Below are 72,089 nucleotides of genomic sequence, written 5' to 3' on the forward strand. Positions count from 1 at the left end.
TTTTTTAAGCATAAAAGCAGCAGAAATGCAACTGAAAGCTTGTTTTAAAAGCAAAAAAGACCAAATAATAAAGACAACAGTGACACCTGCTGGCAAAACCCATTGCAACACCTACCAACAAATAGGTTTGCATGAGGAAGGCCTGGGACCGGGTTTGATTTTACCCTTCTGGAGAATCAACACTACAGTCCTCCTATCCTCAGGGGCTAGCATTACGAGGGGCTGGGGAAGATGATTAACCTTTAAACATCTGCAGTACAACAGCAGGGAGAAGAATTTGACGAGCGCATTAAGCAGCTGTACAATAATAATTACCCGACAGTATTTCTACCCTTGAGCAATTTCTTGAATAAATCCAGTGCCCTGGCAACCTGTTACAGCTGGTGGTAATGTTCTGTATACTTCCTGAAATTTGTCCATCACAACCTGAACTTGTGCCCTCTTCTATCTGAATGTATCGTTTTGGGTTTGCCTTCGCGATCCTGTAACGTTAATTAAATATCTCGACAAGATACCCTCCAAGACCTCTGCTTCCAAGGTTGAAGGGCCTGATTCTGTCAAGTCATACCTCTTCCCTCGGACTCATAGATCAGCCTGGTTGCTCTCCTCTGGCCCCCTTACGTCAAGACACTTTGGTACGAGTTGGACTGCCACCAGATAGCTTTCCTTGTGCCCAACATAAAAAGCTGCTCCCAGAAACAAGCTCTCGCTTCCTGAGCTGAAGCATTATCTCGCACACAATGTATTCGTTAATAGAACATGGCTGCGGTAAACAATAAGCCTTTTATGCTGCTGCAAAACAGTACCTTGTACTCGCTTACTTTCTCCAGCTGACTGACTAATAACACCTCTGTACATCTAGTTTATTGGCATTTAGTAAAAGCAAAATAATAAACTAGTGACGAGAGTTTAATCATAATCATAATCATCTTTGTCATTGTTAGTGCACAAGTGCAGTACAATGAAATGTAGGCTTGCGGCTCCCGAGAGTGTACATTTAGATTAAGACATTTAAACATTCAGCATACATTTGGCTTGTAATACATTAACATAAACATAACCATAATAAAGTGCATTGGCAGATGTGCAGGCTTTAGAGTTTATTTGTGGAGTTCAGTAGGATGACAGCCCTGGGAAAGAAGCTGTTCCTAAATCTGGTCGTACGGGTGCGAATGCATCTGTAGCGTCTCCCAGATGGCAGGAGGGCGAACAGACTGTGGCTGGGGTGGGTAGGGTCTTTGATGATGGTCCGTGACCTCCGTAAACAGCGTTTCTGGTATATGTGCTCTATGGTCGGTAGCCGGGTGCCGGTAATGCGTTGGGCAGTTTTGACTTCCAGAATCTGCTTCAAAATAATGCATCAAATGTCATCCGCTGCCATAACCATTTACAGCTCCTGTCCCCATCTTGTTTCACTTGTCCTATTACCACCCCGCTCTGCCTTGCACCATCATCCCTTTTGTCAATTAATCACTCCTGCCTACCACAGACCGTCCCCTTTGTTCTTTCCTTCCCCCCCCCAGCTCTAAACTTGCTTAAAAGCTGTTGATCTCGGATATCGACTGGAAAGGTTACCTCAGTTTCTCGCCGCACAGATGCTGTCTGACCTGCCGAGTGTTCCTAGCATTTTCTGTTTTTGTATGAAAACAGTAGGCATTCTGGAGAAAGGGCAGGTGAGTGGGACTAATTGGATCGCTCTTTCACAGGCACGATGGGTCGAATGACTGCCTTCTGTGCTGCAAGATTCTACGATTCTCAAGTCGGCACACACACACACGATTTTCAGTGTTTCCACTCACCTCAGCTCGTCAACTGCAAAGCAGATGTTCACTAATGAAGCCTCGAGGCCTTTAATGCGGCTTCGAAGGCCTAATTGGGAGAAAGGAACAGCAAAGAAGATACCTTCACAATAAATAAATTGGTCAACCAAAAATAGTGTTCAAAAGGTCAGACAGGTGCAATGTTCACACCGGAGACACAAAGCAACTCTTGCACCCAATGGCAATCCTAGCCAATACATGTGCAGGTACTGTACGGCAAATGCTTGACATTCACACCTGATGGTCGTATAGTGTACAGGCACAGTAAGCGAGAGCAGGTTAACTTCTAACTATGTGATCACTGTTACAGCAGAATAGCTCACTTCAATTAAAAGAACAAGGACATGAGCAGTAATGCCACCACAAAACCCAAGCCAAAGGCAAGCTTGCCTCTGACCAGAGTTAAAATTAAACACTGTACCTTTAAAATAGTCAGATTCCAGGGAAGAGATTGCAAAGCTCAAGCTCTGCTTTTCAACTGCTGGACGAGTTTGAAAGTAAAAAATGTAATACGGGAAATTTGAAAGAGAAAAAATCCACCGCAAGTCACTCAGCATCTGAAAAGAGGAAGGCAGACTAACATTTCGATACAGCTCACTCAATCATAACTGGTAGTATTGGCTGGAAATGGCAATGTCTTTGTAATTCAGATCCCTTTTTATTGACCGATTAAAATTCTAGCCTTCATTGCAGAAATCACTGAACTTGGAAAATAAAGTCACACATCAGACTTGATGAAAAGCAAAAAAAAATCTTTATTGGTAAAATTCAGGTTAGATTTATAATGATATACATAAGTTACAAATACATTTGTCAGGTAAAGAGTGACTGATCACACCCAAAACTGGTTAAAGACATACATTTCCATTTTCTTAATCATTGATCATTTCCCCCCCCCCCAAGAAAAATGCAAAAACATTAAATCATTATTCCTTGTGACTGTTTTTGAGGAGCCTCCTCCTTGAACAGTCGGCAGTAATATATTGCAGCAAAACGCTTTGCGGAAAGGGCAACTACCATATAGAAATGGCCTTTCCTCACCCTGTAACGGTTGCAATTCCTGTGGTGAAACCATTACCAGGGCAAGTGCTTCAAAAAGTGCTGTGACATCTTGTGGCAAATGGAGGACATTTGAACAATTACTGTGTGGATTTCTACACTTGCAGCACGTAGCACAACCTGGTGGGTAAAGTTTGCATAAAAGATCAAGGTAGGGGATGGCAGTGAAAAATATTGATTTCTGAGCGGCACCAAATTATTTGTCTTCATTAACAAATGAAAAGACACCAATCACAGCAACAGGCACAATTGGTGAGGCACATTTTTAGCTTTGAAAACCGTACATAATTGTCCAGGCTTATAAGAACATAAGAAATAGGAGCAGGAGTAGGCCAATCGGCCCCTCGAGCCTGCTCCACCATTCAATAAGATCATGGCTGATCTGATCCTAACCTCAAATCTTCTATCACTCTGCATCCACCCGAACCCATGTGATCTCCCGGGAGAGGCGAAAAACCAGATAAAGACCCAATGGCCAATTTGGGAGAAAAAAAATCTGGGAAATTCCTCTCCGGCCCATCTAGGCGATCGAAATTCTTCCAGGAGATCACTCTGTCCCTATATTTTCTACAGTACTTACCTTCTGTAAAGGCGATCTCCACCCCAGCCAGGAACAGGAATAAAACTATCTCCTGAAATCTAACACAGAATTAGAACACAGTAGGAGCAGAACAAGGCTACACGGCCCCTGGGCCCACTCCACTACCCACAGGGCCATGACCATTCCGAACCTAGACTCATGTCCAATTTCCTGCCCGCTCCCCGTAACCCTTAATTCTCTTTACTTCTAGGAAACTATCTATTTCTGTTTTAAATTTATTTAATGATGTAGCTTCCACAGCTTTCTGGGGCAGCAAATTCCACAAACCTACCACCCTCTGAGTGAAGAAGTTTCTCATCTCAGTTTTGAATAAATTTTTGTTTCTAACTAATAAAAATCCCCTTGATTTTCTACATAGAGAAATATGACAGCTACATGGGTACAATGTTTGACATAAAATCATTTTACATTGTATTAAAAAAAAACTTGCGTCAATTCTTTTAGCTATCTTCCACTTTTCCATGAGAAGGGAGGTTTGTAAAAAAAAAGGTAGATACATTTCTAATTCTGAAGATTTAAACTAGCGTTTCTGTGTTCAATAGCAGTAGCGAATGCTGCACATCTTTACTGGTCTAAACATGCTGTATCACGACACAGCGAATATTTAGATCACTACATAGACAATTACTGCACCAACACAGGCAAGATCGCTGCCACTGAGGTTTTCCATTTCACAATGCTTAAAAAACAAATAAAATTTACTGTTTTTAGAAAAGAATTCCTTTGCAGGAGAGTTTTACTTCAAAATCAAAGTAGCAACTTCCCCCACAATTGCTTCTACAAGATTGCTCCAGTTTCCTTTGACAGGTGGAGTAAGGAACACTGTTCTGTCACACCCACATACACAACGATATTAAAAACTTCTGACCTTCCCAACATACTCCAAAGTAAAGAAAGCTAAACACTACAGAGGAAGCATATCCAGAGTTATCTAAAGTCTGACAACTCTATCCCCTCCCTGTTTTGCTCAAGGGGTTCAATGTGGAAAGGGATTATAATCATCAATAGAAAGTGCCTGCGTCAACATTCCGCTATCCATTTTTTTTTTGATGGGTCATCCCAGTCGCCATCTTAACTGAATCTTGTAATCTTGGTGCTCCCACTGGCAGCATGAAACTCTCACGAGCAGACCACTATCAGTATGAAAGCAGCTTTACTCCATGTAAAAGCCAGCACTTACTGACAATAGTTGAATGTCCTTTTTGCATTCTAGGCTACACAAGTACACTGCCCAACTCCAAGCATGTCCTTTTAACTACTAAAAACTCCCATAAAAAGCTTTCTAAACCACATTACTCCTGTGAATATTTTAAGAAACATACAATAATTGCTTCGGCGCTTTGCACACTTTCATTCTTTTAATCTTAGGAAGTCTTTGTTTACAAATAAAGCACATGTTTCGTCAGTATGCCACAAAGCAACACCCTTCGTCCTTCCTTAACCTCAGGTCACATTCCTACCACAACCTCAGAGTTCCACTGAAATTCCTCAAATAAATACTGAAAAGACACCCATAATCTTCCATTTTTAATCAATGACATGATGTACATGTTTGGTAACATTTGGTGATTACAATGGTTTCTGCCAGCTTGCAGCAGGCGAAGCTAGATTTAGATTTTCCTTTAAAAAAAAAACTAGACCATCTCCCCTAGCACTGTGCATGGGGTGCGAAGACCAGATGTCATCTTCAGATGAAGCAGAGTTAGAGGGCAAGACATAATTGGGCCAGAGCACACAGACATAATTCAGTCCCCCCCTTTTAAACAATACCATCTGCCTTTATTTTTGTATTTCCATTAAAATGACTATGTGAACGTGTAATGCTGTAATTGCAGCTTCCTGCCGATGGTGGCGCTGCAACACCTCCACTGGCAGGAGGGTGTAATGACAGCACGACTATTTCCCATAGGCAGCTCCTATTATAAATGTGGGCACAGGAATTGGTCTTGGCAAAAGCTGACCAACCAATGCGCATAGATGCAAGACTTTTTAATACATTACATAGACGGTTTGAAATCTCAGCTTCAAACACTGTCGTCAGATAGGATGGGGAAGAAAAGGTTTAATTATCTGTAATATTTGTAAAAGTTCTGTTTCAAAGGAATGGGGAAAGTAAGAAAGTTACAGTGCAAATGCATATAAAGACATTTTGACAGGAAACTACTAGTTCAAAAATGGTGTGGTACAGCATTTTTTTGCAAGTATTGTTTAAGGTGCCATGTTACTGTGATAAACCTTGGATAACTTTATTTAGAATCAAGGCATTGAGCGAATTTAGCTTAATGCTGGGGGATATATAATGGCTGTGAGCAGTGCCTCTGACTGCTTAGCTGAAGTCACGATCCGACAGCACGACAGGAGCCACCAGAGTCCACAAGTACAACAGGAGTCCAATCCAGCTCGAGGTGATCTTCACCCAGACTGCCGGCCAGGTACTCAGCACAGTCGAGTAATCGGAGCTGGGACTAGGAAAAAAAATTCACAAAAGTGTCAGTTTATAATCAGTAGCAAGGAATATGAATGCAATACGTTTGGCTGACTTCTACTCCAGTTCTCAAGCCCATACAATTGATTTAGGAAAAAGTTTGCAATTTAAATAAATAGATTACAGGCACATCTAAAGAACAGCAAGTGGAAACTGTGGGAAATATGGAGAAGTATAATGAACTGGAGAAAATCAAGAGACTGCAGGGGGGATTAAGTATAAAAAGAGAGTAAAAATGGCCTTCAAGCTCAGATTTCTTTTTTTTTTTTTAATTACACTCCTAATGGCTGATCAGAGCCACGTTTTAGTCCTCCATTTACAAATTCAAAAAAGTAACTTTATTATTCTTAACAAATGTAACTGGCACTGTTCACCTGGGCTACAGCCCCACTGAGGCAGCCGCCCTCCAATACCTTCTCCGACTGGCCATCCGTCATAGAAAGTGAGCGTTAGCAGGCTACTCATAACCGAGCCCTATTGTATTCCGATCCGACATTCACACACGCGTTACCAAGATGAGCCGTACAGCAATGAGGAGCAAGAACCCTGGTTGAACTGTTTTAAAACACTCCCTTAGCCCAGAGCTGCCGAGACCAATGAACTCAGCCTTAGTAAGTGAATCGAACGTGGAATCTGCAGAGCTTAGTGATGCGAGGAGCAAAGAGGCCAGTTTTGAACCAGCCATTACAATGTGGAATTGCATGGCTTTAAGAGAACCGTCCCTTCTAATTTTTTGCTCTTTCCATCCTTCTGCAGAAATATTTACCTTCAGAAGTTGCTCGCCTGCACAGAACAATCTAGGTGGGATCAGAATCTTGTCTTTAGGAATTAGTGGAAACAAACCACATGCCACCATTCCACAGCCTGCGCCTTCAGCCCTCTCTCCGGTAACTAAGCCCCATGGGTTTCAGTGTTATTTAGTATGCAACATGGTAGAGGGCACCGTTGCTATATTTAACATTGCCTGGTATTGGTTTAACAATGCAAGACGTACTGGTACCAGTTGGTCAGTGTCATCATGATGTAGAGGGAGGCCAGGAAGAGGCAAAAATGGAAGAACGAGTAGCTGTAGGTAACTGCATCCTGCTCATTATCCACTGAATAATGCAAGCCATCTTCACGGGGAGTAGAGAAGTCGCCCATCGTCCCTTCGCCATCTTCAGTCATCATCAGCTTGTTAACTTGAGTGTTACTGGACGATCGGATACTGCAGGACGAGAGAGAATGGATTGTCATGGAAAGTTGTGGATGGATCAGTTACCTTGGTGTCATTTTTGTAAAAAAAAATGCTCACAACCAACAAGTTTGTTGTATATTTCATTTCATTTGACTTGATTCCTTTCTCAATTTTTTCTGCTCTTAAGGCAATTAGTAACTCCTTTAGGTATATTTCACTGTTCTGACTTTATGATTAAGTATCATCAGAACACTTCAAAATACAAGATTGATACAGGTTTCTAGTGGCAGCAAACCGAACTGTTTGGCAAACTCGAGTTGAAGAGTTCAGGTGTAGAGCTCTCCAGAGAAGGCTAGGCAAGGTGGCTGAATGGATAGTAAATAACTGATCCGCCCTTATGTTCACATTGAATTAGTCTCAGTTTCCTGTTCACTATATTTAAGTCAATATTTAAAAGAAAACAAGGGAATAATGCACAAGAGATTGTGTGCTTGGAGAAAAACAGGAGGGTTTAGTGCACGGCACAGCAGCCTGGCTGGCTGCATCGGGGAACAGTGCACAGGAAATTGGTGGAGGGTCCCCCGAAAGGAGGAGAAAATTGTTTAAACAATGAAGACATTGAACAAACACATCTAAATAAAATAAATTTGGGGAAAAAAATCTTTGATCTAGAGTGACAATTTTAACCACCACAATTCTGAGTTGAGGGAAGGACAAGGTGGGCTACTAATACCACCCCCACTACCTCCCTGCCCCCGACTACCATTTACACCACGCCATTACTGCTGACAGGAGTGTACGTTGCCAGGTCGTCCCCCACAGCAATGAAGGAGACCACGGCCAGCAGCATTCCATTTAAATTAGAACCAAGAACAGGGAACAATTTTTCAATCACGAAGTCGAGGCCTGGATTCAAACTCCTAAACTTGCTTACAGATCCGCACGCCTGCTTGTGCTTTTAAGATAAGTTTTATGGGGAGCTTGAACTTGGAATATTTCAGAGGAAACACTAAAAAATTTTAAAAAAACAGAAGGCTTGCAGATACTGACCTTGAATAAAGCACACAAATGAGGAAGATGATCAATCCTACAATGCTCTGCGCATCCCACCACTGGACTACTTGATTGGAAGGCGGACCAACAGTCGTGTTGCTGGTTGTTTGCTGGACAATGCTCAGCAGACTGGGGTTACAGTTTCTTTCTGCATAGTATGAACAGAAAACACTAACACCGGGTATTCCCCAATTCACAAATGTACGAAGTGGACAGTGAACAAATGAGCATTATTTTTAAAATCTTCAGACACTTCATTGCCAAGCACTCCATAATTGCACCATATGGAACACTTCCATTACCACAACCAGCCCACGTGGCAGTTTCCACCAGCGCCAAACTGCCAGTAAGGTTTAGGTTAGTGACTTCTTTCACTAGGAGCTGGATTAAGACAGGCCAACCTCATTTCAGACCGCAGTTATTCGGAATCTGGTATGATGCCTCAGTGTTGCGAGACTAGAAGAGGTCTTGTATTTCATTTGGCTTCAGTGTGGTCAGAGGTCAAATCGATGACCCGACGACGCCTTAATTATAGTGCAGCAGTGGATTAGCATTGATGTACATTGGAAAGTCAGCGCTCGAGCTTTATATCAATTAGGGTTCTTAACACATGTAAAAAGTGGGAAATTCTCCCAATGCAAAGCTTTTTCTCACTTCCGCCACCCCCCCCCCCATCCAAATAATTAGCAAAAAAAAACTACTTTTTACATTAAAAAAAGATACCTTTAACCCCATTATCCCAGGGGATCGATCTTGCAGAGTCTCCAGCTTCACAAGGAGCTGGTCCAAGCTGCAAACACCAAAAGCCAGCTGGTGACGATGCATCAGCCATGTTCAAATTGATCGCCATTACAGAGACGTGGTTGCAAGGTGACCAGGGCTGGGAACTGAATATTCCAGGGTATTTGACAATTTGGAAGGATAGACAGAAAGGAAAGGGAGGTGGGGTGGCTTTGTTGGTAAAGGATGGGATCAGTGCAGTGGTGAGAAGTGAGATTGGATCAGAAGATCAAGATGTAGAATCGGTTTAGGTGGAGATAAAAAATAATAAAGGGAAAAGTCTCTGGTGGGTGTAGTCTACAGGCCCCCGAACAGTAGCAATACTGTTGGACAGAGTATAAATCAATAAACAATGGAGGCCTGTAAAAAAGGTACGGTAATAGTCATGGGTGATTTTAATCTCCATATTGATTGGACAAATCAAATTGGCCATGGTAGCCTTGAGGGGCAGTTCATAGAATGCATCCAGGATGGTTTCCTAGAACAGTATGTAATGGAACCAGATAAAACAGATAGTAAGAGCTTCTACAGGTATATAAAAAGGAAGAGGGTAGCTAAAGTAAATGTTGGTCCCTTAGAGGGTGAGACTGGGGAATTAATAATGGAGAATGACAGAGACTCTGACCAAATATTTTGTATCTGTCTTCACGGTAGAAGACACTAACAACATCCCAATAATGGATAATCAAGGGGCCACAGGGAGGGGGGAAACTAAAGGCAATCACTATCACTAAGGAAAAAGCACTTGGTAAAATAATGGGACTAAAAGACGACAAGTCCCCTGGACCAGATGGCCTGCATCCCAGGGTCTTAAAAGAAGTGGCTGCAGAGATAGTGGATGCATTGGTTGCAATATACCAAAATTCCCTGGACTCTGGAGAGGTCCCAGCGGATTGGAAAACCGCAAATGTAGCACCCCTATTTAAGAAAGGAGGGAGGCAGAAAGCAGGAAACTATAGACCAGTTAACCCAACATCTGTCGTTGGGAAAATGCTGGAGTCCTTCATTAAGGAAGCAGTAGCAGGGCATTTAGAAAAACATACTGCAGTCAAACCGAGTCAGCATGGTTTTATGAAAGGGAAATCATGTTTAACAAATTTGCTGGAGTTCTTTGAGGATGTAACAAGCAGGGTGAACAAGGGTGAGCCAGTGGATGTGGTGTATTTGGATTTCCAGAAGGCATTCGATAAGGTGCCACATAAAAGGTTACTGCATAAGATAAGAGCTCACGGAGTTGGGGGTAATATTAGTTAGCCAATTCTCTATCCATGCTAACAGAAAGCTGAGAGTCGGGATAAATGGGTCATTTTCTGGTTGGCAAACGGTAACTAGTGGGGTGCCATAGGGATCGGTGCTGGGGCCTCAACTATTTACAATCTACATTAATGACTTGGATGAAGGGACCGAGTGTAATGTAGCCAAGTTTGCAGATGATACAAAGATGGGTGGGAAAGCAAGTTGTGCAGAGGACTCAAAGAATCTGCAAAGGGATATAGACAGGCTAAGTGAGTGGGCAAACATTTGGCAGATGGAGTATAATGTGGGAAAGTGTGAGGTTATCCACTTTGGCAGGAAAAATAAAAAAGCAAATTATTTAAATGGAGAGAGATTACAAAATGCTACAGTTCAGAGGGAACTGGGGGTCCTTGTGCATGAAACACAAAAAGTTAGCATGCAGGTACAGCAAGTAATCAAAAAGGCAAATGGAACGTTGGCCTTTATTGCAAGGGGGTTGGAGTATAAAAACAGGGAAGTCCTGCTACAACCGTACAGGGTATTGGTGAGACCACACCTTGAGTACTGCGTACAGTTTTGGTCTCCTAATTTAAAGAAGGATATACTTGCATTGGAGGCAGTTCAGAGACGATTCACTAGGTTAATTCCAGAGGTTGACTTATTGAAGAAAGGTTGAGCAGGCTGGACCTATATTCATTGGAATTTAGAAGAATGAGAGCTGATCTTATTGTAACATAAAAGATACTGAGGGGGCTCGACGGGGTAGATGCAGAGAGGATGTTTCCCCTTGTGGGGAAATCTAGAACTCGGGGGCATAGTTTCAGAATAAAGGGTTGCGCTTTTAGAACTGAGATGGAGGAAGAATTTCTTCTCTCAGAGGGTCATAAATCTGTGGAATTCTTTGCCCCAGAGAGCCGTGGAGGCTGGGTCATTAAATACATTTATATAGACAGATTTTTGCAAGATAAGGGAGTGAAGGGTTATGGGGAGCGGGCAGGGAAGTGGCTTTGAGCCCAAGATCAGCCATGATCTTATTGAATGGCGGAGCAGGCTATTTCTTATGTTCTTATGAACGCTAGCCAGCTGCGTTTGGCTGCACAACATAGGAACAGGAGTCAGCCATTCAGCCCCTCAAGCCTGTCCCATAATTCAATGAGACCATGGCTGATCTATATCTTAACTCCATCCACATGACTTGGTTCCACATCCTTTTATACGCTTGTAGTTATTGCATTCCAAAAGTTATTCTTTGCAAGAAGCTCCTGGAGTTTAGATCACATGGCGATATACAAGTACTGGTATTAATACTCTAACAATACCCAGGTGGTCCTGAATTTTAATAATTATTAATACCACCTAACCAGCATCCAAAACCAAAAAGGGACACCAATCACCACCAAATGTGTGCACTCTCTTGTGATACCACATGGCTTTTTTCCTGTTCTATTCCAATAGTGACTTGTTTTAAGTCATATTCACTGCTCATCAAGATGAGTGACATTAGTATTAGAGAATGGAACACCTTCTAGTGTCAATCACTCCCACAGCAGGTACAGCAGTTAGATGCAGAATAAAGCTCTCTCTACTCTAGCCAACAATCTGTCTTACAACCCCTTATTGCACCATTATCATATCCTTCATCGCCCACGCCAGGCTTGCAGAGAGGGACTGCCAATTCAATGTCAATTAGTGATGAAAGTGTGGCAGTTTCTTGCAGTAGGCCCATGCCTAATAGGAACTGGATTGAAACTGGCCAATTCATTTCACGTAGGATACCTGCAGCCAGCGGAAGAGACTTTACACTTAAAGTACTTGCTCCGATATTTGGCTGTTGCATTGAATTCAAATCCAAATCCAAATCCAAATCCATAGCACAATGATAAGGTGGTGGATATTCCAATGCACTGCTCCAAGTCAAGTCTTCATTTTACTAGCTGATTTCTATACGAGATTGGCATGGAAATTTTTTAAAAATCAAATAGAAGTATGAAAACAACTGTAAGGATTGCATACTGTATTTAAAGCATATTTAAAGATAATGCTTCTCTTCCTACTACAGAAATACTGATGTAAAACTGCAAAGTTAAACTTACCTGGTTCATTGGTCATGGCAGACCAGGTCACATACATTGTATAGAGAGTAATGACAGAGGCTTGCAGCAAACCTGAATGAGGCTGAGCTTCCTGCAGAAATAAAACGAGAAACAAAATGCGATTAACAAGCAGGCAAGCTCCCAATTTGCACACATGGCTAATTTTACTGAAGTAAATGTTCCGGGGGAACCAAAACAAATAGCTGGAAATTATAGAATGTCTACCTGCACCTTGAATTAAGTCATTAATTGGCTTTATTAATATAGATAGTAGATAGAGGAACAGAGTACAAAAGCAAGGATGTTATGATAAACCTTTATAAAACACTGGTTAGACCGCAACTGGAGTATTGTGTTCAATTCTGGGCACTGCACTTTAGGAAGGATGTCAAGGCCTTGGAGAGGATGCAGAAGATTTACTGGAATGACACCAGGGATGGAGGAACTGGAGAAGCTGGGGTTATTCTCCTTAGAGCAGAGAAGGGTTAATCATGAACTGTTTTGATAAAGTAAATAAGGAGAAACGGTTTCCAGTGGCAGGTGGTTTGGTAACCAGAGGACACAGATTTAAGGTGATTAGCAAAAGAACCAGAGGCGAGATGAGGATTTCTCTCTTTTTTGCACAGCGAGTTGTGATCTGGAGTGCACTGCCTGAAACGGCAGTGGAAGCAGATTCAATAGTAACCTTCAAGGGAGACTTGGACAAATACTTTAAAGGGAAAAAAATTACAGGGCTATGGAGAAAGAGCAGGGGACTGGAGTAAATTGCATAGCGCTACTCAGGCATGATGGGCTGAATGGCCTCCTTCGGTGCAGTACCATTCCATGATTCTATAATATCAATTCAAATTGAATCAAGTCAGAACACCATGCTTCAGTTAATACAGAAGAGATTTTTACTAGTCATTGAAACTCAAGTCTTCCAAAAACAACAAAAATTGATCTGTAGTGAACAGCATTTCCTGTAGTACAGTATATACTGACATCTTTGGTTAGACCCAGAGAATTGTAAAATAACTCACCTATTTATTTTTTTCTCAATGAAGCCAATTCTGTCAATACTACTGTAACATATTAGGACTTTTACCCATTTGACCTGGAAGGGATTTTAATTTATTGATATGAAGAAGTTAGATTTAGCTTATATAAAAAAAAAAGGATTAATTCCCAGGGTTACAGTACCTTTGGACAAAGGTTGGCTGGGAATTTAAATGAGCTATCGCAAAGGGAAATGGTACAATTATTAACCAGTTTGCTTTTACATCTTGCACCAGCATTTGAACAATGGAAAGTCATTGAGCATCTTAGCAGTTCGAACCCTAATGGAAGTATGATTTCACTCATTGTGCCCCAACAGGGGGCTTAGCTGAACAGACAGTGCTGAGGCTGCGAACTTTCCTGCATTACAACAGTGAATACATTTTTTTTTAGGATTTAATTGGATGTGAAGCACTTTGAGACATCCTGAGTTTGTGAAAGGGGCTTTATAATTGCAACTTCTTCCTTTTTACAGATCATTTCACATGAAAGGTTAACCTGATGAAGGGTTTCCAATCGGAAAGTGAAGGGTTCAGAATAATCTCCATCTGAAACTTCAACCCAACATTTTCTTTCAGATTCTGACACAAACACAGTAGATTTCCATCATTTTTAAAAAAAAATTATTTCAGATGTGGCAACTTCTCTTGCTCGTGTTAAACCTCATTCTATACTCAATCTCGTGCTCAGTTCAATGTTTATACACTGACCCCAAACAAGTAACTACTGACATTTTTAAGAAAATGGTTTATGAAGTTGTGCAAAATTTGCACACACTTGGCCAAGTGACGGCACATTAAAGATCACACAGCACTTAAAAGATGCACACAGAGGGGCTTTGGTTTTCAACATTCAGGTTTAGTTTTCATCTCAAACCCAGTGATAGGACATAGATGTACAGGTTTACATGGGACCGAATGTCAGCTGAAGCAGACAGCAGATTTTGAACATAATCTGAAAGGATGAGCATACCAAGTTTTTCTTTTGATACGATTGGAAGGGTTTAAAAATCAGATTTAACAGAAAAAACAAATAATTGATGAAGAACTTTATGCTCATCATGAGGAATATTAGCACTAGGAAATGAAGTAATTTTCCATTTCATGCACCGTGTCAGTGTAATGCACTGCAAGGTCTGACATAGCACAACTAGAAGAATAAAAAAAGCTTGATCCACAACAAAAAGCTCCATCCAGTCTACCCTGACCATATGCCACAGCACCATGCTCAGTGTGACATCTTTCTTGTGGGACTGATGTAGGAAATGGAGAGGCCAAAGGATGGCTGATAGTTTCGTGCCAGATTGTGTCAGCAGTTTTGTGCTGCAGTCACATAAATCTGCTCAGTTCTAATCCAAAATGGTTTTCTACAATCGCTTTTGACTCCAAAGTTTGTATCAGTTTTTCGAACTAGAACCAAAGTTCCACCCTACCCGTTGACTCAGCTTATACTATTAGTGCAACCTACCTAAATTCAACTCTGATCTGTTGATTCCACAGATTACTACCCTATCGTTCCAATAAGTATAGGAATCATGAGCTTTGTGCACCAAAGGCCTTTTGCCCGTCCTTTTCTTATGTACACTTATTAGATCAGGCTGTAAATTATCGTTAGGCCTTTTACCCTATTGTAAATATCAGTAATTGGCACCTCATCCAAATTAATAAAATCATGTAAGCAGGTATTAAAATTTCTATATTAAGTTATACTCAATGAAAATCTCAATGAAAAGATGGGCTTTGATTTAAAAAACCTTCATGTGTACGCTGTACAGATATTCTTATTCAAACTCTAAAACTTGTACTTAAGTGAACAAGATTCCAAATAAAATACCTCCAGCCCTCAAACTCCGCTGCCCATGATGCAAGTCTCCTCCCCTGAACTTGGTACGGCACCAAGAGTCCTAGCCAGCTGTCCTCAGTAGTTTGCTGAACTGGCGACTTGTGTGCCAAGATAGTGGGTACGGATATGGCACCCAAGCACGTTCTAATATGGATCACTGGACAGCAATCAGGAGTGGGAACCCTGGGTGATTTTTGCTTCTGTGGCCCAGGGATGCAGCGGTCATTTGAACCACCCCAGCTGATACCAGCCAACTCAACGCAGGTCGGACTCAAACCAGGAGCCTTCCTGGTCTATATGATTTAGTGCCATACCAAGCAGTGCGTTGACCAACAAGAACATCAAGAAGTAGTTTTGGTTTCTGTTATAACAAACAATCAAGCTTATTTTTATATAGTGCCTCTAATTTAGCAAAATATTCCAGGACCTCTCTGTGTGGGGTCAAAAAACCCAATTATAGAATAGTTGGTGAATTTTTGACAAGTGCATGGATATTTATTTCTGTACCAGTAATACAGGTCGTCATGCTCACAAACTCTTCTGTCATTTTCTTACCTGAACCTTTGGTAGTGTGGCCACAATGGAGACAATGATGCAGAAGATGAGGTTCAGACTGATGAAGGCCTTATTTGCTGTACAGTCATCAGGCTTAGTGTAAAAAAGATACAAGACCACCACTGCAGCCAGCGAGACTAGATAGTTGAGGACTGTACAGATAAGTAAGGCTGTAAAGTAGGAGGGCAGACCGTGTGAAAATGGGCACATTGATTTCAGAAGTATTTGTTAATCAGAGATCAATACGAATACATACAATTATAAAAACTATGACACACAGAGGATATATTTAGGTCAATGTTATTTGAAGTAACTGACTAACTGGTCCGAATCAAAGTGGAACATTCATGCAATATCCTGTCATTATCCTTCAATACTGTCACTAAGCATGAATATTTAAACACATTCACCATTATGGCTATGTCCACTTGGAACTGTGAAAGACACCCAGCAAATACAATGACAGATTTTGCCTTTCCAAACTTGGGTTGCATCTGGAGAACATTTTGGTCAACATAACATCAGGGCAAAGTACCGATAGTTACAGGCTTGTCACTGGTGCTGGGATCACCAGATAATTTGGCCATGCGTATTAACAAGGACAGCAAAACCTACATACGGGAAACTTTCGTTTATCCGGAGGTTAAATGTCCGGAAAGCTCTATCCACCGGCAAAATTCAGGAGTCGGTTCAGATAAGTTTTTTTTCTTTTTGTTGCTTTTTTTTTCCCTCCAGTCAGGCTCTGCAATGTCTAGCTGAAACTGTTGCTTAGCTACAGAGACGCTTGCAAGCTACAGCCGACTGTTTTGAAGCTGTTGCTAAGCAACAGCGTTTGTTGCTAGATACAGAGCTCAGAAGCTCCGTATGTTTTAACATTAGTGCTGGTTTGTCCGGCAGTTTTGATGGGACGGCAACAGCTCGGTCCCGTCAGTGCCGGATACCAGAAAGTTTCCTGTATATTAAAATTAAAAATCTATGTAACTGTGAAAATAGGCATTAGCCAGCTTAGGAATCAGACAATAGTTTGAAAAAGTAAACGTGATTAAATTGATAACTAGCAATAGCAGAGTGCCACTAATCCTGTTTATCTCTGTAAATGCAACCACTGCTTTCTATGTCAATAGGGCATGTGGTAAACTTTGAGTTATGAATTTGACACATGGTTGCATACATTATAATGCCATGACATACAGCCAAGTGATACCCTCTTACAGTAACTAGTTAACTGGTTTGTACGAACAATCGCAAACACAAGGAACATCATCAGAGTTTATTTAGAATACCGTCACCAATACGCGAAAGGGAAGACATTCTTTAATTTTGTGCAGTATGGTTCTTGATTAATGCTCTTAACTTATCATCTCAAACTGTCACCGCCACTAATTCACCCCAGTGTTTAAAGAGCTCAGAATGCTCGCCACAAGCGAGATTGGAAGGAAAATCTACAGTTGCACTGTTCAAGGTTTGTTACAGTTCCAAGTGGACAAAGTGCAAGAACTTCATGCGCTGGTCATTATGCCTTACTGAAATCCCAGTGGTGTCACTGAAGAGTAAGGACTGGTTCTCCGAGCAACAAGGTCACAGAACAGGAGGAGCAGGGTCTCTAGATGTTCTCTAGATCTCAGCTGTTGGATCAAGTGCAGGCACTTAGCTCCAGGAATAAAGGGAATTAAAGGGAAAAAAAAGCAGGAGAAATCACTCATGTCAGTGTGGCCCACCACATAAGGCAACTGCAGAACCAGCAGAGGCCTTCGAGCAGATCGCCTGCCTATCCTCTCATCAGCCAGTGAATGGCGTGTGAGACATGAATCTTTCAAAAGGGTTTTAATAACGGAAACAGCGAGGATAAAATTGTAAACTTATTTTTACATACCAGAATACCAGCATTTGGCGTTTCCCTCTTCCATGTTCTGAACCCAGGACTGGCTCCAGGAGTGAGCAAAATCAACGAGAAGAATCAACTGGATGAGAATGAAGCAGAAAGCCCCAACCACACCAAAGTAGAACCACACTGAGAAAATATAAAAGAAACCAATTAGCTCATTAAGACAGACAACTTAACCTAACTGATGACCTACTAGGTAAAAGCACCATGCAGTGCTACATCAAGATATACAACTAGAAAGTCTAGGTCCAATTCTCAGTGTGCACGGAGTTAGCGGACCGTAGCCAGGCATCGGCTGGCCTCCGCACCCTTTGGCCAAGGAACAAAAAAAATCAGTCCGCATTCCTGCTCCTGATAATGACTTGGTGATTGCTTTTGGAAAGTGAGTGTCTGTGGATGTAGGGCGAGGACAGGATACGAACAGGAGCCCCTTGAGCCTGGTCCGCCATTCCATTAGATCATAGGGACGAGGGGGAAAGAGATGGGCTGTGAAGGTCCAGCTTTTAACATTTCTCACCAGCTCTTGGCTGCATTGCTAAGAACAGAAGCACAGCTCCTGCTGGCAAGCAACAATGCAGCTGAAGTTCAACTGAAACACCCCAATTCTTCATAATTACAAGTGTGGCCAAAGTTGTCCCAAAGGGTAATTTTCCTCCATTTAAAAAAGACATTCATCACATGACATGAAATCAAGTCCATTAAGTCATTCAGATCAGAGCTTGTTTGATCCCTGCGCTCGACAGCTGATCCCAGCTAGGATGTTGGGAGGAATGCAACATTTTCTTTAAATTTTTTTTTTTTTTTTTTTTTTTTTTTAAATCGTTCATGGGATGTGGGCATCGCTGGCAAGGCCAGCATTTACAGGAAACTATTATCCGGCACCGACGTGGTGCCAGTTTATCAAAAAGTCCGGATTACACAGAGAGGTATAGTTAAAATGTAAGAGAGCTCCTTACACAGCAACAAATCCAGGCTTCCCTGTTGCTTAGCAACATGTGCAGAAACTCCGGCCACAGACCAAGCGTCCCTGTTGCTTAGCAACAAGTGTAGGAGCCCCAGTTACACAGCCACAGATCCAGGAACTGCCACTAATATGAAGTAAAACTTACCTGAACCTACTCCTGAATTTTGCCGGTTAACAGAGATTTCCAGTTATTTAGGTGCCGGTAAATCAAGAGTTTCCTGTATTGACCATCCCTAGTTGCCCTTGAGAAGGTGGCAGTGAGCCACCTTCTTGAACCGCTGCAGTCCGTGTGGTGACCTCAGTTAAACAGGGTTGGGGCGGGGGAATAAAAACTGACAAGCTTTCCTACGCCCGATTCATGTGTGGTAGAAATTGTTCATTTATGAGGTCAGGATCATCTCTTTTGTGATGCCCTCCATAACTGAACAGCCCACTAACCCCCACTGTTTAGGTACCTGCTTGAAGTATGGCCACGTGGGCAAGGTACCAGAAGGCTGCTGGTCCCTCAACCAGCAAAAATCCGTGCTTTCAGGAAAAGGAGAAAACTGGAAAAATACAAGCGCTCAGTGTGCTTGGGAAGAGGTAGTTTCAAAGTAAAAAAGTACTCCCAGCACCCCCAACCTAGTCAATGTTATATGCCCCCTTTTCATTACAGCATTCCCACTGGGGGCAGCCCCTGCTCTAGTAGTAGTGCTTTTTCCCCTTCAGTGTCACCGGTGGCAAATATAAACAGCCATTCTGTCATAGTTTGAAACATTGCTTTTCTTTTGTGCTTGGAGTACACTGAAGATCGAATCTGTGACTTTCTCAACCCATTCAGGTCAATAGTGCACGATCTACTGAATGTGCTTATCCACTGAACCAGGCGGGGATATTGGCTAAATCGCTGCATGCAATTTTCAATGTATTTTTAATACAGGAACAAGACCAAGATCGACAAATTTTTTGACACTTTTATACAAATGTTTCTTTACAGAGAGTTGGTATCAACAATACCTGTCGTAAAGGTTCCATCAGGAATGAAGAAAGCACCAACAGTGATTCCTACCAAGGCCAGAAATTTGAAAAACCAGAACCTAAACAAAAAAAAGATACCCATTACAATGACTGCTTACCCACAGCAGGAGTTACAGCAGATATACGGCACAGAAACAGGCCCCTCGGCCCAACCAGTCCATGCCGGTGTTTATGATCCACTCGAGCCTCCTCCCGTCTTTCCTCATCTAAATCTATCAGCATAACCCTCTATTCCCTTTTCCCTCATATGCTTGTCTAGCCTCCCCTTAAATGTATCCATACTATTCACTTCAACTACTCCATGTGGTAGCGAGTTCCACATCATCACCATTCTTTGGATAAAGAGGTTTCTTCTGAATTCCCTATTGGATTTCTTGGTGACTATCTTATATTGATGGCCTCTAGTTATGCTCTTCCCCACAAGTGGAAACAGTCTCTCTATCCACTCCATCAACATTTTTCATAATTTTAAAGACCTCTATTAGGTCACCTTCCAGCCTTCTTTTTCAAGAGAAAAAAAAAAAGAGACCCAGCCTGTTCATCCTTTCCTGATATGTATACCCTCACATTTCTGGTATCATCCTTGAATCTTCTCTGCACCCTCTCCAGTGCCTCTATATCCTTTTTATAATATGGCGACCAGAACTGTACGCAGTACTCCAAGTGTGGTCTAACCAAGGTTCGATACAGGTTTAGCATAACTTCCCTACTTTTCAATTCTGTAACTCTAGAAATAAACCCTAGTGCTTGGTTTGCTTTTTTATGGCCATTGTCTACTCTCTCTGTTACCGCTTCAAAAAATTCAATAAGGTTAGTTGAGCAAGACGTTCCCTTTTGAAATCCATGCTGACTATTAATGATGATATTTTTGGCTTCTAGATGTTCTTCTATTTTCTCCTTTAGAAGGGATTCCATTATTTTTCCTACCACCGATGTTAAGCTGATTGGTCTATAATTCCCTGGACATGTTCTATCCCCCTTCTTAAATATCGGTATTACGTTAGCGCCAGAGGGTTGGCGGATAGCTATCACTTTTTCTAACAAATTATTAAATGTGCGTAGTAATGCCACGGCTATCTCTTCTCTAGATACTTTTAAAATGCATGGATGTAATCCATCCGGACCAGGGGTGTTATCCTCGGAGTTTGATTAATTTATTTAATATATCCCCTGCTTTTATCTTAAATGCACTTATCTCATTACTAATCTCATCATCCAATGTCATGTCCGCCTGTTCTATCTCCCTGGTAAATACTGAAGCAAAATAATGATTTAATATTTCTATCGTTACCTGTGGTATTATCCTATCCATCCCTTAATGGCCCTATTCTCATCCCAACCTTCCTTTTTTTTATTGACGTGCCTATAAAATATTTTACTATTTTGTTTTATGTTCCTTGTTCATTTAATTTCATAGTTCCTCTTGAATTGTTTTTTTGACTTCTCGCCTAATCTTTTCGTATTTTCTCTCATCATGCACTCCCCTGTTGTATATGTACTTAATGTATGCCTCTTTCCTTACCCTCAATTGTTCCCTTATGGAATTATTCATCCGTGGAGTCTCATTATTGTTTAGTTTGTTCTTTCCTTTTAGCGGAATATATTTTTCCTGTACTCTGTTGAACACCATTTGAAATGTTTCCCATTACTGGTCTACATCGTTGTTTGCCAATATTGTTGCCCTTCCCCCCCACCCCAAGTTCTATTCTCAGACCCTCAAAAATCAGCTTTTCTCTAAATTATGTCCTCGTCAATTATCATCTTAAAGCGTATTATATTCTGATTACTATTGCCTATATGTTCCCCTACCTTTACTTCTCTTACCTGCTCTGGTTCATTCCCCATTGCTAGATCCAATAGCGAATCCTCCCTTGTTGGGCTTTTTACATATTGGGTTAGAAAGAAATCCTGTACACATTGTAGGAACTCCATTCCCTTATCCCCTTTACCTACCTCTTCTGTCCAATTAATATCGGGGTAATTGAAATCCCCCATGATTATTATTCTATGTCTTTTACTCATTTCCCTAATTTGTCTGCATATTTCTTCCACTACCTCCCTTCCACTATTAGGTGATCTGTAGACTACGCCCATTAGTGTGATTGATCTTTAATTATCTTTTATCGTTATGGATTCAATTTATATCTTGCTGATATCTGCGTCACTTTTTTCTACTGCCTTTATGTTATCCCTAATAAGTACAGCTACTCCACCGCCCCTTTTTCCCCTCCCTATCTTTTCTAAATATGTTATACCCTGCAATGTTTAATTCCCAGTCCTAATTTTTCTGTAGCCAAGTCTCAGTAATCCCTACTATGTCTGGTTCCTCGCAATGTAGGATTGCCTCCAGCACCCGTTTTATTACGGACACCGAGAGTTACCAATGCATTATACTCGCAAATGGAAAGCGTGTGCAGCTAGTTTTCTGCTCCGAGTGGAGAATGCGCCAGACCAGTTTGTTTAAAAAGTGATAAATCACTTGCAGTTTCTACTTTCGTTACTTGGTCAATTACCAGTTTGGAGACTTAGCTGCTGCCACACCCTACAGCTGCCCCAACTAATAAAGGCTAGGGAGAACAACAACAAAAATCAGCCGGAACTCCAAAATTACTATCCAGCAACCCCTGCTAGAAAGCTTGTCGATGTCAAGGGAGGACAGGATTAGTCTTGGCTGTGATGTCCGCATGGGTTGCTGACACTCATGTCTGGGCCAGTTGGGAGAATAGGTATCAGAAGGTTGCTGGTGCCTGCGGATGGTATCCCAGCAAGAATTAATTTCATCAGGAGAGTTCAGGTGATTCTCCATGGGTTTTAGACCCTGTAGTCTTTCCACTACTTCAATACTGCAGCCTCTTTGAAGAGCAGGAGAGTTATCCTCAAGTGACCTGGCAAAATTTATCCCTCAAACCAAATTCGTACACAGATTATCTGGTCATTATCAGATTGCAGATTGTAGGAGCTTGCTGCTTGCAAATTGGCTGCTGTATTTCCTACATTGGCAGCACGGTGGCATAGTGGTTAGCACTGTTGCCTCACAGCGCCAGGGACCCGGGTTCGAATCTGGCCTCGGGTGACTGTGCAAACTCCACACAGACATTCTCCCCGTGTTTGCATGGGTTTCCTCCGGTTTCCTCCCACAGTCCAAAGATGTGCGGGTTAGATTGATTGGCTATGATAAATTGACCCTTAGTGTTAGGGGGGATTAAATAACGTGGGGTTACGGGGATAGAGTGGGATATGTGTTGGTGTAGGGGTTACGGGGATCGGGTGGGATATGTGTCGGTGCAGGCTCGATGGGCCGAAATGGCCTCTATCTGCATTGTGGGGTGTCTGTGATTTCTGATTACAAACAGTGGCTACACTTCAAAAGTAATTCATTGGTTGTAAAGCACTTTGGGACATCCGGAGGTGGTTAAAGGCACTGTATAAATGCAAGTCAGTCTTTCTTGCATTACATTTTTGATCTTTACTGTGATTTAATTATAAATCCATGGTTTTCAAACAGGTCCGTTAACTTGAGGTGGGGGGGGGGGGGTGGGAGAGATTCTTGGTGGTCACCTATTTCAAAATTTTTCTGTATTTGCCAACTCATTAGCATGTTATTTCTGTTGCTTTATACTGGTTAAAAACATTTTTTTTGCTGATGACTACATCTCTACTGATGTTTACTCAGATCTGTCACACTATCCAGAAACCCCTCAAAGCCAGTATCTTTAACATTATCACTATTAAAACAGAAGATGTCCATTTGATTATAAGTGGCTCACCCATTCTGCAGTGCGCCCCTCGGGTCTTTGCTGCTCTTCACTTGGATCATAATCAAAGTAAACAAAAAGAAGAAGCCAGCCATACCAAAGCACATGCGATACACGGACTTATAACCCACGACGACGTCGCAGTTAACGTGCCCCTGAATGAAGGGAATATTTGAACTTCCCTCACAAAATCCAGGAATCTGGAAATAAGAGATAAAAGATATTACTTGAAAGTCTTGGATCATTTTTACCACTATAGGCAAACCACATCTCTTCCCCCCCAACATGCAACTATTTGTTGTTATCAGAACAATTTAGTCCTTGAAGAGCTGTGGCAATATCTTGACATTTATTAATCTTAGACACTGAAGGGGAAAGTAAAGAAGGTTCTACCCTGTCTCAATAACTACTTAAAGATAAAGCCTTTGTAATTTAAATACAAACATAATAACCTGAAAGAGACTTACAGTAACAGGTCCAGGGAGATCATGTAATAAAAACAGTTATAGCAATGCTATGATAATCTTAAATCCACTTCATGTATTTATTAGCTTCGCACATATAATGCAGCACATCACAATGAAAAGATTCACTTTTTTCTCCAAAGGATATTTGATTATCTCATCAAACACTCAAATACCCTTCAGTCTCTGACTAATTCAGATACTGTTGTTAATACAGGTAGACTATCCTTTATCCGAAAACCTCGGGACCAGCCGAGTTTCGGATAAAGGAGAATTTCGGATTTCGGAAGGTGGGTCGGCAGGGGGGGTCGTGCGCACGACTTACGCTGACGCTCAGCGTAAGTCAGTCGGGGTCGGCGGGGGTCGGGGCCGGCGGGGTCCGCGGGGGTGGGGGGGGGGGGTCGGCGGTTCTCGGGGTCGGTGGTTCTCGGGGCCGGCGGGGGGGTCGTGCGCACGACTTACCCTTTATCCGAACTTCCGAAACCGGAACCCTTTAAAAACCGAAGGTTTTTTCGTTCGTACGCACGACTTACGCTGAACGAAAAAACCTTCGGTTTTTAGAGGGTTTCGGTTTTCGGAAGTCCGGATAAAGGGTAGTCTACCTGTACTCTATTGTAGACGAGGCACAGGCTAAAAAGTGTGGTGCGTGTGGGGGTAAACCCATTACACAGCAAGTAAAGCTAGTGGAATTACATAAAACGCACAGCACAGAAACAAGCCATTCGGCACAACTGTTCCATGCTAGTGTTTATGCTCCACACGAGCCTCCTCCCACCCCTCTTCATCTCACCCCATCAACATAACCTTCTGTCCCTTTCTCCCTCATGTGTTTAGCTAGCATCCCCTTAATTGCATCTGTGCTATTTGCCTGAACTACGCCAATTCTAACCACTCTCTAGGTAAAGAAGCTTCTCCTGAATTCCCTACTGGATTTATTAACGACTATCTTATACTTATGACCCCTAGTTTTGACCTGCCCCGCAAGTGGAAACATCACAGCAACTGAACCCTCACAATCTCGGACCCAAGTTTGCAGTTTAAATCCTACATTTTAACTACAGTACTTATTTTCCCAAGAATAAGAGACGCATGATTTTGACTTCAGCTCAAAATGGATTATGGTTGATAAGACAACTATAAAAATATTCCATACACAGTACAAGACTTATTGTTTACAAAGTCTTCTCACACAGCAAATTCCAGATCCAGTCAAAATAGCTTAGCCATCTACTTGATTCTCAGTGGCATTGCACACGAGGAGCCATGACCAAGCAGTCTTCAAGGTGAGGGAGGGTTAGAGGACAAGGTATAATTGAACCTGGGCGCACAGAAGTAATTCAGTCTGCCATTTTAATTTCATCTATCCTGTTCTTATTTGTATACAACACTTGGAATTTGTACTGAATAGCAAAACTTACAGCAATTTGGAGAGCTGAGTTGGTTGGAGTTTATGAATTTCTCTGCGTTACAAGTTGAGGAGCTGGAAGATGCAAAACTGACGCGCGATAGCACCATCACTGGTAGGGAGGTGTAATTACAGCCCAACAAGTTTACATAGGCAGTTTCTATTATAAATGGTGGACATAGGAATTTATATCAGAAGTACATGCAGAAGTAAGATTATTATATTACAGATATGTAGGTGGAGGTCAGAAACTCAAAGTTATTGAAATTGCTCGGTGTTATATTAGCACGTGAATGCTTAGTGCATGAAAATCCTTTGTCTGCCATTTTAAAATGGAGGAATTTACCCGTTTTAAAATAGCAAAGAAATTTCATTTCATCTATATTATGCATACATACATTTATATTATGGAGCATAATTTTACAGCTAGAGTTTAGAATCCATGGTACCAGGACCAAGTGAAATACACACCAGGATCTTGCAAAAAGTCTAAAGAGGCTCCAGGTGAAGATTTCAGGACTCTATGAATACACAAGTCAAACCTCAAGACTGGAATGTGGAAACACAAGTATTTTGAAATGTAATGAAACGTGAACCAGGGAATTATAGACCAGTTAGTCAGTCTGACACTGGAAATAAGAAAAATGCCCAACAGCATTCTTGAGGAAGTAACAATCGGTGGACAAGAGTTACCAAATAAATACAATCACGGCAAATGATTTGTTGTGACAAGCGATGAATCTCTGCCTCGTCAACGTCAGTGTTCTCGCTCAGGCCAACATCCCCAGCATCGAAGCTTTGACCGCGCTCGATCAGCTCCGATGGACGGGTCACATTGTCCGCATGCCCGATACGAGACTCCCAAAACAAGCACTCTACTCGGAGCTCCAACACGGCAAGAGAGCCCCAGGTGGGCAGAGGAAACGCTTCAAGGACACCCTCAAAGCCTCCTTGAAAAAGTGCAACATCCCCACCGACACCTGGGAATCCCTGATCCAAGACTGCACAAAGTGGAGGTGAAGCATCCGGGAAGGCGCCGAACACCTAGTCTCTTCACCGGGAGCAAGCAGAAGCCAAGCGCAAGCAGCGCGCGTCAACCCAAGCACCTCACCCACCCGCCCCTTCAACCACCATCTGCCCCACCTGTGACAGAGACTGTAGGTCCCACATTGGACTCATCAGTCACCTGCGAGCTCATTTTTAACGTGGAAGCAAGTCGTCCTCGGTTCCAAGGGACTGCCCAAGAAGAAGAATATTCAAAATGTACGGTAATGTGCACTGGTAGAGGAAACCTAGATGGATGCCCACTAGCAAAAGAAGAATGATTTGGGTGTGATTTCACTGCAAAGATTCAGCTAAAATAAGCTGGATGTCATCAACACTAATTAATGTTGCAACGCTTCCCTAGGACATTACAAGTCAAAACAACTAAAAAAAAAAAGAAAGACTTTGCTTGGAACATTGGGTGCCATTTAGAGCACCTTCTTTACAAAAGGCAATTGGTATACTGCAGGAAGTGTAGGGTAGAGAGAGTGCCAAAGGCGGTTCCTGGACATAAAATGCTAAGTTGCGGAGATCAAATTGGACTTGCTCAAGAAGGAATATTATCCTGGTCCTAAGAACTCTGGGGTGGATATTGTGAATTTTTCTCCCCAAATCTGATCTCCTCTCCTGAAAATAAAGACTTGCTGGGATAGGGTTCCAGAAGTGCCCCCCACCCCCACCCCAGGATCTCAACCAAGTCATCATTCTTCAGCTGTCAGCCCAACGAGTGCTGGTAAGCTATGACAGTCGAGCCAAACCAACAACCGCGGAGGTTCAGCAAGGGTCACTGGATACCAGTGAGAAGTGGGAACCCTGACGGAGATCAGCTCATTCAGTAACACGAACAAACAAACTTGCATTTATATAGCGCCTTTCACATCTTCAGGACATCCTAAAGCGCCTCACAGCCAATGACGTCCTTTTGAAGTGTAGTTAATATTGTTTGGTAGGGAAACACAGCAGCCAACACCTGCACAGCAAGGTCGCACAAACAGCAATGAGATGAATGACCAATCTGGTTTGGTGGCGCTGGTGGAGGGATGACATCAGGAGAAATCCCTGATCTTCTTTAGAGGGGGGAGAAATGCCTGGATATCTTTTAGGTGCACCTGAACAGGCACATGATTGAATATCTCATCCAAATATATATCACCACCCACAATACGGGACTCGTACAGTATAATACTGAAGTGTCAGCCTAGATTGTGCGCTCAGGTTCTGTAATGGGGCTTAATCTGTGCTAATCTCAGCCCACGATTCATTATAACTAACTTCAGCGTCTCTGGGCTAGGGATGGGGGAAAAAAATTCAGGGTTCACACTGCTAATGCTATCCAGTGATGCTTGCTGGCAAGTGCATGTGTGGATGTTTAGCAAGAATAGGATCATCCTTGGCGGTAACGCCCAACATGCTTGAATGTCCAGTTGCCATTTAAGCCTGGATTTTTCTAACCGGCACGAATATAACACAGGCATTAATCCATAGGTGAGTGAACACTGGTATTAAAATAACACAGATTGGAAAATCTGGGCTTGAGTATCTCGGTTCACACACACAAAGAATGGCTATTTTGAATGAAATATTTGGTAGACTACTGGCTTCCATCAAACCATATCCCAGCGAGTGTCAGAGTCTCCAGGAGAGAAGATAAAATAAAAAAAGACTTGCATTTATATAGCGCCTTTCATGACCTCCAGACAAGGTGGCTATATATTTTAAATCTTTGCCATGAATTCACTACTTACCTTCTTCAGTTGGGCCTCCATGCCAGGCATTATCATGATACAGGAAACAATCGTTCCAAGGAGCAAGAAGAAGCCAAAGATGAGGCGAGTCACTACCGAGTTCCTGGTAGAGGGACAGCAGCCAGAAAGCAGGCACGGTGCACTCCCGCACAGGCACGAAGCCTAAAATAGAAAATGCAATCAGAATTAGAACTTAATGCAGCTTCGAATTTACCTTTTAAAACCAATGATAACTTGCATTTATGTAGCGCCTTTAACATAGAAAGAAAACTCCCTTCGGCATTTCACAGAAAAACGAAAACGGTCATCGATATTTCATACAGACAAAACACAGCATAGACCTCAAATCTTTTCATTCCCTTCCTTGCATAATAAAATGAAATTACTTCACCTCCCCAATACTTAACATTATGGAGTAAATCGGACAGCAACTTCCGGAGTACGCACATGCACAGTTAAACACGGAAATCCAAAAGTTGCGGTCCGAGTTACCCTGACCCATCACAGGCTGCGCTAGAACAGTACCATGCCAATAGATTCGGCATTGCAATCCATGCGAGGGCATCAAGTTGCGGTACTTACCCACTAAACATGTCAGAAAAAGTTAGGGCTGGTACATTACAGTAAAGTGGAAGTGAATTTTTAACAGTGTGATAAGCAATGTTCCTGTTAAGCTGTGCAGACTGGGTGTGAGAGCATTATTCCAAGAAATGTTCAAGGAGAATGACTGTCTTATCCTGTCGTACTCGATTCCTTTATTTTTAAATACTGGCTTCTTTTCTTTGCTTGTTGTTCCTCTCCTTCGTTGTTCACTGAATTTTCTCTTCTCCTGAAGGCACAGATTCTCGCTAGGTTACAATTCCACAAATGCCCTCCAGTACCCATTCTTCATCTAAGAGCATGGTCAGGGAGAGACACCAAGCTATTCCATCACAGGGGGCATCACAAACAAGCCTGAACCGGTCCTCACCCAATGCACAGCTTCCAGCAGAGCTCAACAGGGGAATAAATGAAGAGTGGCAACCCGAGCTCATTTCCTCGCCTGTACCCGCAGACACGGAGGCCAATCGCAGCACCCCAGCTGCCACTATACTGAAGATCAACCAACTTCGAACCAACCCGGGAACCTTCTGGTTTGAATGGTCGCTACAAGTTCTGTTTACCAAACTTACCAACTACTGGGAATCAGAGAACATCTCTCCATAGGTTATAACAACCAACAAAGCTGCATTAAAAAAATTTAACAAGGAAACTCAACATTAAAATTAGCAATGCATTTTGACAGGTTAAGAATCAGAATATTGCAGATCACTTATTTCCTAAAATGTACGGTATAGCCCTCTGTCTCTGGTACTAAGGCCGAATTATATTGAATGCTTTTTCAATTCATTGTAACACCATGATTATGACTAATATTCTGGCAACAACAGCATGGGAAAAACGCGACACCACTGCCTCTGGGTTTCTCTATCAATGCTTCGAATATATCCCCCACCCCCCTGACCATGCCCTCGCTGCATCATTTCAAAGCCAAAGGGAGGAAATAAATAGCCTGCTCTCAGCTCTGCCAAGTCTCTCTCCAACCAGGTGGTGTGCACACAAATGCAAGATGGCAAACTCACCATGACCATAAATCCACATCCAGGCACTGCATTCACACCAATAATAAATCAGTGACGGAGACGAATGCCCGACTGGAAAGCAGTGCCAATGATTTGCAGCACAGGTCAGCATGAGCATTCCCGCATCAATATTCTCAGTCCTGTAGAATTCACATCTTTCCCCAATTGAGAAAAGTTCCATATTGGTTCGTCAGGATACACACACACACCAAGTCTAAAAGCCAACAGCTCCATTTCAGACACCTCAATACAGTTTTTTGTTTTCTGCCAGTTCTTCCCCCCCTTATCTCCAGGGACTGAATTAATTAAGCACTTGAACAGATGAACAAATACAAAACCTCATGCATACATTGGCAAACAACATTTTGAACTGCACAGGCTCCAAGTAAAATGCTGGCTTTCTCTTCATTTAATGGAATTAACAAAAAGTGAATAAAGAACTTGCATTGATAAAGTGCCTCATCAGGTCTCGCTCAACATTCCAAAGCACTTCACCCACAATGGAATAGTTGTCACACACCTGATCCATCATCAATACCACTCTTTCACTTCTGAAATATCACCCACCTCCACCCCATCTCCCCCTGCACCTCAGAAACCACAATCGATGCTTTTATGACATTACGGCTGGACATTTCCAATCCTCTCATCATCCACGAACATAAGAAATAGGGGCAGGAGTCGGCCATCTGGCCCCTCGAGCCTGCTCCATCATTCAATAAGATCATGGCTGATCTTCTACATTAACTCCACTTTCCTGCCCGATCCCCATATCCCTGGATGATGCGCTATCAATTACTCATAAAAGACTGAGAGTTAGAAGAGTAACCAAAGGCTTTTATTAACAACAGAATGGAGGTCTGCCTCGAGTGGTCGACCGGTCCAGGATACAAAGGGCTGGGGAGCAGTCACCTTTATACTAGGACCTGTGGGAGGAGTCAGCCGAGGCATGTCCAGGCATGTACACAGTGGAATACAAACAGGAATACAAACAGTGGTTTACCACATTCACCCCTTGTTTAAAATTGAGTCCGGCGGGGTGAAGTGTATTAAAAGTTAGTGTATTGGAGTCTCTCCGGAGGTCTTGTCTGCCGCTGTGATCTGCGTGGCGACGGCAGGGGTAGTGAAGTTTCCGGCGTCGAGTCCAGCGTAGGCTGTGGCACAGGCGTGTCGTCCTCGTAGATGTCGAGCGGGTCGCGGGGCCCAGGCCTGCCGTCTGCTGGGGCTGGATATCGGATCGTGGGGGGGGGGGGGGGGGGGGGTGGTAGTGGGTAGTGGGTTACTGCGGCCCCCGAGGGTGCAAGGTCTCTTATGGAGACTGTGTCCTCCCGCCCGTCCGGGTATGCGATGTAAGCATACTGGGGGTTGGCGTGGAGGAGGTCGACCCTCTCGACCAGGGGGTCCGTTTTATGGGTCCTCACGTGTCTTCTCAGTAGGACCGGCCCTGGGGACGTCAGCCATGGCGGTAGCGATGTCCCCGATGTGGACTTCCTTGGGAAGACAAACATTTTCTCATGAGGGGTGGCGTTAGTGGCAGTGCAGAGCAGTGACCGAATAGAGTGGAGCGCATCGGGGAGCACATCCTGCCAGCGGGAGGTTGGAAGGCCCCTAGACTTTAAGGCTAGCAGGACGGCCTTCCAAACTGTCGCATTTTCTCTTTCCACCTGTCCGTTCCCCCGGGGGTTGTAACTGGTGGTCCTGCTTGTGGCAATACCCCTAGTTAGCAGGTACTGACGGAGTTCGTCGCTCATAAACGATGAGCCCCGGTCGCTATGGATATAGCTGGGGAAGCCGAACAGGGTGAAGAGGTTGTTCAGACATTTAATGACCGTGGCACTGGTCATGTCCGGGCAGGGGAAGGCGAACAGGAAACGGGAGTACTCATCAATAATACTGAGGAAGTACACATGGCGGTCGGAGGAGGGGAGAGGCCCTTTAAAATCGACGCTCAGGCGCTCGAAGGGGCGAGTGGCTTTTGTCAGGTGGGCCCTGTCTGGTCTATAAAAGTGCGGTTTGCACTCAGCGCAGACTTGGCAGTTCCTGGTCATGGTCCTGACCTCCTCAATAGAGTAAGGCAGGTTGCGGGCCTTGATGAAGTGGAAGAACCTGGTGACCCCCGGGTGGCAGAGGTCATTGTGGAGGGCCCGCAGTCTATCGATCTGAACGCTGGCGCAGGTGCCACGCGATAGCGCATCCGGGGGTTCATTTAGCTTCCCGGGCCGGTACAAGATCTCGTAGTTGTAGGTGGAAAGTTCGATTCTCCACCTCAAGATCTTGTCATTTTTGATTTTGCCCCTCTGCTTGTTGTTAAACATAAAAGCAACTGAACGCTGGTCAGTGAGCAGGGTAAATCGTTTTCCGGCCAGGTAGTGCCTCCAATGACGCACAGCCTCCACAATCGCCTGGGCCTCCTTCTCAACAGCGGAGTGTCTGGTCTCCGGGCCTTGGAGGGTTCGTGAAAAGAAGGCCACGGGTCTCCCCGCCTGATTGAGGGTAGCGGCCAGGGCAAAGTCAGACGCGTCGCTTTCCACCTGGAAGGGGATGGATTCGTCCACTGCGTGCATGGTGGCTTTGGCAATGTCCTCCTTGATACGGTGGAAGGCTAAGCGGGCCTCTGCCGTCAAGGGAAAAGAGGTGGACTTGATCAGCGGACGGGCCTTGTCCGCATAGTAGGGGACCCACTGGGCGTAATAGGAGAAAAACCCTAGGCACCTCTTCAGGGCCTTGAGGCAGTGGGGCAGTGGGAGTTCCATAAGGGGACGCATCCGGTCGGGGTCGGGGCCGATGACTCCGTGTTCCACAACACAGCCAAGGATGGCGAGGCGGTTTGTGCGGAATATGCACTTCTCCTTGTTATATGTCAGGTTTAGGAGTTGGGCGGTGCGGAGGAATTTTTTGAGGTTTGCGTCATGGTCCTGCAAGTCACGGCCGCAGATGGTCACATTGTCCAGATATGGGAAAGTGGCCTGCAACGCATTTTGATCTACCATCCGGTCCATCTCCCTTTGGAAGACGGAGACCCCGTTGGTGACGCCAAAGGGAACCCTAAGGAAGTGGTAGAGGCGGCCGTTTGCCTCAAAGGCAGTATACTGGCGGTCCTCAGGGCGGATAGGGAGCTGGTGGTACGCTGATTTCAGGTCAATGGTCGAGAAGACGCGGTACTGCGCGATCTGGTTGACCATATCAGCTATGCGGGGGAGTGGGTAGGCGTCCAGCAGGGTGTAGCGATTTATTGTCTGGCTGTAGTCGATGACCAGGCGCTGCTTCTCGCCGGTCTTAACGACCACAACCTGGGCTCGCCAGGGGCTGGTGCTGCCCTCAATAATCCCTTCCTTCAGGAGCCGCTCCACTTCGGTTTTAATGAAAACCCTGTCCCCGGCACTGTATCGCCTGCTCTTTGTGGCGATGGGCTTACAGTCGGGGGTGAGGTTAGCAAACAGTGGTGGGGGGGTGACTCTGAGTGTGGAGAGGTTGCACCTGGTGCGCGGCGGGCAATTTGGAAGCTGCTGGCTGTGAGTGGGGGTAGGGGTCCACCGTACGCCATCGTAACACTTTTAAGGTGGCACTGAAAATCTAACCCCAGCAGGACGGCAGCGCAGAGGTCAGGCAGGACCAGAAGTTTAAAATGATCGTACACGGTCCCGTCTACTACGAGTGTCACCACGCAGTAGCCGCCGATGTCCGCCGACTGGGACTCGGAGGCCATAGAAATCCGCTGTTGCGCAGGCAGGACTGGGAGAGAGCAACGCCGCACCGTGTCGGGGTGGATGAAGCTCTCCGTGCTCCCAGAGTCAAAAAGGCAGATTGTATCGTGACCATTTACCTTAATGTCCATTGTGGAACTGGCCAGTTGGTGCAGTCTCGCTTGGTCCAGTGTAACGGATGCCAGCGTAGGGGTCGGTGTGTCGCTGCGGGTATCAGATGAGGCGGTGTCGGGGGCCTGCTGCGTCCCGGCTGTCGTCCAAGATGGCGGCGTCCATGATCCCCATGTGGCTGGAGGCGTCCAAAATGGCTGCTGTACCGGTGATTCGCACATGGTCGGGGAGGTCCAAGATGGCGGCCCGCATGGCCCACACGCGGCGCTGCTGGGGTTCGGGGTGGCTTTGGCCCTGCAGACGCTAGCGTAGTGTCCCTTCTTCCCGCAGCCCGAGCAGATCGCGTTTTTCGCCGGGCAGCGCGCTCTGGGGTGTTTTGCCTGGCCACAGAAGTAGCATTTCTGGCCTTGGGGCACTGCTGTCTGGCCTTGGGACACTGCTGCGGTAGTTGGGCCGTTGTTGGGGTGTGGCTGGGGTGGCACGGCGCTATGAGGTGGTCCTACCGTGTCCCAGGCTGTCATTCCCCGCGGCGTCCACGGTGCAGAGGAGTAGGCATCCATGCCCTGGTAGGCTGCATCCAACGATAGTGCGAGTTCAGAGGCCTTGTTGAGGTCGAGGTTACTCTGCTCCAACAGTCGCTGTCGGGTGTAATTGGATCTGTGGCCCGCTACAAAAGCGTCCCGGATAAGTTCCTCTGTGTACACGGCGGCCTTTACATCCTTACAACCACAGGCCCGGCCAAGCACAGACAGTGCCTGAAGGTATTCCACGGTCGATTCCCCAGGTTGTTGTTTACGACTCCCCAGGAGGTGCCTGGCGTACACTTCGTTCACTGGGCGCGTGTACTGGTCCTTGAGGAGCTTGATAGCGTCCGCGTACAAGGTCGCGTCTTGGATGACCGAGTACACTCGGTGGTTCACTTTGGAGGTCAGGACATCCAGTTTGTCCTCGTCCGATTTGATTGCTTCGGAGGCGGTCAGGAATTTATCGAAACACTTAAGCCAGTGAGTAAACTTGGTGGATGAGTCCGCCTCCCGATGATCTAAGTCCAGGCATGCTGGTGTGAGGATCTTCTCCATTATAAAAATGTTGTTAATAAAATTGATGCGCTATCAATTACTCATAAAAGACTGAGAGTTAGAAGAGTAACCAAAGGCTTTTATTAACAACAGAATGGAGGTCTGCCTCGAGTGGTCGACCGGTCCAGGATACCAAGGGCTGGGGAGCAGTCACCTTTATACTAGGACCTGTGGGAGGAGTCAGCCGAGGCATGTCCAGGCATGTACACAGTGGAATACAAACAGGACAAACAGGAATACAAACAGTGGTTTACCACACTGGATTCCCTTAATGCCCAAAAATCTATCGATCTCAGTCTTGAATATACTGAACGACTGAGCCTCCACAGCCCTCTGGGGTAGAGAATTCCAAAGATTCACAACCCTCTGAGTGAAGAGATTTTTCCTCATCTCAGTCCTAAATGGCCGACCCCTTATTCTGAGACTGTGACCCCTGGTTCTAGACTCTCCAATCAGGGGAAACAGCCTCTCAGCATCTATCCGGTCAAGCCCTCTAACAATTTTATACTTCTCAATGAGATCACCTCTCATTCTTCTAAACTCCAGGGAATATAGGCCCATTCTACTCAATCTCTCCTCATTGGACAGCATTCGCATCCCAGGAATCAATTCAATTCAATTCGCTTTATTGGCATGACAAGTTACATCTTATGTTGCCAAAGCATCGAAAAACATTCATGTTTGTACACAAAAATACAGATCTATCCATACAGTGTATAAACAGATATATCCCCGAGTGTATAAATATACATTCATATAATTTGTATATACTCTTCTTATATTTAGTGGTTGTCCCTCTGTTTATGGCAAGCTGTAACATAGTGTGCCGCTAGTGTTACGCAATTTCTCTCTTCCCCTAGTAGGTATGGGAGTTTTCGGTCATCATTCAAATTTCTGAATTCCAGGCATATTTTTGTGAATTTTGGGTAGAAATTCTCCCTTATGCCCTGATATTTTCTACAAGCTGTGAGGAAGTGCATCTCTGTCTCCACCACTCCCTGACTGCAGTGAGAGCATATCCTGTCCTCTCTTGGTAGCCGGGTCTGCCTGTGTCTACCTTTTTCGATCGCCAGGCTATGTTCACTAAGTCTGTACATTGTCAAGGTTTTTCTCAGGTTGCTATCCTTTACCATGGTCAGGTAATCAGCCATGTTGTATTGTCTGTTTAGGGCCAAGTAGCAATTGAGTTTGTTTTGGGTTTTTGTTGTTTCTGCCCAATATGACAGATATTTTTCCTTTTGCTTATTGACGATTGTGTTGGGTCGAATTCTTTGTGTTACGCTGTCACTGTCCTGGGGCTGGTTATTGTTAGTAGTGTTAGTAGTTACTTCACTGAGTCCCAGGACTAGTTGACTGAGGGTATTCTTCTTTATGGTCCTCTCTTGGCATTTCAGGGCTTTGTAATGATAGCATTGGGGGTTGCTCATTTCTAGGTGTTTCCAAAATTTGGTGGCTCTTTTTTGGATAGCGATTATTAATGGATATTGGCCTAGTTCTGCCCTGCATGCATTGTTTACGGTTTTCCTGAGAGTCCGGAGGATACTTTTACAGAATTCTGCATGTAGGATCTCAATTGGGTGTTTGTCCCATTTTGCAAATTCTTGTTGTGTTAGCGGTCCCCACACCTCACTGCCATAGAGTGCAATTGGTTCAATTACGGATTTGAAAATTGAGCCAAATGCTAATTGGGATTTCTATTTGGATTGATTTTTTAATGGCATAGAAAGCTCTTTTTGCTTTCTCTTTCAGTTCATTCACAGCCAGTTTGAAATTTCCCATAGAACTGATTTTTAAGCCCAAGTATGTGTAGTTAGTGGTTTGTTCAATTTTGGTTGTTCCTAGTGTGAAATTTATTTTGGGTCCCTGATGTCTGGATCTTTGCTGGAACACAAGGACTTTGGTTTTTTGGGGATTTATTGTCAGGGCCCAAGTCTGGCAGTACGACTCCAGCAGATCCAGGTTCTGCTGTAGACCCTCCTTAGTTGGTGACAGCAGAACCAGGTCGTCTGCATAGAGGAGGAATTTAACCTTGGATTAATATAGGGTGAGGCCGGGTGCTGTAGATTGTTCAAGTAGTTTTGCCAATTCATTTATGTAAATATTAAAGAGTGTCGGTGAGATTGGCAAGCCCTGCGTCACCCCCCGCCCCTGTGGGAAGTATTTTGTTTGTTTGTCTCCAATTTTAACTGCACATTTGTTGTTTGTATACATTGATTTAATTACATCATATGTTTTTCCCCCTACCCCGCTTTCGCTAAGTTTCAGGAATAAACTGTCGTGCCAGATGGAATCGAAAGCCTTCTGGAAATCTATAAAGCATGCGTAGATTTTGCTTTTGTTTTGATGAACGTGTTTGTCAATTAGGGTCTGTAGGGTGAAGATATGATCTGATGTTCTATAGTTTGGTAGGAATCCAATTTGGCTTTTACTCAAGACATTGTGCTCCTCAAGGAAGTTTATAAGTCTTTTGTTTATGATACTACAGAATACCTTCCCCAGGTTACTGTTTACACAGATGCCTCGATAGTTATTTGGGTCGACTTTGGCCCCACTTTTGTATATGGGCGTTATGAGTCCTTTGTTCCAGGTATCAGGGAAGTAACCGACACTCAGAACCAAGTTGAAGAGTTTTAGGATAGCCAGTTTCATTTTATCGTCTGTGTGTTTAATCATCTCGCTTAGTATGCCGTCTGCCCCGCAAGCTTTTCCTGGTCGCAGGTCCTTGAGTTTTTCAAAAAGTTCTTTCTGTTATTATGGAGTCTAGCGGGTTTTGGTTATCTTTTATGGCCATTTCAAGCTTTTCCAGTTTTTTGCATATTTGGTGTTGCTCTGGCCTTAGTGTGTTTTTCTGGTATAATTTTTCAAAGTGGTTTTCCCATGTGTCTCCATTTTGAATGGCCAATTCGTCGTGTTGTTTTTTGTGCAATGTATTCCAGTTGTCCCAGAAACAATTGGAATCAATGGATTCCTCAATGGAGCTGAGTGTATTCTTAATATATTGCTCTTTTTTGGTTCTGAGTGTGTTTCTGTATTGTGTTAGTGTCTGACAATAAGTAAGGCGTAATTCCTCGTTTTCTGGATGTCTGTGTTTTTGGTTTGATATTTTTCTAAGTTTTTTCCTCATGTTATGGCAATCTGGGTCAAACCATTTTTCATAGTTTTTTGTTTTGGGTTTGTTCTTGCGAGCTTTCAAGTTTGACCTTGTTGCCAAATTATCAAAAATATTGTTTAGGTTATTCACTGCCCGGTTTATGCCTTCTTTATTGTGAGTATCAATCTCGTGAACTTTGTTGCACCCCCTCAAAAAAGGTAAATATATCATTCCTTAAGTAAGGAAACCATTTTCCCTGCTTCCACCATCCTTAAACTGAAAGTAATCGCAGCCAGTGTCTTCAACACCAAGGTCTGTATCTCCATCGTCCGTGTCCTCGACAAGCTCCATCAGCTTTGTGTGATCCACAGAATCTACTTCAAGATTCTTGTTCTCATCTTCAAATCTCACCACTGCCTCATCCCTCCCTAATTGCTGTCGCCAGCCTCATGTCCCGACACACATCCTCTGTCCTCCAACACACCTCTACTTCTCAATCTTCACCCCCCCCCCCCCCAACCCCAGAAGTCGATAGATTTCTGACTAGTAAGGGCATCAAGGGATATGGCGATAGGGCTGGTGAATGGCGCTGAGGCAGAAGATCAGCCATGATCTCATTGAATGGTGGAGGAGGCTCGAAGGGCCGAATGGCCTACTCCTGCTCTTATTTCTTATGTTCTTAGGTTCCTGACCTCAAACTCTCGCCTCCAGTATCGCGGCTTTGTCACCTCCCTTCCTGCTTTCAAAAAAACTTATGACCCATTTCTTTAACCGTGCTTTTGCATCCTCCTGAATCATTCCCCTCCCCTCGCCCCCCACTCCCCTGGTTCGGTGACCACTCACTATCCAACACCCTGTAAAGCACTCTTATCTCTGCACATAATAATTAGTGCAACAGAAATGCAAACTGCTGTTATTGTTATGTGGGGAAACGCAGCAGTAATTTTGTGCAGCAAAACTGAAGGACTCCCTCATTACTGCACTGAAGTGCCAGTCGAGATTATGTGCTCGAGTCCTTGAGTAGGACTTGAACCCAGAGTCTTCTGACTGAGAGTGCCACCAACTGGGGCTTGAAGCCAGGTATCATTTCAATCACAAGAGCTGAGTGCACCAATAATGATATTTATTTTCACTCAACATGACCTGCATTGGACATGGGTTAAGTCCCAATTAACTTCTGTTCACAGTAAGCTTATGCAAGTGAAGCCACATGCAGCTTTTCCAAACTGGTCAGCTTTCTAGTAACACTTACATTGTGCTGAAAGTAAAAACACACTTTTTAGACTGAAGACCTGCATTTCTTCAGGGGAGTGGGACTAATTGGAGAGCTCCTTCAAAGAGCTGGCACAGGCACAATGGGCCGAATGGCCTCCTTCTGTGCTGTATCATTCGATAAAACTGCAACACTCAATGTTTTAAAATTAGAGAAACATACACACAGGAGTTCTGATAGCAAAGTGGTAACTGCCCAAACATTTTGAAAATAAATTCATAATGAACTTTTAAAATAATTAGTCTCAATTTTACTTGCAAACTTTCACCTCTCCAAGCATTTAAAGCTACTCTAATATGGTATATGAACTGAAATTCAGTTTAAAAATAAAAATCTGGAAATAAAAAGCTGGTATCAGTAAAAGTGACCACGAGGTTGTCTGACTGTCATAAAAACACAACTGGTTCATTAATGTCCTTTAGGGAAGGAAGCCTGCCGTCCCCTGGCCGATAGGTGACTCCAATCCCACACCACAGGCTGACTCTGAAATAGTCTAGAACGAGCCTCTCAGTATCAAAATCACAGTATCGCTTTGTATCATAGAAACATAGAAAAAATAGGAGCAGGAGTAGGCCATTCGAGCCTGCTCCGTCATTCAATATGACCATGGCTGATCCTCTATCTCAATACCATATTCCTGCTCTCTCCCCAGACCCTTTGACACCTTTTGCGTCTAGAAATCCATCTATCTATCTTCTTCAATATATTCAGTGACTTGGCCTCCACAGCTTTCTGTGGTAAAGAATTCCACAGGTTCACCACCCTCTGAGTGAAGACATTTCTCCTCATCAGTCCTAAATGTCCTACCCCGTATCCTGAGACTGTGACCCCTCGTTCTAGACCCCCCCCCCCCCCCTCCAGCCAAGGGAAACATCCTCCCTGCATCCAGTCTGTCTAGCCCTGTCAGAATTTTATACGTTTCAATGAGATCCCCTCTCATTCTTCTAAACTCTAGCGAATACAGGCCTAGTCAACCCAATCTCTCCTCATAAGACAGTCCTGCCATCCCAGGAATCAGTATCAAACCACTACCGGCAGTCCAAGCAGAGGTTCCACTATCACCGTCACCTTCGCAGGGCAACAAATGCCAGCCTTGCCAGCAACACCCACAGACCAAGAATGATTTTTTTTCTCAATCCATTTTGCTCCACAGCCTACTGCAAGTTTCGAACCAGTGCACCAAAATTAAACTTGTAGTATAAATGTACCCTGAAACAAATGGAAGTTAAAGCATCCTTCAAAATAAACACTGCTGTGCTATTCAAAGCAAAGGCACAGTGGGGGCACATGTCATTATTGGGACCATGTGACTGGGAACAAGTCATATTTTACTTAATTCAAACTTGCTGGATTTTATTAATGTCACTATACTGTGAACATTTGACCACCACACAAGTGTAGTTTCTTTATTAAAAATCGATTGTGCTAAAGTACATGGTGCAGCTAAGAGCCATCGCTCTGGGAGGGAGTTACTCAAATTGGCAAAAGGTGGGAAGTGGTGTTACACAAGGACTGGTGCTGGGACCACTGTTCACCATTTACATAAACGATTTGGACTCAGGAATCAAAAGTACAAGTTCAAAATGTGCAGACGACACCAAATTGGGGACTGCAGCAAAATACAGGAAGACATTAATAAACTTGCAGAATGGGCCTGTAATTGGCAAATGAACTTCAATATAGAGAAGTGTGAGGTCTACATTTTGGTAGGAAGAATAAGGAGGCCACATACTGCTTAGAAAACAATTGTCTAAATGGGGTGGAGGAGCAGAGGGCTCTGGGGGTACAGATCCACAAATCACTAAAAGTAGCAATGCAGGTTAATAAGGCCATTTTTTTTTTTTTTTAAAAAGCAAACAAAGCACTGGGGTTCATTTCTGGAGGGATAGAATTGAAAAGCAGAGAAATTATGTTAAACTTGTATAGAACCTTGGTTAAACTACATCTGGTCTCCAGATTATAAAAAGGATGTAGAGGCACTGGAGAGGGTTCAAAAAAGATTTACGAGGATGATACCAGATTTGAAAGGTTATACCTATCAGGAAAGATTGAACAGGGTGGGGCTCTTTTCGCTAGAAGAGAGAGGGTGTGACCTGATGAAGGTCTTTAAGATTATTAAAGGGTTTGATACAGTAGACAGAGAAGTTGTTTCCACTTGGAGGAATGACCAGAACTAGGGGCTACAAATAGAAGATAGTCATTAATAAACCCAATAGGGAATTCAGGAGAAACTTCTTTACCCAGAGAGTGGTGAGAATGTGGAACTCACTACCACAAGGTGTAGTTGAGGCAAATAGCATAGATGCATCCAAGGGGAAACTAGAAAAACACATGAGGGAGAAAAGAATAGGATATATTGATAGGGCTAGATGGAGGGTGGGAGGAGGATCGCGTGGAGCATAAACATCTTCATGGACCTGTTGGGCCAAATGGCCTGTTTCTGTGTTGTAAATAGTACGTAATACCATTTATCAGAGCAGTTTGGGGAAACATCCCTTCTGCAAAAACAGTAATAATTTAGCATGATAACCCAGTATAATAATTATATACACTCACAGCATGCAGGCAGATCCAGACAGCTCCATTAACTAATCAATCAATTAGGGGGAAAAATACATTGCTCGAATAAACATTTGGCCAGATTGCAATGGAGACAATGTCCTAGATTGGAACAATGCTGTTTCGATCCTCCACGCCAGAGACCCCAATCTCAGCCACTCAGCTGTAAATGTTAGGTATCCCGCCTCAGGGAAAAAATTAAGATTAGGTGAGCTGTAACCATTGGTAGTAAGGACTCAAACAATATGCACTTGCTCCACCTAGCATTCCTGACTGGTTAGAGAAGTGAGTGTCCCTCTAAAAAGGGCACAGTCCCAATGATGATGCAAATCACATGAAACTACATCATGATGATCTAAGCAACAAGAAAATGGCAAGCTCTTGTCCATCCACAAAATAAAATATAGACACACACTACGCCACAAAAAATGCTGTCTACTTAAAATAAAATTTAAAAAAAATACAATTTCAAAAATGAAGAAATAAAGTTATAAGGAAACTAAAGTTGATCTGACAGCAACTTCCTCAAAGGGGAAGTGAAAGATTAATTTTTAAACAAAAAACAGTCTAAGTGTGCAAATTCCCAGCTCCTGAGGAGCAAGTTTATTTCTATTTTTTAAAAGCTGCATTTAATTAAAAGGCATTTCTGCCAACATTATGGGGAATGTCAGGGCTGTGATTTATGGGCAAAAAACCCAACACGACATGGGAAGAGGCCACAGCGAACTGAGTGAGGGCTGGCCGGCCTGTTGGGAGGGCGAGAGTCCCGGGCTGGAGTGGTGCAAGGCCCCTGGACACCAAACAGCGAGACTCGGGCACCAACCCCCTGTCTCCCCCCCATTCACCCACCCTGGGGTAAAGGTACTCACGCAGCTGGCCAAGGAGCAGATTCCTAGGCAGGCTCCCATGGTGATCGAATCGGAGCTCTGGAACTTGTCGCTAAACAGACACACCTCTCTCTCTCTCTCTCTCTCTCTCTGGACTTCTGTTTACCAAGTCCGCCTCGGCACTTTTCGGAAACCCTCGGGTTTCGGGAGTCCGGTTTTTATTCGGGCGCAGCAGCGCCGCCCGCAGGCTGGGAGGATCGCTGCGGCGACGCCAGGAATGACAGCCCGCCGCCACAGCGCCGCCTACAGGGTGGGAGGACGTCTGCAGCAATACTCCTCAATCAGGAAAGGCAATCGTCCAAACTGCAGAATAATGTCACAAGTCTGAGCCAGAAGCTTGTGGGTTGAAGTCCCACTCCAGAGATTTGAGCCCATACTCTAAGCTGGCACTCCTGTACAGTATTGATGGCGTGTTGCACTGTGGTCTTTCGGATGAGATGTTAAACCAGGCCCTGATGGCCTTCTCAGGTGGACATAAAAGATCCCATGGCACTATTCGAAAAGAGCAGGGAAGTTCTCCCCAGTGTCCTGGCAAATAATTATCCCTGTTTGTGGGAGCTTGCTGTGCGCAAATTTGCTGCCGCGTTTCCTGCATTACAACACTGACAACAGTTCAAAAGTTCTTTAGCAAAATACTGCAGATGCTGGAAATCCGAAATAACTTTGTCTTGACAAAGGGTTTTGACCTGAAACGTTGACTCTATTTCTCTCTCCACAGATGTTGCCTGGCCTGCTGAGTTTTTCCAGCATTTTCTGTTGTTAGTTCAAAAGTTCTTCATTGGCTGGAAAGCGCTTGGGATGTCTTGAGGTCGTAAAAGGTGCAAGTCCTTTTTTTCTTTCTATTCCACCCTGACAGGTTGCCTTCCACCGATGACCGTCACTAAAGAAAATGTGTTTACTGCAATTAAACCTGAACTTTTCCCACCGTCTATGCTTCTTCAGTCTGACCAGAAACTAGCTGCAAAAATATTGTGGCCTTACGAACATACAAACAACGACAGACAGAAAAAGACCCTTGAGTCCATCCAACGTGTCCCACACAATTGTGCATCACACAATATATACACTTCCCACCCCAACCGAAACCATGTGATCTTAGGGGATAGAACACATTTCTACTTTTGGTACTCAGTGTCAAGCACAGAATGGACCAGATGTAGTTTCCTCTACTTTGCCCCACCAATGTGCAGAACCTCAGAAGTGTTCGCTATTCCTCATCCTTACAACAAGGAGGAGACTTTCAGTCCATCAGTCTGGTTGGAGAGAGAACAGTATCCTACCCCCATGGCAATGCCCCTTTTAAATTAAAATAACATTTTTCTGTTGTGATCACTGGGTGTGTGGATGAGGGGAGTGAAGTTCATGTAGTCTACATGGACTTCAGTAAGGCTTTTGACAAAGTCTCGCATGGGAGACTGGTCAAGAAGGTAAGAGCCCATGGGATCCAGGGCAATTTGGCACATTGGATCCAAAATTGGCTTAGTGGCAGGAGGCAGAGGGTGATGGTCGAAGGTTGTTTTTGTGACTGGAAGCCTGTGTTCAGTGGTGTACCACAGGGATCGGTGCTGGGCCCCTTGCTGTTTGTAGTGTACATTAATGATTTAGATATGAATGTAGGAGGTATGATCAGTAAGTTCGCAAATGACACAAAAATTGGTGGAGTGGTAAATAGCGAGGAGGGAAGCCTCAGGCTACAGGATGATATAGACGGGTTGGTCAGATGGGCAGAACAGTGGCAAATGAAATTTAACCCTGAAAGCGTGAGGTGATGCATTTTGGGAGGACTAACAAGGCAAGGGAAACACAATGAATGGTAGGACCCTAGGAAGGACAGAGGATCAGAGAGACCTTGGTGTGCATGTACATAGATCCCTGAAGGCAGCAGGACAGGTAGATAAGGTGGTTAAAAAGGCATATGGGATACTTGCCTTCATTAACCAAGGCATAGAATATAAGAGCAGGGAGGTTATGATGGAGCTGTACAAAACGCTAGTTAGGCCACAGCTGGAATACTGTGTGCAGTTCTGGTTGCCACACTATAGGAAGGATGTGATTGCATTGGAGAGGGTGCAGAGGAGATTCACCAGGATGTTACCTGGGCTGGAGCACTTCAGCTATGAAGAGAGACTGGACAGGCTGGGGTTGTTTTCCTTAGAGCAGAGAAGGCTGAGGGGGGACCTGATTGAGGTGTACAAAATTATGAGGGGCATAGATAGGGTAGATAGAAAGGAACTTTTCCCCTTAGTAGAGGGGTCAATAACCAGGGGGCATAGTTTCAAGTTAAGGAGCAGGAGGTTTAGAGGGGATTTGAGGAAAAAAAGAGGGTGGTTGGAATCTGGAACTCACTGCCTGAAAGGGTGGTAGAGGCAGGAACCCTCACAACATTCAAGAAGCATTTAGATGAGCACTTGAAATGCCACAGCATACAAGGCTACGGACCAAGTGCTGGAAAATGGGATTAGAATAGACAGGACTTGATGGCCGGCGCGGACACGATGGGCCAAAAGGCCTCTTTCTGTGCTGTATAACTCTATGGCCTAGAAATTCAGTATAGCCACGTTCGGGGCGCTAAAGTCGGGCGGCCGCTAAAGTTTGCGCCCGGCGCAGGTTCGCGCCACCTTCGCCGATATTCAGTCGCATCGCCCCAAGAGGTTGCTGCTGCACTAAAACAGGCGATGCACGACTATCATTAGGCGCTAAGCCGGCGGTCCGGGGCGATACCCCCGAGGGCGGGCGCAGCGCAGGTGCGGCGAGTTGCTGATTGACGGCAGACACTCTCAGCTCTTAAAGTGGGAGGGTGGATTTGTTTGACTGCCACTCTCTCACGGCGTCTGTGAGCCCTTTGAATGCAATGGAGAAGGCCAGCGTTTGCACCCATTGCAGCCCCCATTATATGTTTGCAAACAATGATATGACACTGAAGGCAAAGGCAAGTGGAAAGCTGTGGCCTGAAGCCACAAGTACCTGTCCGAGTGTTGAGCCAAAGCAGAAAGCTCTCTACCTTTGTCTCTCTGCAAAGATCCGTCTCTCAAAAAGAAGGAGTGCTGCAAAATGGCAGCCTTTTCTACTGCAGGAGGTGTGCCCTTTAATTTGCGCCCCCCGCGCCCCGCATCGACTGAGAACCGTTCCCCTCTACCAGGCGCACAATAGGGCGTCGCCACTGAATTTCCGGTTTGGGGCGCACAAAGGGCGTTGCACGAGGAAATGACGTCAGGATCTGCGCCGCCGCTAAATCTTGAGTGAAGTTGGGGAGAGGCGCAGATCGCGCTGCGCCCGGCCGCTAGCCGCCTAGCGCCCAACATCTCCTCCTCCTAAGGTGCTACCGGCTGGCGCAAGCAACTGAATTTCTAGGCCTATGACTCTATGACTGTGTGAATTAGATTATGCTAAAGAAAATATCGTACACTGCCTAGTCTATGCAATTTAAAGATTCAATCCCAATGAAGACATGGACAGGGGTTGATCCCACATTCATCAGTTTACAAGACCGATGCTTTACCGCTTGACCACCTCGCCCGGATGCTCATTACTCTGCTTGTCTCATACAAGAAGCATGATATGTTCACTGAAAGTAAAGTGATTGCTCGAAATGGATCACATTTCTAAATATTGCAACCTCTTTCAGTAGCTGACGAGAATTTTGTTAGTGTCATTTTTTCTGTGAGTTTATAAATCGTAGGGGGAAAAATTCAGTTGTTTGTGCCTCCCGTTAGTGCCTTAAGAGGGCACTAATGGGGCGCAAAGCAACTAGCGCCCGGGCGCGGTGATGTTTGCGCCGCTTGCGAAATTAACTAGACATTTTGCGGCGGCGCTAAACACTACCGCCACGATCTCCTGCGCCGGCAGATCGTGACGTCAGTCGAGTGCGCAACACCCCGTTAGCGCCCCGGACCGGATATTGAGTGGCGCCCCCTGCCTTACCGCCTGCCGCTAGCAACGACAGGTTGAGGGGAGCGTTTTGCTGTCAGAAAGGGACTGGGGGAGCGCTATTTAAAGGCGACCGCTTCCTGCTGTTTTTTGTCGGTGACATTTTTGAGAGAGAGACTGACTGACTGACTGACTGACTGACTCAACGCTGTGTGAAGGAGTTTTGGGTACTGAGCAGCACTTTGCAGGTTCATTTTGATTTGCCCTTCCTTGCTTCACCAGCGCTCTGAGGTAGCGCCTCGCTCCTCAGCCTTTGCGCCTTAAGAAAGGTGTGAAGCGTCTGATTTAGCGCTCCAATCACCTCCAGGGGCGATAAAAGCCAAGTTTGCTGTCGGAGGCGATAATTAGCACCGGGTGCTAAACTTTGCGCACGGCCGATAATGGCGCCCCAAACAGGGCGATACTGAATTTTTCCCCCATGATGTCAGATTCCAAATGTGGATATATTGGAAAAAATCTATTTATAAAATGAAGCACGTAGTGAGTGCATGTCCAAGTTATAATTCTGGTTATAATTCTTCATTATTTCTGCTGTATGCTTCTAGCATTTTCTGCTTTTATTTCAGGTTTTCAGAATTCACATTTATGCTTTTTATTCCATGTTCACTATGCAGCTTCAACTTAAATTAGTAATAAAAGTTTGGCAGGTTTTGTTTAGTCAATGTAGCGGATGGATTTACTGGAATAGCTAACTCACTGACTGCTGGGTAGACTTCCTGCCTAGTCATAGAATCATAGAATGGTTACAGCACAGAAGGAGGCCATTTGGCTCATCGAGCCTGTGCGGGCTCTTTGCAAGAGCACTTCAGCCAGTCCCACACCTCCGCCCTTTCCCCGTAGCCCTGCAGATTTTTTCCTGCAGGTACTTATCCAATTCCCTTTTGAAAGCCACGATTGAATCTGCCTCCACCACCCTCTCAGGAAGTGCTTTCCAGATCCTAACCACTCGCTGCGTAAAAAGTTTTTCCTCATGTCGCCTTTGGTTCTTCTGCCAATCACCTTAAATCTGTGTCCTCTGGTTCTCGACCTTTTCGCCAATGGGAACAGTTTCTCTCTATCTACTCTGTCTAGATCCCTCATGATTTTGAACACCTCTATCAAATCTCCTCTCAACCTTCTCTGCTCCAAGAAGAACAACCCCAGCTTCTCCAGTCTATCCATGTAACTGAAGTTCATCATCCCTGGAACCATTCTTGTAAATATAATTTGCACTGGTCAGTCAAGGTCCCAGATTATGGCAAGAACATAACATAAGAACATAAGAAATAGGAGCAGGAGTTGGCCATACAGCCCCTTGAGCCTGCTCCACCATTCAATAAGATCATGGCTGATCTTCTACCTCAAATCCACTTCAGGGCTCATGGGATTGGGCTCTATCCCCATATCCTTTGATTCCCTTAATGTGCAAAAATCTATCGATCTCAGTCTTGAATATACTCTGGGGTAGAGAATTCCAAAGATTCACAACCCTCTGAGTGAAGAAATTTCTCCTCAGTCCTAAATGGCTGAACCCCTATCCTGAGACTATGATCCCTAGTTCTAAACTCTCCAGCCAGGGGAAACAGCCTCTCAGCATCTACCCTTCGGCGCTCTAAGAATTTTATATGTTTCAATGAGATCACCTCTCATTCCTCTGAATTCCAGAGAATATAGGCCCATTGTACTCAATCTTTCCTCACAGGTCAACTCTCTCATCCCAGGAATCAATCTAGTGAACCTTTGTTGCACCCCCCTCTAAGGCAAGTATATAATTGTAGGTCCTATATAATTGTAGCAAGACTTCCTTACTCTTGTAGTCCAACCCCCTTACAATAAAGGCTAACATACCATTTGTCTTCCTAATTGCTTGCTGTACCTGCATGTCAACTTTCTGTGATTCGTGTATAAGAACACCCAAATCCCTCTGAATACCAACATTTACTGGTCTCTCATCTTTTTAAAAATATTCTTATTTTCTATTCTTCCTACCAAAGTGGATAATTTCACATTTCCCCACATTAAACTCCATCTGCCACCTTCTTGCCCAATCACTTAATGGGTCTATATCCCTTTGCAACCTCTTTGTCAGCAAATTTGGATATATTACATCTGGTCCTCTCATCTAAAATCATTGATATAGATTGTAAATAGCTGAGGCCCAAGCGCTGATCCTTGTGGCACGTCACTAGTTACAAACTCCCAACCCGAAAATGACCCGCTTATTCTTACTTTCTATTTTCTGTCCGTTAACTAATCCTCAATCCATGCTAATATATTACCCCCAATCCCATGAGCCCTAATCTTGTGTAAGAACCTCTTGTGTAACACCTTATCAAATGCCTTCTGAAAATCCAAATATACTACCTCCACTGGTTCCCCCTTATCTACCCTGTCAGTTACACCCTCAAAAAACTCTAATAGATTTGTCAAACCAAGTTCCCTTTCATGAAACCGTGTTGACTCTGCCTAATCATATTATTATTTTCTAAGTGCCCTGTTATCACGGCAAGTAAATAAAAGTATTTCAGTATCACTCAGGCTAAAGCCTCTGAGCATGGTGCTGAATAGCTCACAACTCAAAACCCTACAGGTAATCTGCATGATTGAGTTTGGCAAGGGAGTCTTTATTCCCGAGCAGAGCAGAATCACAGAGCCATTGACCTTTGATACATGTGCAAAGTGGCCAAAATGAACATGGCGTCCCATCGCCTTTATCTCTTGCAAATTATACCGGCTATATCGCTTTCTCTCCCCAAGGCCCTTTCTATTAATAATGGTAATCCTATTCCCAAACTGTTTCAGTGACAATAAAAGGCTCTAATTTGAAATGGTTACAGAGTGAGTTACTACAGGTAACATTCCCATCACACAGGAGCCTTCTCTTCCTTGACAGAATTGCCATGCTTCCCTCCCCCTCTGCTATTCTGCTTCCCTTCTTCTGCGGTAACCATTTACACCTCCATTTACTTGTCCCATTACCAACCCCTTAACATTACCATCATCCCTTTTGTCATCTAGTCAATCCTGCCATCCACCCTATCACAGACCTTCCCTTCCCTCGCCCCCTTTCCCTGGCTCTGTACTTGCTTAAAAACTGTCTCTAAACATCTTCCAGTACTGATGAAAGGTCATCGATCTGAAATGTTATCTCTTGTTTATCTCGCCACAATTGCTGACTGACTTGATAAGTGTTTCCAGCATTTTCTGTTTTTACTACAGGTTAAAGACTTGGGCGAACTCCTCCCCTAATTCGCCATTTTATTTTTTCGGCAGTTCAGGTGACTAGATAGCTCCATGGCTCTTAACTGGCAATGTTCCTTGCCAGGGCAGTTCTAGTTAGATAATTCTATAACATATGCCACTTTCCAATTGCTTACTGTGTAAAGGCATTGTCTGGTGTGGTATTAAGCCACAGACTAGCAGGTTTAGGGGGTAGAAAATTGTCGTAGGTGGTAGCGCTAAGCGGGAGGTTTCGATTCCTGTCCTTGTCCAACATTCAGCTCCATTGATGTCAATGCTAGCAGACCTTGCTTAAAAGCTGTTCATCTCCAACGTCTTCCAGTTCTGATGAAAGGTCATCGACCTGAAATGTTGGGGATAATTTTACCTCACTCCCCGGGCGAGAAATCCACGGGAATTGGGTGGAACGCTGGTTTTACATCCCGCCCAATATTACTGACCACTGACTTCAAAGGAGAGTAAAATCAGGCGGAGCGTAAAAACCAGCATTGCCGCTGATTCCATCCGCTTCCCGATGGTGAGGTTAAAATTGCCCCTGTTAACTCGGTTTCGCTCTCCACAGTTGCTGCCTCACCTGCTGTGTGATCCCGGCATTTTCTGCTTTTATTTCAGATTTCCATCATCCGCAGTATTTTGCTTTTTGTTCTATTTAAATGAGGCCCGAGCCTCAAAGTGGCTCCGGTCTCTTTGCTGCTGCAATGGGCGAGCTGCAGACACCCAGAAGTTAACATCGACCCCGGTGCGTCCAAAATCATTCCGTTGCAAAATTGTTTGTAAAGTCATTTGCATCTAGAGCCTTACCACAAGGTGGTGCCATTTCAATGAAAGAAAGAAGAAAGAACCTGCATTTATATAGCGCCTTTCATGACCTCAGGAAGTCCCAAAGCGATTTACAAGCAATGAAGTACTTTTGAAGTGTAGTCTCAAAGTGCTTCACATTCAATTAATTACTTTGAAGTCCAGTGACTGTTGCTAGACAGACAAATGTGACAGCCATTTTGCCCAAAACAAGATCCAACAAGTGGCAGTGAGAGGAATATATAATTGATTTGTGCTTGGCATTAGTTGATGGTGGAATGTTGGCCGTTATACTGGGGGAACTTTTTGCTCTATTCGTAAAGTGCCATGGGTTCTTTAATGTCAACCAAAAACAACCGGAAGAGTAGGGTTACCAACTCTGGCTGGACATGTTCCTGTAGATTTGATCACGTGGTAGCTGATCATATGACATTTGATCATGTGACACTTGCTCACGGTTTGAAAATGTCATTGCACTTACCAAAGAAAGGTCGGGTCCCCTGTAACCGAGTGCCTTTGCTTGCGGTTTCGGCTAGCACTTGAAGTGTGAGAATTCCAAGAGCCAGGAGAATGCCCATGCGTAGGCAAAGGAAGAACACAGGCGCAAACCAAGGGCACAAAGCTCTACTGTTCTCCCCAGTTGCTAGCAGCAGTGCTTGGAAGATTCATCTTACATTCCAGCAGACTCCCGGAGAATCTGAATGGTGATCATGTTGCCTGCTGAAGGAGCACTGCATTGTTGGAGGTGCGGTCTTTCAGATGTGACATTAAACCAAGGCCTGTCTGCCTGTTCAAGTGGATGAAAAAGATCCTACGGCACTATTTGAAGAAGAGTGGGGGGTTCTCACAGTATTCTTCACAACATTTACCCCTCAACAAAAACCATCAGAACAGATTATCTGGTCGTTTATCTCATTGCTATTTGTGAAGCTTTGCTGTGTGCAAATTGGCTGCCGTGTTCACAACAGTAACTACTTTTAAAGTAATTGATCGGCAGTGAAGCACTTTGGGGCATCCTGAGGACATGAAAGGTGCTATACAAATGCAAGTTCTTTTACAAGTAAAGGATGTTGAAAGACAAAGCTGAAGACCAGTGTACCAGAGCTAGCCACTCGCTGAGTTAAGCTGCACCAGTACACCTATAACTTAAAGAGGCTGCTCCTCGATTTTTGGCTGCACTTCAGTCCCACGCTCCTGATCTTCGGTCACCCGGTGCGGAGGGGAGCGGGCGGATCGGAGGACCTCCTCGTGGGACTGCTCCTGGGCCTGGCCAAAGTGGCCATTAATAGGTCCAGGCAGCGGGCGGTCGAGGGGGTCGTCCGGCCCGATTGCCTGCCTCTCTTCCGCGGCTATGTTCGCGCCCGGGTGGCCCTGGAGATGGAGCACACAGTGTCCGCCGGCACACTTGAGGTCTTCCGAGACTGGTGGGCGCTGCGGGCACTGGAGTGCATCGTCACCCCAGGTAACGTAATTATAATTTAATTTGATAAGTTTTATTTGAAGTTCTGTTAATTTTCAGTTAATTTACAGTTAATTTGGTACAGCTATAACACTCGCATCTACCCAACAGTGTGGAAGTTTGCCCAGGTATGTCTTATCCACAACAAACAGAATCAATCTAACCTGGCTAATTACAGCCCTATTAACCTCCTCCCAACTATAAGTAAAGTGATGGAAGGAATCATCAACAATGCCATCAAGCAACAAGTATAGAAGGTTGAGGTGTAATCTGATCGAGGTGTTTAAAATGTTAAAAGGATTCAAAAGGGTAGATACAGCAAAACTATTTCCTCTGGTGGGGGAAATCAAGAACGAGGGGACATAATCTTAAAATTATTGCTAGTTCATTCAGTGGCCCCAGGAGATTTGCCTGCCAATCTGAGAGGGCTGGAAACCCTACAGAAGAGGTAGCGGGGTGTTGGTCTAACATCGCATCAGAAAGAGTGCACGTCCAGCAATGTAGCACTCCCTCGGTATTGCGCTGGACTGTCAGCCTGGACAGTGTGCTCAGGCCCTGAGGTTCAGAGCAGCATGAATTACAAAAACCATTCACCTCAAAAACCACAGCATCCTCACAACAGATGATACTGGGAAGAACATGTTGAACAGGCAGCCTTCCTTATGTTAGTAACCTATTTTTCAACAATAATTGGCCTGTAGAGCTTCTGAATCACTCCAAAAAATAGGAGTGAAATGGAATCTGTCGTGTCTTTCTTTCAAGTCAGATTATTTCAACCGTTATTAATAATTAATGAGGGGAAGACGGCAAAGACTTAAGGAAATGTAAAATTCCACTCATATGTCAGAAGTAATAAATCACAGCCTCTACATCTTCAATGCTGATTATATATACTCAATATTTGGAAGTAAGTCAAAGAAGTCAGTTTACAATCCACCTGTACTGAAGGGGGTCTTCTTTTGCTCATACTATATACACAGGAGCTGACTCCGAGATATTGTTGTTTATATTCTGTCAGACACTGTTGATTTGTTACCCCTTCCCCAGTGTGTCTCCAAGATTATTTCCATTAACCTTGCTGCATCTGCTATATGGTGACATTGCCGAGCAACCCAGGAACTATAGCACAACAGTAGACATTTCAGCTCCAGCAGAAGCGCAAAAGGCATGTGCGTGTATCTGAAGAATTCTCTGCATGGGCTGATTAGAGAGCCAGTGAAAACAAAGGTCTCAAGCTGCGATCTAAGTACTTCTCGTATAATGATGATTATCAATCATCTTGTGAATTTCTCAGCAGACCAGACGCTATGCTGTCTGTAATCAGTGCAGCACTTCAACACTGAGTAACGAGCTTCATCCAGCCTACTTGTCTCCTTCAATAACCCACAGAGCTATTTGTGGGGTAATGCTTTTGATCAGGGCAGAGGGCTAAGGGGAGGAAAAAGCAATCCGAGATCCCACTTCTAATCACTATCCATTAACTGGGGCTGATTGGTAATTGGTTTGTTGGACCTAATGGCTGTTTCCTGTTCCTAAGAATTCTTATGCTCTTTTCTGATTAAGCTAAACTCGAGCAGCTTATAATCAATCTGAAAGTAAAAAAAATGGTAAAAGTGCCAAATATTTGAAACAATATACATAAAAGGGCCGACTCCTTGATGTTGCACTGAGGAAGTGATCCCTCACAGTCGATGTGGAATCTAAAACATTTTGTTATTTTAAAGACTTAAATTGAATGCAATAGGAAAATAGGTGAATGACACCCTTTCCACTTACCTGCTTCTTAATTTTGGAACTTATTGGACGCTACATTTATTTTTTATTCACTATTGAGATATGTTATATTAGGGATTGCCCATCCCTAATTGCCCTTGAGAAGATGGTGATGAGTCTTCTTCTTGAACTGTTGCAGTCTGTGTGGTGAAGGTACTCTTCTTCTCAGGCAGTCCCTCGGAACCGAGGATGACTTGCCTCCACATTAAAAATAAGTTCGCAGGTGACTGATGAGTCCAATGCAGGACCTACAGTCTCTGTCACAGGTGGGGCAGACGGTGGTTGAAGGGGTGGGTGGGTGGGGTGCTTGGGTTGACGTGCGCTCCTTGCGCTGCCTGCGCTTGGCTTCCGCTTGCTCCCGACGAAGAGACTCGAGGTGTCCGGCGCCTTCCCGGATGCTTCTCCTCCACGTTGTGCAGTCTTGGGCCAGGGATTCCCAGGTGTCGGTGGAGATGTTGCACTTTTTTCAAGGAGGCTTTGAGGGTGTCCTTGAAGCATTTCCTCTGCCCACCTGGGGCTCTCTTGCCGTGTCAGAGTTCCGAGTAGAGAAGGTACTCCCACAGTGCTGTCAGGGAGGGAGTTCCAGGATTTTGACCCGGCGACGATGAAGGAACGGCCGATGTATGTCCAAGTCGGGATGGTGTGTGACTTGGAGGGGAACTTGCTGGTGTTCCCATGCACCTGCTGCCCTTGTCCTTCTAGGTGGTGGAGGCCGCGGGTTTGGGAGGTGCTGCCGAATCAACTATCTGCACTGCCTTGTTGCTGGTTGACTTGGATGAAAGTGAAGGTAAGCAGGAGGTTGCACCAGCCTAGGGTATTCTCGGCGGCATCCCAACTAAATGCCGTGGGCTTCACTGGCCTTTGTAGAAACTATGAAGAAGTTGTGAAGATTTGAGTGTCCTGAAACAATTGCAGCAGCTGAAAATAACATTTTTAAAGCTAAAATAAATGTTCCCACAATTCTGTCACTTTGAATTGTAAAATCCAAGCATAATCTATAACATCACATTTCTTTCTGCCTGAGCTCTACTTGAACGACACAGATGGGGGAATGATGTGCCCACCCTGAGATTGAGCAGGGCACATGTCTTATGTTGATGATCCTGCCATTGTCATTCACACTTCATCTCGAGCCATCTTTTGTTTCTTTACTTGTCCCATTACCATCTCCTTTTCCCGTGCACCATCATCCCTTTCGTCATTTAATCTCTCCTGCCTTCCATCCTATCACAGACCTTCCCTTTTGTTCCTTCCTCCCCTCCCCCCTCGCCCTGCCCCTACACTTGCTTAAAAACCTTTTACATCTCCAACTTTTTCCAGTTCTGATGAAGGGTCATCAACCTGAAACATTAACTCCGTTTCTCTCTCTACAGATGCTGCCTGACCTGCTGAGTATTTCCGGCATTTTCTGTTTTTATTTCAGATTTCCAGCATCCGTAGTATTTTGCTTTTGTACATGTCCTATCTTACTTTTCTCTCTTTTTCTGCATTCCTTCTATCTTTGCTGATTCATTCTTAAGAACATAAGGAATAGGAGCTGGAGTAGGCCATTTGGCCCTTCGAGCCTGCTCCGCCATTCAACATGATCATGGCTGATCTTCTACCTCAACTCCACCTTCCCGCACTATCCCCATGTCCCTCAATTCCCTTCATTCCCAAAAATTTATCGACCTCTGTCTTGAATATACTCAACGACTGAGCATCCACAGCTCTATGGGTTAGAGAATTCCAAAGATTCACAACCCTTTGAGTGAAGAAATTTCTCCTCATCTCAGTCCTAAATGGCCGACCCCTTATTCTGTGACTGTGACCCCCGTGTTCTAGATTCCCCAGCCAGGGGAAACATTTTCCCAGCATTAACCCTGTCAAGCCCCTTCAGAATTTTATATGTTTCAAATAGATCACCTCTCATTCTTCAAAACTTTAAGGAATATAAGCCTAGTCTACTCAATCTCTCCTCATAGGGCAATCCCCTCATCCCAGGAACCAGGCTAGTGAACCTTTGTTGCACTCCCTCTAAGGCAAGTATGTCTTTCCTGAGGTGAGGAGACCAGAACTGTACACAGTACTCCAGGTGTGGCCTCACCAATGCCTGTATAATTGTAGTAAGACTTATTTACTCTTATACTCTAATCCCTTTGTAACAACAGCTAACATACCATTTGCTTTCCTAATTGCTTGCTGTACCTGCATGTTAACTTTCACGTACAAGGACACCCAGGTCCCTCTGAGTGCAAACATTTCCCAGTCTCTCACCATTCAAAAAATATTCTGCTTTTTTGTTTTTCCTACCAAAGTGGATAACGTCACACTTCCCCACATTGTATTCCATTTACCCTGTTCTTGCCATTCAGTCAACCTGCCTATATCTCTCTGCAGCCTCTTTGCCTCCTCCTCACAGCTTACTTTCCCACCTAACTTTGTATCATCTGCAAACTTGGATACGTTACACTCAATGTTCTCTCTATTTTTTTTTGTACTGAGCGGGCCACGAACTCCTTTGAACGCGACCTTTTCATCCATGGCCAAATTTTACAACAACAAAAGCAACTTTTACAACAACAATGGCAGCAACAGCAACCACTTAAAAGCATATGTACAGTAATGCCATATTCCTACCACACTGTCTCAAATCATGAGACAATCAGACAAGTTTAACATAACTTCTCTGCTTTTGAATTCTATCCCTCCAGAAATGAACCCCAGTGGTTTATTTGCTCTTTTATGGCTTTTTTTAACCTGCGTTGCTACGTTTAATGGTTTGTGAATTTCTACCCCTAGATCCCTTTGCACCTCTACCCCATTTAGTCTCTTATTTTCCAAGGAGTAGGCTGCCTCCTTATTCCTCCGAACAAAATGCACCACCTCACACTTATTTATATGGGAATTCATTTGTCATTTACATGCCCATTCTGCAACTTTATTTACGGTCAAATTAATATCACTTGCCCATATTTTTTTCCAGCTTTAAACAATTTTCAGAATTAAAAAAAAATGCTCATATTTTTGTTTCTGACAAAGGCAACCTGTGTTGCTCCCAGGTGCTTTGAATTCTTCAGCAGACAGGTGTGCTAATTGGGTTGGCCTGTAGAAAGTGAGGTGCCTCAACATTTCTAAATATATAAACCTGACGCCAGAATTCTGATTTTCAAAAGTAAGCTCCAATTTTCCCCACTTTTTATGTTATTAAAGTTTTTATGAACTTTCATCCGCAACAAAACTAAAACCATAAATCCATCGCTGGTGCAATGTTGGATTTAGTAAAATGTAGCAAATAAAAGTAAGTTAAACTTGAGTTAATCACTCTTCTTCCTTCTGCTAAAATGCTTTCTTGCTTCACCTAATGATTGTAAGCTTGATCTTACAAACCCATCTGCAGTAGGATCATTTTATTTTTAAAAACGGATTCACGTACAGCTCAAAATTCACACAAACTTGTTTCTCATTTCCTCTCCTAAAACATGTCACTGCCCCACTCAGGAATGGCCCTGCTCAGGAATGTCCCCGCTCAGGAATGGCCCCGTTCAGGAATGGCCCCGCTCAGGAATGGCCCCGCAGGGAGCGCGGAATTTGTGTAACAGAGGCCCCAGAACCGTGGCGCCAAAGGAGAAGGAGGGAGATGCTGCCCTCATCACCATGGCAACTGGCTGAGTGCTGCTCCTCTACAGCTTCTGCCTGCAGCACCTGGAACTTCCCAGAGAGCAACACAGCCAACCCCGCACCCACTCCCTGATGATGTGGCCGCTGCCCCAACTCTTTTGTTACTTTCCAATTACGATCGGCTCTGAGGTCACAAGACCCGCAAACGACTCTGTCCGCATCCCGGGGCATTGTGTATTGGGCCCCGCTCCCCGCTCCAACTGTCCGGCAGTCCAGTTCTCTGCGCCGCATTTAATTTGAAGTGCGCGCGAGCTCTGGAACGTGTGCATGGCCGCACGCCTTAGTGGGAACAGTGGCCACACTCAGTCCCTTCACCTAAGTCATTGATGTAGATTGTGAATAGCTGAGGCCCAAGCACTGATCCTTGCGGTACCCCGCTCGTTACCGCCTGCCAACCTGAAAATGACCCCTTTATTCCTACTCTCTGTCCATTAACCAATCCTCAATCCATGCTAATATATTACCCCCAATACCATGAGTCCTAATTTTGAATAATAACCTCTTGTGTGGCACCTTATCGAATGCTTTTTGAAAATCCAAATACACCACATCCACTGGTTCCCCTTATCCATCTTACAAGCTACATCTTCAAAAAACAGATTTGTCAAACACGATTTCCCTTTCATAAAACCATGTTGACTCTGCCTAATCATATTACGATTTTCTAAATGCCCTGTTACCACGTCCCTAATAATAGATTCTAGCATTTTGCTTACTACTGATGTCAGGCTAACTGGTCTATAGTTCCCCTTTCTTTCTCTTCCTCCTTTCTTAAATAGCGGGATTATGTTTGCAACCTTCCAATCCTTGGGGACTGTTCTAGAATGTACGGAATTCTGGAAGATTAAGACCAGTGCATCCACTATTTCTGCAGCTCCCTCTTTTAAAACCCTAGGATGCAGGTCGTCAGGTCCAGGGGATTTGTCGCCACTTAGTCCCATTAATTTCTCCAGTACTATGTCTTTACTTATACTGACTTCTTTAAGTTCCTCATTTTCGCTAGACCTTTGGTTCCTCGTTATTTCCGGAATGTTTTTTGTGTCTTCTACTGTGAAGACAGACACAAAGGGGGAATTTTGGGGGGGGTCTGTGGGGGCGTTTGGAGGCGGGTCGGCTGGGAATTTTTTTTTGACAGCGGGTAGGGAACCCGTTGTCAACCCCCCTCCACGCTAGTCTCCCAGATGTTGGGTCTATCATCGCTGAACAGACCCAACACCAAGTGGCAGGGGAGGCAATTTACATCATTAGAGAGACTGTTAAGAGGCAATTAACTAGTAGTTTAAGCTCACCTTTATATTTTTAGAGTTCGCCAACGGCTTTCCCGCTGCTCGGGGATCCCGTCAGGTAACGAGGTCGGGTGTTGTGTCAGCTTGGGATGATTTCTTTACTTGACAGCTGCAAATGGTCTATAAAAGCTCCCATTTCATAGGTGTTCACTTTCCAAGGTTAGAAGCTGTTACTTATTGCATTTGGAAGACAGATTGAGCTTTAAGCAGCTTGCAAGTGTTTGGAGCTAACTCTCTATCCAGTGTCACCTCATTGGAACAACCTCTCTCTCCATTGACAGATCGCTTCTGTCATCTCAACCTCACCTGCCATCTATTCCATCAGCATCGGTGCCCTTGAAAAAATCTCACCTTGGTCCTCAGAATCCCACCACGATCAGCCCCAACACCAGCAGCACCAGGCACACCAGCAGCAGCAACATCAACACCAACCTTCTCCACAATCAGCTGGTGCTGCACAGGACACAGGGCATCAGCACCCGACCACATTGCTGCCTGGGATGCCAAGATTTGGCAAGATTATAAGCCTCTTCCTTTGATCTAATGCTATCTTTAACTTCTCTTGTTAGCCATGGTTGGACCACTTTTCCTGTGGGGTTTTTGTGCCTTAAAGGCATGTATATTTGTTGTAAATTATGTATTAATTCATTAAATGCTAGCCATTGCTTGTTTACCATCATACCTTTTAATGTAGTTTCCCAATCTGCCTCAGCCAACTCGCCCCTCATACCTACGTAGTTTGCTTTGTTTAGATTTAAGACCCTAGTTTCAGATTTAACTAAAATCACTTTCAAACTCAATATAAAATTCTATCATATTATGGTCACTCTTCCCTAAAGGCCCCTTTACTACAAGGTTATTAATTAACCCTTTCTCATTGCACAATTCTTGTTTCTATTTGGTGGGTTAATTCGAAAAGGGGATTGCAGTGAATATAATAACAGTTCATTAACAGCTGCAGCCACACTTCAAAAGCAATCCATTGGCTATAAAGCACTTTGGGGATGACCTGAAGAGTTAATGAGGTAAATGCGAGTTTTTGTAATTTAAGTATTTGCACCACATCTTACGATGTTTATGTTTTACATATTGAGTTGCATGTCCCTATGGTTAAATGTTTGTTAATGTAGTTTGCGGTTTGACGTAAGAAAACTACTAGGCACTTGGTCTAAGCGTTAAACAAAGCTTTAATCAACTGTTTTACAACATGGAGGTCTAGTTGTGTCCTTCACTAGTTCCTGTTAAGAATGTCCTGCGCAAGCTGGGCCCATGCCCGAGTATTTATACTCTCCCTGGACAGCGCTACCCGCAGGCCGCTCAGTATTATTTCATGAGTCTTTCTTTCATGAATGACTGATTCATGTCACGGTTCATTACAAAAAAAGTAAAATGTAATGAATTTTTAAATCTCCTTGGTGTTTGGGCAGACAGTGACCCATTCTATAACCCAAAAAACAACAGCAACAGTTCTGACGAAGGGCCTCTACCTGAAACACTCACTTGTTTATTTTTTTCTTTTCGGTGATTGATGGATCTGCTATGTAGTTCCAACATTTTTTTTGTTTTTATGACAGGAACCAGACTGTTTTCCAATAAGCTTCACAATGACCGCAGTATTGAGATTCATGACTTGTGGCCCCTTCTCCTTTCCTCCAGACTTGCTTGCAGCCAAAGCAGATTACAAGAGTTCCATTATACGCAAGGGCACCAGGACAGCGTTTGGCAATGATTGTTTTTTTTAACTTCTCCGTTTAATGTTTTCCTTTCAAAGATGAAAATGTAACATAACATTCACCTTAACTAAATGCAGCTACAATGTACAAAGAGAGAGACATTTTCCATCCTTCAGAATTACTCAGTCGATAGAAGCCATTCCAATTTACTTCACCAATTATTTTCAGAGGGAGAAAAATATTTCAAAACAAAAGGAGACAAACATGGAAAACGGGTTATTTTTGGTCGTAATGTTTTGGTTGATTGTGTTGGCATCAATCTAATCAAACAGAGATCCTATGACGACCAGTACAAGCAAAATCTTTGGATTAGTACCACTGGCGTGCTCCCAAGACTATTCAAGGAAACCAATAGTCTGTTCTGAGGATTCATGGAAAGAGTATTTGGGAAAAAAAATTTTAATCGTTAGGTTTGAGATCCTGTGCATTTGATGATCTCAGTTGAAGTGTTGGGATGTAGGTTCCCTCCCAAGAACTCCCATATGATGAGTTCTCAATCTCAGCGGGTTCACCAAGGATACAATCTGGGCTTCCTCCCACACTTTCTAGTGTCCAGATTGCCCGTTCATCATTACCTGGATGGGAAATGGTTCGGTAGATGGCAAATGAGGACCTAAATTTGGGCGAATTATAATAGCACTTATTGGTACAACTGCTTATCCCGGTTATATTTTTTGAGTCTTTTCTGCCCTTTCTATCCTATATACACCAGCTTCTATAATTTAGACTGTTTATACATGCTCACAGTCTCAAGTGTACCTTCACTGCCGCTGATATCTAGCTAAGCTTTGGGTATATGCCCAGATTAACGAACAGAAAACATTTCTTCAACATTTTCTATGGCTATTGCATCTATCCAGTGTATCCACAGAATCCTTCTCATGTCTTTGAAAAGTATCACAATGTAAGACTTTATTTCAGACTTTAACTATCAAGCGAGTTTATTGAACTGAACTGTCTCTTTTACCTGTCCTATTACCATCTCATCTCGTCTTGAATACCTCTTAATGTCTCTTCACTTCCCTTTTGTTCTTTCATCCCCTCCCCCATTTCCCAGCCCCCAAACTGGCCTTTTAATCTGTTTAATTTCCTGCTTTCTTTCTCAGTTCTGACGAAGGGTTACGACCTGAAACGTTGACTCTATTTCTCTCTCCATGGATGTTGCCCGGCCTGCTGAGTTTCTCCAGCGTTTTCTGTTGTTATTTCAGATTTCCAGCATCCGCAGTATTTTACTATCGAGTTTATTGAACTGTTTCCCATTTCTGTTGCACAAATGATAGCACAAGTGTGCAGAATCTTTACAAAGTGAAACAGATTCTTGCAGATCTACAATCGTTGGCGGCCACTGAATATATTGTGGGTGGAGCTGGGATGCGATCAGAATCCTATGGAATCCATTCAAACTAACATGCAGCCTAAACTGAACATAGTTCCAGATCTATCCCTATCATTTTTTTTCTCTTCCCCCAACTTTCTCTCTTTTTCTGAAAGGCACTGACTTATGTTGGGGCATGGTTCCACGGGCACTGGTAACCCTCCAGCACCCCATACAATAGCCACACACCGTGAGTGTCGACAGGCTATTCAACCACAGCTGATTCGATCTTCACCCAACATCCACACACTATCCAGCAGAGGTCAGCGTAGAGTGATCAGGAAAGGTAGCCATGGTTGTTTTTCTGCCCGCTCAATCGGTGGGTGTTGAGGCTGATTGTAGAACCACTACTACTGCACAATCCGAGATCAACTAATTAGTCCCTAGAATCTTTAATCCAGTTCTTAGCCAGATACTTATCCAGTTCCTTTTTAAGGGAGTTAGTCCTACACTTGCTAGCCCAGTGGAGGCCAGGGACTTGTGTAAAGTATGTGTCTATACTTAATCCAATAATGAAGAGACAGCTTGGAAGATTCAACGTAGGTCTTTACTTAATACCAACAGGCGGGAACTGAGGGGAGATCAGTACCCACAGTACTATTTATACCCCTATGGCCAGGAGTGGTACTACGGCATCACTATGCCCTACAAAGTAGTGCTGCCCTGGCCATAGGGTTAAAGTAACATACCTATTACATACACAACATTCCTCCCCTTTTAATTAAAACGTACCCGTGCAATTAAGTCAATAGATGCCCCATAACTAGGGCTAATAACATTTGGTAACACAATATACATAACATATTTACATCAAGAGTTGTCTACTTATATATATATATATGGGCAGCACGGTGGCATAGTGGTTAGCACTGTTGCCTCACAGCGCCAGGGACCCGGGTTCGAATCCAGCCTCGGGTGACCGTCTGTGTGGAGTTTGCACATTCTCCCCGTGTTTGCGTGGGTTTACTCCGGGTGCTCCGGTTTCCTCCCACAGTCCAAAGATGTGCGGGTTAGGTTGATTGGCTATGATAAATTGACCCTTAGTGTTAGGGGGATAAAATATGTGGGGTTACGGGGATAGGGTGGGATATGTGTTGGTGTAGGGGTTACGGGGATCGGGTGGGATATGTGTCGGTGCAGGCTCGATGGGCCGAAATGGCCTCTATCTGCACTGTGTGGTTTCTGTGGTTTCTGTGATATAAACAGAAACATGTTATAGATTCAGTCTCTGAGGAGGCCTCCTATCTCGACTAGGATAACGTCTTTCTCTAGTCGGTCTCGGTGTAGGCGGCGGTACTTCCGTCACCCCTTCATCGCTGGACTCGTCGGTGTCTGATGGCACATCCTGTGCCGTGGAGATCACTGGAGTGCTGAACTCCTCGCAATCCTGAGCCCTCTGTAACGACGAGCTGGGCCGTGATTCTGCTGTAACAATGTGCTGAGACGTTTGAGGTAGTGAATCAGTTGGGTTTCTGGACTCCACAAGTTGATCAGCATGTCGTCTGATTATGCCTTCCCCTGTCTCAACTGTGTACATCAAGGGTCCCTGGCGGGCCTTTATCGTACCAGACCGCCACTTTTCATTCCGATAATCACGGGCCAACACTTGCTGCCCCACCTTGAAGCTCCGTGTCTGTCTGTCAGGAGCCCTACGAAATACTCGGTTTTCCACATCTCTCCGAATGTTTGGTCTGAGCAATTCAAGGCGAGACCTTAACCTTCTATTAAAGAACATGATGGCAGGGGCCTGGTTGGTCACCGTATGTGCAGCATTACGGTATGCGAATAGGAAGTTGTCCACCTTGTGTTGTAGTGGCAACCTTTCCTCCCCCATCGCCTTGATGGCCTTTTTAAAAGTCTGTACAAAGCGCTCTGCCAGCCCATTTGTAGCCGCATGATATGGTGCGGACATATAATGTCGCACTCCATTCCTTTTTAGGAATGCTTGAAATTCTTCTGCCACAAATTGTGGCCCATTGTCCGAACAGACTTGCTCGGGCACCCCGTTTCGGGCAAAAATGGTCCTTAAGACTGCGACCGTCTTTTCGGCTGTCGTTGATGACATCTTTATGACCTCTGGCCATTTTGAATGGGCGTCCACTACAATAAGGAACATCGCATCCAGGAAGGGGCCAGCGAAGTCCACGTGGATCCTTTGCCACGGCATTGAGGGCCACTCCCACGGATGTAGTGGGGCTTGTGGTGGTACGTTCTGTACCATCTGGCACCCTTGGCACGCTTTTGCTACTTCCTCAATGTCCCTGTCAATGCCGGCCACCAGACGTAGGCTCTGGCGAGGCTTTTCATTTTGACACCCCCCAGATGACCCTCGTGTAAGTCCTGCGACACTTTATGTTGTAATTTTTGAGGGACCACCACCCTGGCTCCGCACATCAATGTGCCCCGGCAGACGGACAACTGGTCCTTCCTTGCCAAAAACGCCGGCAATGATGCATCACCCTGCGCCGGCCAGCCTTTCACGGTTAACTCGTAAACCCTTGCCAATGTCGGGTCGTTCCGTGTTTCCCGCTCGATACATTGGCTGGTGATGGGCAAGTGTTCCATAACAGCCGTATGATATATTTCCACGGGGTCCTGTACTATCTCTTCGATCTCGGCAGACAAGGGTAGCCGCGACAGGCCATCCGCATTGCCATGCTGTTTGGTACCCTTATATTCGATAAGGTACTGGTGTGCTCCTAAGAACAGTGACCATCTCTGTAACCTTTGGGCCGTCATCAGGGGCACCCCTTTTGTTGGATTAAATATCGACACCAACGGTTGATGATCCGTCAGTAGTGTGAAACGTTGCCCATGCAGGTAGTGGTGGAATTTTTTTACACCCCACACCAGACTGAGGGCCTCCCTGTCGATTTGCGCATAGTTTCTTTCGGCTGTAGTTAACGACCTTGAGGCAAATGCTATTGGCCTCTCCGTCCCGTTGGGAAATTTGTGTGACAACACTGCCCCTATACCGTATGGGGAGGCATCACATGCCAACCTCATTGGCATTTTTGGGTCAAAGTGTGCGAGCACTTCCTTTGATGTAATGAGTTGTTTACCCTTTTTAAAAGCAGCCTCACACGCTTCGTCCCAATTCCAGGAGACTCCCTTTTGCAGCAATGAATTTAGTGGATGTAAAATGGACGATAAGTTCGGGAGGAACTTATGGTAATAGTTTATAAGGCCTAAGAATGATCGTAACTGAGATACATTCTCAGGGGGCGGGGCCTTCACGACTGCCTCGATCTTTTCCGGGGACTTATGCAGGCCTTCCTTATCGATAATGTGACCACAGTATGAGATACGTTCCTGGAAAAACTCACATTTCTGCTTGTTCGCCCTGAGTCCGTATTGTTGCAACTGCAGAAGTACTCGCTCCAGGTTAGCGAGGTGGTCGTTATCCGTTTGTCCTGTCACCAGGATGTCATCCAGGTAGCACTGCGTTCCTGGAATGCCCTGTAGGACCTGTTCCATGGTCCTCTGCCATATTGCCGGGGCGGACGCCACACCAAATACCAGGTGATTGTACTGGTACAATCCCTTGTGTGTGTTAATCGTTAGGAGCTTTTTCGAGTCCTGTTCCACCTCCATCTGCAAATAAGCTTGACAAAGGTCAATCTTCGTAAAGTGTCTACCCCCAGCTAACGATGCGAATATGTCCTCTATCCGTGGCAGTGGATACAGTACCGTGTGCAGGACTGGGTTAATAGTTATCTTAAAATCCCCGCAAATGCGAACCTTCTTTGGTTCCCCCAGTGTGTTATTTGCAGATTTCTTTATAACTAGGACGATGGGCATGGCCCACTCACTCCATTCAATCTTTGTAAGGACACCTGCACTCTCTAAGGCATCCCGTTCTGCTTCCACAGCTGGCCGAATGGCGTAAGGCACCGGTCTGGCCTTACAAAACTTGGGGTTTGCGTCTTGAGCAATAGTTATTTTTGCTCTAATGTCCTTTAAGGTCCCCAGCCCTTGTTGGAACACCTCTGGTGTTTTTGCCAATATTTTCGACAGCCTGCTTGTAATGGTTGTATCATCCTTGGTGGTCTCTACTTTTAACTCGTGTATCGACTTCCAGTCAAAATGGATTTTTCTTATCCATTCCCTACCCAAAAGTGGTGGTCCACCATTTGGTAGGACATATAAATAAAGTCCTGGCACTTTCCTGCCATTGTATTTAACTGTTACTTGCATTTTTCCTTTCGGGTAAACTTTTTGTCCCGTATATGTTTTTAATTTAATTTCCGTATCCTTTAAGGAAATGCGTTTGAACAGCCTGTTATAATCTTGTTCATTAATTACTGATAGGGCTGAACCCGTGTCCAGCTCCATATTAACTTCAACACCTGCTACCTTCATTTTAACCCACATGGTGCTGTGGTCCTCCGTTTTGTCTACACCATATAACTTGAGACATCCCAGACCTTTAGGCTCTGCTTTTGTGCCTTCCTGTGACTCGTCTGATCTACTGCCAGACATCTTATGTATTTTTGTCCTTGCCTTGGTACTGCTCGGACTGCCCCCACTATTGGGTTTCATACCCGACCGACAAACTTTCGCTATATGCCCCTTTTTTCCACACTGCTGGCATATTTTATCACGAAACCAACAATTACTTTGGTCGTGGGTGGTTTTGCCACAACGGTAGCATTTACCTTTGTGAAATGTCACCTCATGGGTGTCATAGCAGGTTGTGTTTTGTCGCATTTGAGCAGCACCCTGTGCTGCTGCTTCGTGAGCCGATGATATTTCAATCGCCTGATCTAGGCTGAGCTGTTTCTTGGCTAGCAACCGTTTTTGTGTACTCTCATTTAACATGCCACAGACAAATCTGTCTCTGATCGCGTCCGCCAATATGGCTCCAAACTGGCAATGTTTGGACAACCTTCTGAGCTCAGCTAAATAGGCTGCCTGCGACTCATCATTCCTTTGGTCGCGTCTGTAGAAGCGGTACCTTTCCGCTATAAATGGTGGCTTAGGGTTTAAATGTACCTTTAACGTATCAACAATTTGGGCATACGTTTTGTCTGCTGGCTTTTCTGGAGTAAGAAGATTCCTCAGCAGACCGTATGTTTTTGCCCCCATACAATTTAATAAGGTTGCTACCTTTTTGTCATCTGCCACCTTGTTTACTATGCAATAAAGTTCATGCCTTTCGATATAGGCATCCCACTCTTCTGTGTCCTCAACAAATGCTGACAACCAACCTTCCTTAGACATTTTAAACTGCTGAAGAGCTTTTCCCGCCTTTCTCCACTAGATGGCGTTTTTTTTATTTTTTTATTTTAAACTGCTGAGGAGAAAAAAAAACTTTTCCCCTTTGTCCACTAGATGGCGTTTTTCCCGCCTTTTCTCCTGCTGCTGCTAACGACCTCTCTCCAGCTTCGTTATTTTTGGCCCTTGCAGCTCCTGTTATTGCCACCACCGCTATTGACAAAGACCTTCCCCTCTCGTGGCTTGTTAGTCCTCGTGGCTCCGTTTGTTCCCCAGATCGCCTGCCCGCTCTGGCCCTTGCAGCTCCCGTTCCCCGGGAAGGATTTCAGTTTACCTGGCCCTGGGTGGACTTTTGCCCCGTGGCTGGAGCGCCCGTTCAGCCTCTTCTCTCAGCTGCTGCAGCTTCCACTGGAACCCTCTCTCTCTCGCTCCGTTGCTGCCGCTCCTCCCGAACCCGGAGTGCTGGGCGGCCTCCTTCGGTCGACGCTGGACTCTGCAGGCTGGCTGGTAAGAAACCTCTCTCCTTCTCTCTCCGTACTGCTGCCGTTCCTTTGTTGCACTGTGTACTGGTGAGTTTGAACCTTACTCGTCGCCAGTGTAAAGTATGTGTCTATACTTAATCCAATAATGAAGAGACAGCTTGGAAGATTCAACGTAGGTCTTTACTTAATACCAACAGGCGGGAACTGAGGGGAGATCAGTACCCACAGTACTATTTATACCCCTATGGCCAGGAGTGGTACTACGGTATCACTACGCCCTACAAAGTAGTGCTGCCCTGGCCATAGGGTTAAAGTAACATACCTATTACATACACAACAACTTGCACCTCATCCTTCTTAATTAAATTACTGCTTTAACAAGCCAATAATAGATAAGAGTTAGCAAAAGGGATATCTTACTGGATATACTACCTTAAAACTGTTCCAGTGTTTTACAGATGGTCCAGGTTGACTCAGTTCAGCATGGCATAGTGATGTACACCAGGGGTTCTCAACCTTTTTGCTTCCAAGGCCCCCACCAGCTCATTGCATAGGCTGTTGGTCTTCTTAGGCAGTCCCTCGGAACCGAGGATGACTTGCTTCCACATTAAAAATGAGTTCGCAGGTGACTGATGAGTCCAATGCGGGACCTACAGTCTCTGTCACAGGTGGGGCAGACGGTGTTTGAAGGGGCGGGTGGGTGGGGTGCTTGGGTTGACGTGCGCTCCATGCGAAGAGACTCGAGGTGTTTGGCACCTTCCCGGATGCTTCTCGTCCACTTTGTGCGGTCTTGGGCCAGGGATTCCCAGGTGTCGATGGGGATGTTACACTTTTTCAAGGAGGCTTTGAGGGTGTCCTTGAAGCATTTCCTCTGCCCACCTGGGGCTCTCTTGCCATGCCGGAGCTCCAAGTAGGGCGTTTATTTTGGGAGCCTTATATCGGGCATGCGGACAATGTGACCCGTCCATCGGAGCTGATTGAGCGTGGTCAAAGCTTCGATGCTGGGGATGTTGGTCTGAGCAAGAACACTGATGTTGGTGCGCCTATCCTGCCAATGGATTTGCAGGATCTTGCGGATGCAGCATTGGTGGTACCTCTCCAGGTATACAATATACAGCACCACAGCATCCCAATCACATTGTTCCTTTCTTTTATAATCTGTCTAGTCTCAGTGGTTCTTGCATTATAAAATTCTGGTGGCGATGTTATGCAAAATGGTTTATTTTGCCTCCGCCGGAGTTCTTCCCCCATCAGGGGTGGCGGATACCCTGAGGGAGCCGCTGTTCAGGAACCCGTACCTCTGCATGGTCGACTTCGATGACACGTGGCTGGTGGAGAGAAGGGCTGAGGCGTTGGCACGTAGGATGTTCTGGCGTTACGTCCAGCCTGCAGCCAAAGCCATCGGGGCGCTTAAAGCCGCACTCGGCCCTGACTGCACTAGGTATGTCGAGGAGGCCCGAGTGTGTGGAGCGACGCCGAACGAACTGACCCCCATTCGGACGAGTTTCTCATCGGCGCGAGGCGCCGAAACCTCTCGCGCAAGCCTCCGCCTCACAACTTGAGCCGTCCTCTCGGAAATTCCCTCCGTGCCATTTCACTCTGCGGGGAGGGGTTTCCTGTACAGGCTGCTCCTGCACACTCTTCACTATTTCACCCTATACCTTCCATCTGGACACGCCATGGTGTTCCACCTTGCCTGGAGATGGGGGGCCCCCAATAGAGGGGTCTCTATGTGGGAGTCCTCCCTTGCACTATTGGGAATTTGGATCGGAGAGTGTTGCACGGAGCAGTCCTGACAAATGAGTTTTCAAGTCATTCAATGGACTCCCAGGCCGCCTGTAACTTCTGCTGCCTGGATGAGTCCGTGCTTCATATGTATATGGAGTGTGAGAGGTTGCAGCCCCTATTTGAAGGGGCTGCTGCTTAATTTCTGGCTGCACTTCATTCCCACGCTCTTGAACTTTGGCCGCCTGGTACTGAGGGGGAGTGGCCAAGTCAGAGGACCTCCTCGTGGGGTCTGCTCCTGGGCCTGGCCAAGGTGACCATCCACAGGTTCAAATTGGTCGCAGCCCGTGGGGGTGTTCGCTCTGGCTGCCTGCCTCTCTTCCGCAGCTTTGTCCGCACCTGGGTGGCCCTAAAGAAGGAGCATGCGTTGTCCATCGCTATGGCGTGAGGTCTTCCGTGACGGGTATAGGGTTGCCAATTCTTGTTGGATGTATTCCTAGAGGTTTCATTACATGACGTCCCGCCTTCCACTATCTCGCCCTGCCATTGGTCGCCCAACATGTCCATCCTCATTGCACACTGTCTTCTCACGCCAATTGGAAAGCAGACACTTTATGACTCAATTTGATGATTCTTGACAGTCAAACAGCCTTTTCTCCCCAACTCCTGTATTTTTACAACTAATACACAAAAGTGTTCAAAGAAAATGAAAACAAACCCACCATTTTTTGAATGCCCCTGTGATGTTTCTCCCTGGGTGTTGCTCGCAACCATGTCCTGAAAATTAATCTTCAATTCCTGGAGACTCCAGGGCAATCCTGGAGGGTTGGCGACCCTAGAGTGTTGGGCACCACAAGGACTGGAATGTGTAGTGTTATTATTTAATTTGTTAAATGTCCTTTCTTTTGTATGATTTGGGTTTTATTAGTTGTCCCCCTCATAAAGGGGGCACTTTTGCTAATTTTTTTGAGTTGATGATACTGGGGCAACCTAATGCCTCTTTATGGACTTACCAAAAGAGGCAAACGGCTTCTGGGAACCTCAATTCTGTTGTCATTTGGCCTGGGCTCAAATAGCATTAACTAGCACTAAATTGGCAATCTCATTCAGAGAAGCCACAGGATGGCTGGTTTGGGAAATGGAAAGCTGTCGTACTGATGCAGTAGGGGAATCCTTTCTAAGATTGGGTTTCCAATCCTCGTTGGATGTATTCCTGGAGGGTGGATCACATGACATTGGATTGTGTGGCATCTGATCACATAACATCTGGTCGCATGACACTCGCCCGCCATTTGCAATGGTTATCCTAAAGGTTGAGCATCTTTGCTCATGGTTTTGTGTTAGCGGTTGTCCGTGGAGAAGTTCCAAGAATCAGAAGGCTGCTCGTGAGCAGGCGAAGAAAGTGCACGTGCCAACCACAGGTGTGCAGCTCCCAAGTGACAAGGTCCTGGGAAAGAATTAGTTAGAGTGGGAGACATGGAGACAAGGCATTCTTCCATCACAGGGAGGATGCAAGCAGGAGGTAGAGCACGTAGATGGATCTGGAATTCGGAAGAAACAAGAAAGGTGACACAACCATAACAGTACTGGAAGACCAGCAAAGGACATAATGAAGAATGGGAGGTCAGAGGTGAGATGGAGAGCTTTTTGTTGGATCCAGTCTGGGAGTGTGTTAGAGGGGTTGCCACAGATAGAGTCGGGAACTGTTGAGGGGAAAAGAATTGCTTGGTATGAAGGGAGATGGCGAGTTCCAGGGGAAGGTGGGGGCGGAGACAGCTTCAGCAATGTAGACAGCATGAGTGATGTGCGAGTGGTGGTTTATTGTTGGGCAGGGAGGGTGTTAGAGATAGTCTCACTCACTGGTTTTCAGTCTCACAGAAGTATTTAACTGTGAGTAGAGTTTCTTCCCACATCCAACTGAACTTTCCCCTCCCAACCCCCCACCCCACTCCGGTCGCTGAAGCGCTTTCTAATACCAAAATCAGCAAGGCCACAATAGTGGCACTGGATACCCACAGTGCCCTGCGCCACTGAAACCCCTCTATTGTGTGGGCTGAGCGTGCTCAGACACTCTGTGGGTTGGCTGTGGGAGCAGCTGCACCGAGCTGGGAGGGAACCGGGGAAAGACCAAATTGCCCCAGTTTCAGACACAGCAGCAGTGGTCACCAGTCCAACTTACAGATGTTTCTGCCGGGTTGTTCGCAGGAGTTCCCAGGAGATCAATCCACAATTCCGGAGACTCCTGGACAATTCGGGAGGGTTAGCAACCCTAAGGGGTTGGTTGAGGAATGTTGCTGATGCAGAGAAGCGAGAGCTTTACCCTGCATCTAACCAGGTTATGTTATATCTGACCCGGGAGTGCTTTATGCGATCACTGGGTGCATGAGTCAGTGATCTATCATGAGAAATGTTTCATTCTGCTTTACTTTCATGATGTTGCATGAATTCTGTTCTTCTATTACACATGATCACCTGATTAATGCGGTATAGGCATGGGAGAAATATGAAGAGACATTATTAGGAATTACACTTCCTATGGTTGATTGATATTTCCTTTATTTTACAACATTTGCCAGAAGACAGACATACCATTGTGACATGAGTTATAAAGCTCCATTGATTAGCTCGATGATAGAAACACATTTTTCAGTGTTCTTTCTTGCTTTCTGTGTGCAGATATGATTAATGATGTGAGAGATGACACTGAGGATCATTATTCAATTTTTATACCAACTTATTAAACTAAGCTCGCCCATATCAGGTATGGCACAAGACAGAGAAAAGAAAGAAAGACTTGCATTTAGATAGCGCCTTTCGCAACCTCAGGACGTCTCAAAGCGCTTTACTGCCAATGAAGTACTTTTGAAGTGTAGTCACTGTTGTAACGTGGGAAACGCGGCAGCCAATTTGTGCACAGCAAGGTCCCATAAACAGCAATGTGCTAATGACCAGATCATCTTTTTTTTTAGTGATGTTGGTGGAGAGATAAATGCAGGACATTGGGGAGAGTCGTGGGATCTTTTACATCCACCGAAAGACGGCACCTTTAACAGTGCAGCGCTCCCTTGGTACTGCCCTGGAGTGTCAGCCT

The 72,089-nt window shown here is 44.8% G+C and overlaps 1 protein-coding gene across 1 annotated transcript; it reads right to left on the reverse strand.

The window, feature by feature from the left end:
• Positions 1–2,555: 2,555 nt before the first annotated feature.
• Positions 2,556–42,454, reverse strand: LOC147103337 (serine incorporator 1-like). Its single transcript, XM_085962818.1, has 10 exons — positions 42,327–42,454; positions 28,019–28,180; positions 23,373–23,560; positions 19,585–19,664; positions 17,613–17,750; positions 15,740–15,909; positions 12,305–12,395; positions 8,193–8,343; positions 6,960–7,172; positions 2,556–5,945 (listed from the first exon to the last, which is right to left on the reverse strand). Exons 1-10 carry the CDS (start codon positions 42,363–42,365, stop codon positions 5,807–5,809), a joined length of 1,371 nt encoding a protein of 456 aa, XP_085818944.1. The 5' UTR covers positions 42,366–42,454; the 3' UTR covers positions 2,556–5,806.
• Between the last annotated feature and the right edge of the window lie 29,635 nt (positions 42,455–72,089).

Source organism: Somniosus microcephalus, chromosome 20 (genome assembly GCF_052327205.1).
Source record: "Somniosus microcephalus isolate GS21.2 chromosome 20, FLI_Smic_1.0, whole genome shotgun sequence".
NCBI lineage: Eukaryota > Metazoa > Chordata > Chondrichthyes > Squaliformes > Somniosidae > Somniosus > Somniosus microcephalus.

Bases quoted from the DNA above. Each gene is read 5' to 3' on its own strand.
- LOC147103337 (XM_085962818.1), bottom strand. From the start codon at position 42,365: ATGGGAGCCTGCCTAGGAATCTGCTCCTTGGCCAGCTGC. The intron at 15,910-17,612 runs GTATGTAAAAAT...CCTACTTTACAG, and splicing joins CGCCAAATGCTGGTATTCTG to CCTTACTTATCTGTACAGTC. The intron at 8,344-12,304 runs GTAAGTTTAACT...CATACTATGCAG, and splicing joins TGCCATGACCAATGAACCAG to AAAGAAACTGTAACCCCAGT.